The following is a 72,089-nucleotide window of genomic DNA, read 5'->3' on the forward strand; positions in this document are numbered from 1 at the left end:
CTTGCCGCAAAGAAGTTGAAGCAATACTTCCAAGAGCATGCCATCACTGTGGTGAGCATTGCTCCATTTTCAGAAATCATTGGCAACCGTGACGCGATTGGCCGGATTGCTAAGTGGTCCATGTCCATGGCTGACCACGACATCCGCTACGAGCCTCGCACTGTCATCAAGTCTCAGGTGGTGGCCAACTTCCTTGTCAACTGGGCTGAAACCCAATTTGAGTCGCCGCCTCCAGATTCCACTCATTGGCGGATGCACTTTGACGGCTCAAAGATGCGAACTGGTCTGGGAGTCGGCATTGTCTTGACGTCTCCGAAAGGAGACTAGCTCAAGTATGCTCTCCAGATTCACTTCGCCGCCTCCAACAATGTCGCCGAGTACGAAGCACTCGCTCACGGCCTCCGGCTTGCCAAGGAGACTGGCATTCGGTGGCTCCTTTGCTTCGGCGACTCGGACCTCGTGGTGCAGCAAGTCTCTGGCGAATGGGACGCCAGGGACGCCAACATGGCGAGCTACTGCTTCCTCATCCAGCAGCTCAGCGGCCCTTTCGAGGGTTGAGAGTTTCACCACATTCCCAGGGCGGACAACGAGGCGGCTGATACATTGGCCAAGATTGGCTCCACAAGACAAGCCATTCCAGCCAGCGTCTCCCTTGAGCAGCTGCACAAGCCGTCCATCAGGCGGTCTCCGGAGTCGGCATCAATCTTTGTGCCGGCTGATCCCTCGATGCAAGCGTCGTCGCCAGCTGCGCCGGCTACAGCTCCTGTGCCGGCTGCACTCACTCTACCGACTCCAATTGCGGCACCGGCTACAAGCGCATCGCCGGCTACGACTACTTCGCCGGCTACAACAACAAATCCGGCTCCCGCAAGCCTCGAATCTTGTCATATCGACACCCAGTGGGTGGACGTCATGGAGGTAGACAACGAGCCGACTGCCACGACGGCATCTGAGACAGAGAGTCTCGAGCATGCGACTGCTTCATCAAGCGCAGGGGCTGCAGAAGCCCCTAACACTCAGGTCGAGACGGAGCCAGCTCAACCCATCCCACCCTTCCTTCTTCACAGCGAGCTCCCTAAAGAGGAGACGGAGGCAAGGAAGATCCAGCGCCGATCTGCAGCCTACGCCATCATCAATCGCGAGCTGGTTTGGCGTAGCATGACTGGCGTGTTCCAGCGCTGCGTCAAATTAGAAAAGGGACAGAAGATCCTCAGAGACATTCACCAGGGTGAGTGCGAGCATCATGCCGCCTCTAGAACCCTGGTGGCTAAGGCGTTCCGCCATGGATTCTACTGGCCCACGTCCCTCGAGGAGGCCGTGGACATGGTCAACAAATGCGAGGGTTGCCAATGCTTTGGCGCGCAGAGCCATGATACGTCTCCATCGTATCTACTTTTCCAAACTCTTTTGCCCTTGTTTTGGACTCTAATTTGCATGATTTGAATGGAACTAACCCGGACTAACGCTGTTTTCAGCAGAATTGCCATGGTGTTGTTTTTTAGCAGAAATAGAAGTTCTCGAAATGACCTGGAAATTTACGAGGCTTTTTTGTGGAATATATAAAAAATATTGACGCGAGAATCAACCGGAGGCGTGGAGCGAGGAGCCCACAAGCACAGGAGGCTTGTGGGGCCCTCGGGGCTCCACCGCCTCCAACTCCAGCTCTATTTAGTTCCTTTCGTCCGGAAAAAATCAAGGAGAAGAGTTCATCGCGTTTTACGATACGGAGGCGCCGCCACCACCTATTCTTCCTATGGAGGGCAGATCTGGAGTCCGTTCTGGGCTCCGGAGAGGGGAGATCGTCGCCATCGTCATCACCAACCTTCCTTCATCGCCAATTCCATGATGCTCTTCATCGTTCGTGAGTAATCTCATCGTAGGCTTGCTGGACGGTGATGGGTTGGACGAGATCTATCATGTAATCGAGTTAGTTTTGATGGGGATTGATCCCTAGTATCCACTATGTTCTGAGATTGATGTTGCTACTGCTTTGCCATGCTTAATGCTTGTCACTAGGGCCCGAGTGCCATGATTTCAGATCTGAACCTATTATGTTCTCGTCAATATATGTGTGTTCTTGATCCTATCTTGCAAATTGTAGTCACCTACTATGTGTTATGACCCGGCAACCCCCAAGTGACAATAGCTGGAACCACTCCCGGAGATGACCATAATATGAGGAGTTCATGTATTCACTAAGTGCTAATGCTTTGTTCCAGTTCTCTATTAAAAGGAGAACCTTAATATCCCATAGTTTTCCATTAGGACCCCGCTGCCACGGGAGGGATGGACAATAGATGTCATGCAAGCTCTTTTCATAAGCATGTATGACTACATACGGAATACATGCCTACATTACATTGACGAACTGGAGCTAGTTACATATCTCCCCATGTTATAACTGTTGCATGATGAATGTCATCCGGCATAATTATCCATCACCGATCCAATGCCTACGAGCTTTTCCAACTGGTCCTTGCTATGTTACTTTGCTGCTACTGCTGTCACTCCTGCTATTGTTACCGCTATTGTTGTCACTGCTGTTACTGTTACCGTTGCTACTGTTGCTGTCACACTACTTTGCTACTGATACTTTGTTGTAGATACTTAGTCCTTCAGGTGTGGTTGAATTGACAACTCAACTGCTAATACTCGAGAATATTCTTTGGCTGCCCCTTGTGTCGAATCAACAAATTTGGGTTGAATACCCTACCCTCGAAAACTGTTGCGATCCCCTATACTTGTGGATTATCAAGACTATTTTCTGGCGCCGTTGTCGGGGAGGCATAGCACTATTCTCTGAGTCACTTGGGATTTATGTTTGTTGATCACTATGCGTTATCCGAGAGATCCAAAAACTAAAGTCTTGCCCTCAACTACGAGGACAGGTAAGGAACTGTCATCTAGCTCTGCACTTGATTCACCTTCAGTTATGAGTAAGTTTGCGACACCACCTCCTGCTAAAATTCTGATATGTCAGTTGTGCTTGATGATGCTACTTCTGCTATCCATGATGCTTGTGATGATACTTTGCTTGATACTGCTTTGCCACTAGGTGCATTCCTTGATGCACAAATTACTAGAGTTGCTGCTAAATGTGATGATACTTCTGAAACTGCTAAGATTATTGAAGTAGAACCTGCTATTTCACCTGTTAGAACTAGCTCTCCAAGATATGAATTGCGTGATATACCTGAGGGTTATGTTATGGAGGGAGAGATAGCTGAGGACTTTCTTGCTTGTAAGGATAGCTATGATCTTGAGAAATTACTGCGCAAGTGGAAAGAAAAATCTCTAAACGCTAGGATGAAATACGATCCTAAGTTTGCTACTTCGCCTATCTTTGTGACCGATAAGGATTATGAATTCTCTGTCGACCCTGAGTTAATCACTTTGGTCGAATCTGATCCTTTTCATGGTTATGAGTCTGAAACAGTTGTAGCACATCTTACTAAGTTGCACGATATAGCCACCCTATTCACGAGTGAGGAAAAGATCCGCCACTACTATATCCTTAAGATGCTTCCTTTCTCGCTAAAGGATGATGCTAAGACTTGGTTCACTTCTCTTGCTCCTGGTTGTGTGCGTAGTCCCCAGGATATGATCTACTACTTCTATGAGAAATATTTTCCTGCCCATAAGAAACAAGCTGCCTTGCAGGATATATATATAACTTTGTGCAAGTCGAAGAAGAGAGTCTCCCACAAGCTTGGGGGAGGCTTGTCCAGCTGTTGAATGCTTTGCCTGATCACCCTCTTGAGAAAAATGAAATACTTGATATCTTCTATAATGGACTAACCGATGCTTCTAGGGACCACCTAGATAGTTGTGCTGGTTGTGTTTTCAGGGAAAGAACTATGTAACAAGCTGAGATTTTATTGAATAATATCTTGTGCAATGAGAATTCTTGGACTATTCTCGAACCACCTCCGAAGCCAACTCCGAAGAAAAGAGGTATCCTATTCCTCAGTCCTGAAGATATGCAAGAAGCTAAGAAATCTATGCAAGAGAAAGGCATTAAATCTGAAGATGTCAAAAATCTACCAGCTATCGAAGAGATCCATGGTCTTGATAACCCGACACGGGTAGTAGAGGTAAATTCTCTTCGTAGATTCAATGAGAGTGATATTCCTTTTGATAAACCTGCTAGCTTATGCCTAGATGAATTTGATAACTTTGTTGCCAAACAACAAAGTTTCAATGATTATGTTAGCAGACAATTGGAACAGAATGCTCGTATGCTTAGTCATTTAAGTGTTTGTGTGGATAGAAACGTCAATGATCTTAAGCTTTTGAGTAAACATGCCTCTATGGTTACTACTCAAGTAGAACAAGTACTTAAGGCTCAAAATGACTTGCTCAATGAGTTGAATGACAATTCTGTCAGAGTCGTCACTACAGGTGGTAGAATAACCCAGGAACCTTTGTATCCTCACGGTCATTCTAAGAGAATTGAACAAGATTCTCAATGAGTTAGCATCGAGGCACCTAGTCATCATAGGAAGAAAAAGAAAGATGATAGGAACTTCCATGCTAGCAACCCCGCTGCTGTTACACCCGAGAATCCAAACAATGTCTCTGTTTTTTATGCCGAAACACAATCTGATGATGAACATGAGCCTAATGATAATATCGATAGTGATGTTCATGTTGATGCTCAACCTAGCAATGATAAGGACGTGGAGATTGAACCTGTTGATCTTGATAACACACAACCTAAGAATAGGAGATATGATAAGAATGACTTCATTGCTAGGAAGCATGGTAAAGAAAGGGAACCATGGGTTCAGAAACCCATGTCGTTTCCTCCCAAACCATCCAAGAAAAAGGATGATGAGGATTTTGAGCGCTTCGTTGAAATGATTAGACCTGTCTTTCTGCAAATGCGTTTGACAGATATGCTCAAAATGTCTCCTTATGCTAAGTACATGAAGGATATTGTGACTAATAAGAGGAGGATACCTGAGGTTGAGATTTCCACCATGCTTGCCAATGACACCTTCAAGGGTGGAACTCCTAAGAAACTAGGTGATCCCGGAGTGCCCACTATACCTTGCTTCGTTAAAGGCAACTGCGTTAGAACTGCTTTATGCGATCTTGGAGATGGTGTTAGTGTTATGCCTCTCTCTCTTTATCGTAGACTTGAATTGGACAAGTTGAAACCCACTAAAATATCCCTGCAAATGGCCGACAAATCAACTGCTTTCCCTATCGGCATTTGCGAGGATGTGCCTGTTGTGGTTGCTAACGTTACTATCTTAACGGACTTTGTTATTCTGGATATTCCCGAGGATGATGCCATGGCGGTCATCCTTGAAAGACCCTTTTTAAACACTGCAGGGGCTGTTATTGATTGCAACAAAGGCAATGTCACTTTCCATGTCAATGGTAATGAGCATACGGTGCACTTTCTGAAGAAACAATATCGAGTACATTGCATCAATGCTATTGAAAAAACTTCATCGATTCTTATTGGGAGCTTTGAATGCCCTATACCTACTGTTAAGATGAAGTATGATTTGCTTGTTGGGGATATGCACATCCCCATTGAGGTAACCTAGTGACTATTCGAAAAATCTCTGGATTTATGCGATTCGAAAAAAGTTTTTCAAGGAGACTTGATCAACCTCATTGACAGATTTCTTTTGATGAACATGAGATGGATGAATCTAGGAGTCACAACCCTCTGTTCCGAACCTTTACCTTCGGTTGCTTAGAAGAAAAATGATAGATTTAGCTTTAGTATTTCCTGTTTTCTGCTTCTTGCGTCCCGTAGAAAAGTGTCCCGAAAATAAAAGTTCTTCAAAAGCCTTGAAAATCAAGTATGATTTTTTCTGGAATTTTTGAAAAATTCTGAGACGGAGAGCTAGTCAGGGGGATGCACCAGTGGGCCACAAGCCCAGGAGGCGCGGGCACCCCCCCCCTAGCCGTGCCTACCAGGCTTGTGGGGCCCACGTGTCCCCCCTCCACTTATTCCAGCTCCCATCTCCTTCTCCTACCTCGAGAAAAAATCATTCTACAGCTCAAATCCGTGTTTTTGCTCTTCTTGCTGCGATTTTCGATCTACTTGTGCAAAGCCCCATTCACCAAACTGTTTTGGGGGAATTGTTCCTTGGTATGTGACTCCTCCATTGGTCCAATTAGTTTTTGCTCTAGTGCCTTATTCGTCGCGTATTATTGCTGCCTTGGTGACCCTATTCTTGAGCTTTGCATGCTAATTTTAGCTGGTCCCAAGTAGTTTTGATGCGTCATATGGCCTCTAGGCACTTGTAGGAGTAGTTGCTATGAGTATCGTTGAGCCTTGTTCACTTTTCCTTTGAGTCACTAAAAATTTCAGAGATTTTCATAGAAAGAAAAAGGAAAATATGAGGAGGTTCCTAAGAGGCTCTTCAAGCCGTGACCCCAAGGATGATGAAAATGAGAAGAAGAAACCCAAGTATCCGGTCCCCCGAGTTGCAGAAGTTCGAGCGTGCGAGTGGCCAAGCGATGTGTTCTTACGTGCCGCCGGTCTTTATGAGGATTTTTATTACTTGGTGGAGAACGCAGGCCTTACCGCATTTGTTGAAGATAAGTGTCCACAATACCTCCTCCTCACTAATATTTTCGTGCAAAGCTTTAACTTCTATCCAAGGAAGAGTCCTCCTATGGTTGAGTTCAAGCTATATGATATGCCCCAGCACATGTCACTTCAGGATTTTTGCAATGTCTGCAAATTACCTTATGTTGGGGATATTCATGAACCTCGTCCACGGGACTTGGAGGCTTTCATTGATACTATTGCTATAAGAGAGGAGAGAGGAGTGTATTGCTCTAGAGTTGCTAGCATACATTTTCCCGTGCTTCGGTACTTCTCATTATTCGTGGGAAAATGTTTGATTGGCCATGGGAAAACTGGGGCCCTTAGCTCCCCAGATCTTGCGGTTTTGCGCGAAGCCCTTTATAATGATAAAACTTATAGCTTGGGCGCTATAGTGGCTCAACGGTTGAACACGAACCGTTCTAAAGGCGTTGTTTATGGAGGTATCTAAGCTACCCGTCTTGCTAGATATTTTGAGATACCTATTAGACTGCACGAGGAAGAAGAGATTCTTCCTCCTGAGAGATATCTATATTATGATAGCATGGTTCGTCATGACTTTCTTGATAAAGATATAAATAAGAGGATGATTTATAACCTGGTATTTAGTCAGGGTACTCGTGAGACTATTACTTTGCCTGCTCCTTCTTTGTTCAATCTTCATCTTGGCAGGTACATTATTATGCCCTCGGACATCTATGCATATTCGGGCATAGCACCACCACAGGCGCCCGTGCCCGAGCTACCAGTCGAGTACCAGACTCTAGTCTATCAGTGGGAGCCAGAGCAGCTCACCCACCAGTGGCACCCTCAGTACACTCCGGAGTACCCCGAAGATGGTTATTTCCCTCCATGGGAGTAGACCAACTTAGGCCAAAAGCCTAAGCTTGGGGGAGTACGTGTTCCTCACCGACTTTACATTCATGTTCACACTTTGCCACTTTATCATCCATGCTAGTTTATTTCTTTTTCTCGCTTTCTTCTCGTGTGTTTGTTTAGATTGAGAAAACGCAAAAGATTTCCTGTTCTTCTTTTTCTTGTTGGGAGCTTTCCCGTGTAAATAGTTTTCTTTTTTCTTTGGGTCAAGGTAGAAGACCATGATTACAATGTTTAGTGGCTCTCGCATGCATATCTGTTTATCTGTCAAAGAGCCATATTACTTTGTCTTCTCCTTTGTGGTTGCTTGCAGATTCCAGCGTAGTCCAATGCACGAACACGCTTATTATTGTTCACATCATTCGGTCGTGCAAGTGAAAGGCAATAATGACGATATATGATGAAGTGACTCAGCCTGGAAAAGCTGGTATGAACTCGATCTATTTTGTTTTTGTAAATATGACTAGCTCATCGTTCCTAATTCAGCTTTGTTATGAGGGAAACATGTTTGCAATGACAACTTAGAGATCATAGTTTCTGATGCCATGCTTAATTAGCTAGGAGCTTATAATGGTTTGTCTTGGATGCCAACATGAATTTTGAGATGATTATGATGTAGTATGATAGGATGGTATCCTCCTTTGAATGATTCAAGTGGCCTTACTTGGCGCATGTTTACGCATGTAGTTGAAACAAAATCAACATAGCATCTCTGATATTCATGTTTATGGTGACTTGTATCCTACTCATGCTTGCACTCTAATGTTTGTTAGTTTCAATGCGTATTGATGACTGTTGTCGCTCTCTAGTTGGTCACTTCCCAGTCTTTTGCTAGCCTTCACTTGTACTAAGCGGGATTACTTCTTGTACATCCACTTCCATAAACCCAATGTTGTTCCATATGAGTCCACCATACCTACCTATACGCGGTATCTACCTGCCGTTCCAAGTAAATTTGCATGTGCCACTCTCTAAACCTTCAAGAAATAATCTGTTTTGCATGCCCGAACCGCTCATGTGCTGACAAGGGGCGGTCAGTATCTTCCATGCTAGGCGTGTTATCCTCGATACATGTTTATTCACTATCACTCATGAGAAACGGGCCGGTAATTGGAATGCCCAGTTCCATGCTCAAATCGAAAAGATAATTGCAAACAAAACTCCCCCTGGATTGTTGTTGGTATGGACGACACCCGAGTATTCGGCTAGTCGTGGAGTGTGATTGATCGGTGGTGGGGGAGTCAAAACTTTAATTTTCTGTTTGGGAACCGCCTATAGTATGTGTAGCATGGAAGATGGTGAAAACTCTTGGTGATTGCGTTGACAATGAAAGCATGCCACCCAAAATTATTTATCTCTGTCTTCAAAGCTTGAGCTCTAGCACCTCTGCAAATCAATGCTTCCCTCTGCGAAGGGCCTATCTATTTATGTTTCTGTTGAGTCATCCTCTTCTTATAAAAGCACCAATTAGAGAGCACCTCCGTCATTTTTATGCTTTGCTATTAATTGTTATTGAGTATGACTATGGCTGGATCTTCTTTGCCATGAATTACAATGTTCAGTAAGCCCTTGGTCTTTGAAGGTGATGTGCATTTATGTTTTGTGGTCTCAGATAGAGCTATCGAGATACCACATGTTCATATTGCTTCATGATTGTTTTGATTGAAGTGTTAACGTTTGAAACTTATTATTATTGCTCGCAAGTTGATTATGCCATTGATATGAGTTCATCATGAGACCTAGATGTCATTGTTTATGTGGTTAGCTTATGATCTTGCTGAAAATCTGAATATGTGGTAGACATAATTACAACAACAAGATCAAACAGAGTTCGTAAAAGTTTTTCTTTTGTCTCTTTCAGTTTGTCAACTGAATTGCTTGAGGACAAGCAAGGATTTCAGCTTGGGGGAGTTGATACGTATCCATCGTATCTACTTTTCCAAACTATTTTGCCCTTGTTTTGGACTCTAATTTGCATGATTTGAATGGAACTAACCCGGAATAACGCTGTTTTCAGCATAATTGCCATGGTGTTGTTTTTGCGCATAAATAGAAGTTTTCGGAATGACCTGAAAATTTACGAGGATTTTTTGTGGAATATATAAAAAATACTGGCGCAAGAATCAACCAGAGGCGTGGAGCGAGGAGCCCACAAGCCCAGGAGGCGCGCCCCCCTGGCCGCGCCTAGCAGGCTTGTGGGGCCCTCGAGGCTCCGCCGCCTCCAACTCCAGCTCTATTTAGTCCCTTTCGTCCAGAAAAAAATCAAGGAGAAGAGTTCATCGCGTTTTACGATACGGAGGCACCGCCACCACAAATTCTTCCTCTAGAGGACAGATCTGGAGTCCGTTCTGGGCTCTGGAGAGGGGAGATCGTCGCCATCGTCATCACCAACCTTCCTTCATCGCCAATTCCATGATGATTTTCATCATTCGTGAGTAATCTCATCGTTGGCTTACTGGACGGTGATGGGTTGGATGAGATCTATCATGTAATCGAGTTAGTTTTGATGGGGATTGATCCCTAGTATCCACTATGTTCTGAGATTGATGTTGCTACTGCTTTGCCATGCTTAATGCTTGTCACTAGGGCCCGAGTGCCATGATTTCAGATCTGAACCTATTATGTTCTCGTCAATATATGTGTGTTCTTGATCCTATCTTGCAAGTTGTAGTCACCTACTATGTGTTATGACCCGGCAACCCCCGAGTGACAATAGCCGGAACCACTCCTGGAGATGACCATAATATGAGGAGTTCATGTATTCACTAAGTGCTAATGCTTTGTTCTAGTTCTCTATTAAAAGGAGAACCTTAATATCCCATAGTTTTCCATTAGAACACCGCTGCCACGGGAGGGATGGACAATAGATGTCATGCAAGCTCTTTTCATAAGCATGTATGACTACATACGGAATACATGCCTACATTACATTGACGAACTGGAGCTAGTTACATATCTCCCCATGTTATAACTGTTGCATGATGAATGTCATCCGACATAATTATCCATCACCGATCCAATGCCTACGAGCTTTTCCTACTGGTCCTTGCTATGTTACTTTGCTGCTACTGTTGTCACTGCTGCTATTGTTACCGCTATTGTTGTCACTGCTGTTACTGTTACCGTTGCTACTGTTTCTATCACACTACTTTGCTACTGATACTTTGTTGTAGATACTAAGTCTTTCAGGTGTGGTTGAATTGACAACTCAACTGCTAATACTCGAGAATATTCTTTGGCTTTCCCTTGTGTCGAATCAACAAATTTAGGTTGAATACTCTACCCTCGAAAACTGTTGCGATCCCCTATACTTGTGGGTTATCAAGCCACATGCCGCCTTCGGCCCTCAAAACCATCCCCTTGTCATGGCCTTTCACCGTTTGGGGGTTGGACATGGTGGGACCATTCAAGACCGCTCGAGGCGGCACGACTCATCTCTTGGTGGTCATCGATAAATTTACAAAGTGGATCGAGGCTAGACCCATCAAGAAGCTTGATGGCCCCACGGGCATCAGGTTCATCACAGACATCTCTATCCGATACGGTGTCCCCCACAGCATCATCACCGACAACGGCACCAACTTCGCCAAGGGTGCTTTGGCGCTCTACTGCTCCAAGGTAGGCATCCAGCTCGACTTGGCATCGGTGGCACATCCCCAGTCCAACGGCCAGGTGGAGAGGGCCAACGGCCTAATCCTGGCCGGCATCAAGCCAAGACCGGTGGCACCACTCGTCAGGTTAGCCGGCTGCTGGATCGAAGAGCTACCGGCAGTACTGTGGAGCCTCCGCACCACGCCCAACCGGTCAACTCGCTTCACCCCATTCTTTCTGGTATATGGATCCAAGGCTATCATCCCTACGGATGTCGAGTTCAACTCATCTCGGGTCACCCTATACACAGAAACAGAAGCGAAGGAGGCAAGAGAATACAGCGTCGATCTGCTCGAGGAGGCACGGGACCTAGCCTTGAGCCGGACGACCATTTATCAACAGAAGTTGAGGTACTACCACAGCAAGAAAATCAAGCCTCTCTCTTTCAGAGAGGGAGACTTGGTGCTCAGAAGAATCCAGCGAACAGCCGACCAGCACAAGCTCTCATCCCCATGGGAGGGACCCTTCATCATCAGCAGGGCATTGCATAACAATGCGTACTACCTGATCGATGCCCAGAAGCCAAGGAAGCACAAGAGGGACGGCTCCGGCCAGGAGACGGAACATCCATGGAACGCGGCGTTGCTTCTCCCGTTCTATTGCTAGAAGGCAAGTAACAAAAATGGAAAGAGCATGCACATATGTATCTTTCTCCCTCTTCGGGATTTCTAATGAATGCAGTGAAAAGAGCATGCACATATGCTTCTTTTTAGATTCATAACTAGAGTTTTCACTCATTTGGTGAGTTCCTTGGTCCGGCTCAAACGGGCTCGGGGGCTTGCTAGCCGCCCGAACAACTGCCTTAGTTGTAGAAGAACATATAGTGTACACCGGGTCAAACCATGGCCGTGTCGTAATAGCTACAGACCGGCTCCCGGCTGTCCGACTAGCGACGCGACGCTAGGTAAGGCCTGCTGCGTGAAATGTTCAAACTACAAAAAGGGTGGCCGGCTCGGGTTGGTTTGATCCTTTTATGCGATCTTATTCTAGCCGGCCTTTGCTGGTTTGTGTTTGAGTCTTTAAGTCTTGATGTCTTCGAAAAATCTAAGTCCAATATTCCCAAAGGCAGAAGCCTCGACCTAGTCACAGACCGGCTCCCGGTTGTCGGGCTGGCGGGGTAGATGCTAGAGGGAGTAAAGGGGGTGGAGAAAAAGAAGTCAATGAGGAATTGAAAGATGAAAACATAAAACAGCACGCATGGCATTACGAATTTAATGCAGAATTCATACATTCAAAACCATTGGCCCACGACCGAAGTTCATTACACCCCCAGTGGGTGGAACTGTTGGACTGAAAATATATTGCAGACAACTAAAACAAAAACAGGACCAGCTAAGGGGCGGCGGCCTCGTCTGTTGCCCCGGCTGCTGGTCCTGAATTGGTGGCTTCACCATCACCGGCTGCTTCCGAGGCGGTGGCGCCGTCTCCTCCACGAGAGCTTTCGGCTCCGTCCTTGGCGGAGTCGGCACACGCCTTGCTGCTGGAGGCGGCGTCTTCCTCCTCATGGGCCACCTCGTCGGAGCTGCCATTGGCATCATACGGTTGAAGACGGTGCAAGTCCTCAAGGACCACATTGTCATCTTCACCACGCTCCAAGTTGAGCTCGTCCCAAGCGGTGTACGAGGCGATGTCGCTGGCCCTCACACGCAGCTCTTCCTCCACGGCCTGCAGCTCCCCCTCTGAGCCATCGCGCTGCGCGACGAGCTTGCCCAAGTCCAGGTTTTGGTACCAGGACTTGGCCAAGCGCAGGGCCATGTAGGCACCAGCACGCGCGGCTGAGGCGCACCATGCGTCAAGGCGATCATCACCAGCTGCGAGCCAGCGAGAGAGCTGGCTCCACGGCGTCGGGCCACAGAGCCTTTATCATCGACGAGCCTGCACTCTGAAGCTGCTCCACGGATTCAGCCAAGGCGCGCAGGCGGGCTCTGAGGCCCACACCAATCTCCTCCACGCTCCAGCCGGCAATGGCATCCACCTCCTGCCCGGCAACGCGACGCTCCTCGCGGCTGACCCCGACAGTCGTTTCAGTCGCTCCCGGCATCTCAGGGAAGAGTTCTGGGATAGGGGAAGGGGCGAAGAAGAATAAGAGGAGAGAACAGCATAGAAGAAAAATTCAAGACAAAGTAAAAGAAGGCTTACGGTCGAGCTGGGTGTCGGTCTCGTGGGCGTCCTCCAAGGCCTCGAGCTCCCGCACCTTGCTCGCTTGGACCATGCGGGAGATCTCCTCCTGAAGGGTCGCGGCCGTCTCCAGCGCCTTGGCCAACTGCGCCTGCTTCTGGATTAGGGCCTCCTCCTTCTCCTTCAGGGCGGCATCCTTAAGCTTCATCTCTTCAAGATGAGCCGTCTTGAGGCGCTCTACGTCAGCGGCATGGGAGGCGTCCTTCTCCTGCAGAGTGGCGCACAGCTGCTCCTGCTCAGCCTGACGGGCTGCCTCGCGATCCGTCTTCTCCGTCTGGAGAAGAGTCAGCTGCTGCTGGAGTCGCTCGCCCGCCTCGCGCAAGACGTCTCGCTCCTATACGACCATGCCCAGCCGGCCCTGAAGATCAGCGACCTTGCCATCAGCCGCCTGGGTTTGAGCCAGCAACGTGTTGTACACCTGCACTTGGGCGTCATGAAGATCCTACGAGCAAAAGCAAAAGGAAATAAGATTTGGCTTGGCTAATTCATAGCCAACCCGACTCTCGGGGGCTACACCCAGTGGGTGAGCTAGCGCGCCCCCACTAAAAAGCAAAGACATGGCACGAAGAAATTCGGCCTGGCCAAATTCTTGGCCGGCCCGATTCTCGGGGGCTACACCCAGTGGGTGCGCTGGCGCGCCCCCACTGGTTCAAGATAAGAAAAATATCAAAACCAAGATGAGGAAAATGCAAAGGATGAAGCACTCACCCTGGTGCGCTCCTCCAAGCACTCCAGATCGCTGTGGGCCACCCTGGCGGCTTGTTGCACTTTGTCCCGGCTGCTGGCAAACATCGCTGGCAGCTCCGAGACGCCGCTGAGCACGACACCTGGGGTCAACGTCAGGCGCACGGCATTGGCCACGCGCCAAGTCTTCATGAGCTGTCTCCCAGAGCTGGAGCCGGCTCCTGGAGCAGACGGACCACGATTGGTCACGATGATGGCGCGAGCTTCACGCGGCTGGTTGGTGGCCGGCTCCATCGACGCCCCAGCTGGCGTCGTCTCCGCGGCAGGGAGTGGATCAACCGCGTACGGCGGGTCCATGGCCATCTCCGGCGCCTCTAGGTTCAGCTCCGACGCGTCGGCCACCGCCTCGGCCTCCGACGTGTCAGGGATCACCTCGAGGTCCACAGGCGTGGAGGCCGTCTGGCTCGGGCGGCTTGGCCGCCTCGGCCCTCTGGGTGCGCCTCGGGGCCGCCTCGCTAGCTGGCTCCTCCACGCGAGCACGCGTGGAGGGGTCATGTCTAGCCTTTTTACGCCTCTCCTCGGGCTTCTCAGCCCGGCTGGGCTGAGATTGGCCTGCGGCCATCTTCTTCGCCGCCTCTTCCCACCAACGGGCGGACCGATCATCAAGGGCCTTCTGGGTAGCCTCAGCTGCTGCCCAGCCGGCCCGTTCGGCGTCGGAGGCAGTTTCTTCCTCCATGTCTCCTGCCTCCCCGCAAGGCATGGTTTGAGGAGCCCATCCTCATCCAACAAACTGAAAGAGGGCAGCAAAAGATCCTTACCCCACCACGACGGGTACCTACTTCCTGAGGGCGCCGGCTCGACGCTTCTTGGCGCCGCCTGCCGGCCCTCCGGTTGGAGGCCCAGGCGCGGCTCGCTTGGGGGCCGGTTTGGAAGCTGTAGCACCCTTGCCCTTGTTCCTGGCCGCCTCGCCAGGCGCGGCCGTCTCGCCGGCATGGCGGCGGCCTCGGGTTATTGGATGGTTGGTGACTTCCTCCACCTCTTCGGCACCCTCCCCAAAGGTTGCATCATACGAAGACGGTGGTGTCTCGTCATCATCTGTCCAATCAACAATAGGAGGCCTGAGGTGCTCACCAGACGTCTCGGAGCCTTCCGACTCCAGCGCCTCCTCCGAGACGGCGTCCCGAGTCTCGATCATCCCCTCGTCTTCAATCTCCTAGGGGTCTGACATCTCCACGTCTGGAGTTGGCGGGGTGAGCTCTTGCAGCTTCCCAAACAACTGATGCAACAACAGTTGGCAGCCGGCTCAAAACAAGAAGAAACGGCAGTTTCGAAACACAAAAAGCAAACACTAGAGTCAGAGGACACTTACCATTGGGGGAGGTTGGTTCCTATCGTAGGGCACCAGCCCCCACTCCCAGTCTCCTCCTTCATCCATATTGGCGGAGGAGATCTCGTTCACGTTCTTCGCCACCGCCCCGAGGCAGAAATTCTTGGTGGAGAGCCGGCAAGGATCATGCCGGCCACTCATCTGACATATCAGATGAGGTCGTCTCTACAGAGGCAGGATCCAGCGCGTCATCATGGTGGTGAGCAAGTCACGGCCCACGAGGTCGCGGTTCTTCAAGCTGTCGAGGTAGGCGCCTATCTGCGCTACCTCGGGAACCGGCTTGGGGGACTTGGCTTTCCAGTTCTTCTTCGCCATCGGAGGCTCGATGTCGAAGGAGGGCATGTTGAGGGCGTCGCGGGTGGGGTTGGCATTCTTCACATAGAAGAAGCCCCTCTGCCACTACTTGATGGAGTCCTGCAGCGGCATCTAAGGGAAGCCACACTTCGTCCGGTGATGCACCAGTGCCGCACCGCACGAGGTCATAGGGTGAGGGCCGTCGAGCTTCTCCAACTCGGAATTGTCCATTTTCTTGGACTGCTGCTTGAAGAAGAACAAGCTCTACTAGAGGTCGAGGCGGGGCTCGATCCCCAGAAACCCCTCGCACAGGACGATGAATGAGGCGAGCTGGAGGATGGCATTCGGTGCCAGATGATGCGGTTGTAAGCCGAAAAAGGTGAGGAAGTTGTTGAAGAAGGTGCTCGCTGGAAGCCCGAAGCCTCGGTAGAAGTGTTCGTCGAACACGACTACCTCTCCCTCCTGCGGCTTCGGAGCGGTCTCGGCTCCGGGGATCCGCACGTCCACAAGGGAGGCAGGAGGCAGCATTCGGCGATGGCGGAGCGCGTCGATATGCTTGGCGCAGATGTCGCTACCGAGCCAAGCACCGTTGTGCTGCCCCTTCTTGGAAGAGCTGCTCAACAAGGCGGCGAGCAACGAAAACTCGAAGGGATGGCGACGGTCTACGCGACGGCGAACACGAAGAAGCAGACGGTCTCTTTCTCTCTGGGCTCAGGGAGGAAGAGGGCGTTGATGCAGGGCGAGAGGGGGGCGAATGGCCTCCTCGGTACCCCCGCGCCCCATTTAAACCCCACGAAGGATCGTGGGGAGGGGATCTAGTGCGCGCAAGACCCCACTAATCCCGTTTATTACGGGCGGTAACGCTTCCCGAGACCCAACCGTCGCGGAGTAAATCCGTAGAGGATCCTCCGCATGAGGGCCGAGGGGGCGTCGTGGCAGGACCCAGGGCCCAAGCCCAGTCCCGTCACCTACATAAACCATCATCATGTGAGGCCGGGCCTGACACGTGGCATGATTTGCGCGACCAGCGACAAAGCCGAGGCGTTGCTTGGAAGCCATCCGGTTTCCGAGCCGACATCCCTTGTCGCACGCGACGGTAGGAACTCAATAACCAGGCAAATTAAGCCGATGAGGCCATCTGCTCCAAAGCGGCGGGCCTCCCCAGCTTCGGGGACTACTGTCGGGGGGATAACCCCGGGGTAGGCTCAACGAGCCTGCTCCTTTGCCTTCAACCAAGAAGGAATAACCATAACAATTCTACAAAGCCCAAGTCCCCTGGCCGGCTAGGAAGCACCCGCCGGCTGGGGAACGAGGCGGCCAACTCTCTCGTCGGCCAGGAAGCACCTGCCGGCTAGAGGCGAGACGGCTGCCTCCCCCTGGTCGCCTAGGCCAAGCCAGCCGGCTAGGGGCGAGGCGGTCGTGCCTAGGCCAGCTAGTCAAGCGACTAGCCGGCTAGGAAGCACAAGTCACATCAGGCCGTAGGTCATGACGAGACCCTACGGCTAAAGGTGGATACGCGTCAGTAATGGTACTGGATCGGGATGCACGGTAGGTATAGCGTCGGCGGCCACGCCGCTGATCTCCTCCGGCTCTGATCCATCACCCTGCACAGTGTCGGCCCGTCAAACTCCCACCCCATTACTGCACTCTGCGTGGGAACAGTGGAGACGACCGTACTGCTTGCCCATGACGAATCTCGCGTACCACACGTGTCATGCGTCAACCTTACGCGAGAGCCTTATTGGCTAGCCGGCGGGTCCCACAGCCAGACAAGACTTCGCAGCCGGCGGGCCCCTCCAGCGACAAGACAAGACCCCGTGGGCCCCCTGGCCAGCCAGCAAGGCTGCCAGCCGGGTCCCACTCTTGTACCTTTTATCCATATTGTAGGTCGGTGGGTTCGTCTATAAAACCCCCCGCCCCCTCCATGCAGAAGGTCGGTCAACTCAGCACACACACCAACCACATAGGAGAGGCAGACGCGAGCCGGCAGCTCCTTCTTCCTCCTCCTCAATACAGCTCCAGGAGCACTTTGTAGTCCCATTCATACATCATACACTCCGGCAGGATTAGGGGTGTTATCTATACGGAGATCCCTGAACCTGGGTATATCGTGTGTTTCATGCTTGTACCACCTCGTTCCCAGCATCCTCCGATGCCATTTCGTTTCCCAACATCTTTAGCCTACCCATGGCTTATGTTGTGAGTAAACACCGACATAAGCCAATCTTGATGGAGACCATGATGTTGTGATTCAAGGCCATGACGCCCAGGTATGCCTCCGATGCCCCCCTCTCCATCCTTCCTTCTTGCGTTGTGAAATTAGTTGGTTCATACAACGGATGCCTCGCGTGTAGTGGCTGAGATTATCTGCTCGCGATGTGGCGCAGAGCTTGGAGGGGGCAAGGTATGTTCATGGTGGAGATGCGTAAGAGATCCATCCGGCGGAGCATGCAGAGCACCAGGTCCTGTGGGCCAGCTGCGCTCGGCCGTATGTACGAGACATCGTCCCCATCTGTACCACCACAAGAGTAACGACCATCGTCATGTAATAAATGTGTTGTGTGGGCTACAGGATGAGATTCTGTCCACCAAATACGATAGGAAATACGGGGCTGAGCGCACATCACGATGCATGTGAAGGGCCCAAATACCAGGATCATCTGGACCTGGGAGCCAAATTGATTTTCCGAGCCAACTGATGGCTATAAGGCTGTCCATAGTGGAAGTAACTTAGGTAGTATCATATACTTGGGACTAGCAAACATGGTGACATGGCACACAATTAAAGAAGAGAGAGAGGGTTAGAGTAACATAGGTAGATATCGTAACATGTTAAATGCTATACTACTATGTGTCATTGAAAGGACGTGGATGTCGCCTAGAGGGGGGTGAATAGGCGCTTTAAAATAATTAAGGTTTAGGCTTGAACAAATGCGGAATAAAACTAACGTTTAATATGTCAAGCACAAAACCTACAAACAACTAGGCTCACCTATGTGCACCAACAACTTATGCTAAGCAAGATAAACAACTAAGTGATAGCAAGATATATTACAATAAACAATATGTCTATCATAAAGTAAAGTGCATAAGTAAAGGGTTCGGGTAAGAGATAACCGAGGCACGGGGACACGATGATGTATCCCGAAGTTCACACCCTTGCGGATGCTAATCTCCGTTAGAGCGGTGTGGAGGCACAATGCTCCCCAAGATGCCACTAAGGCCACCGTAATCTCCTCACGCCCTCGCACAATGCAAGATGCCGTGATTCCACTAAGGGACCCTTGAAGGCGGTCACCAAACCCGTACAAATGGCAAACCTTGGGGGCGGTCACCGAACACGTACACGTGGCAACCCTTGGGGGGCGGTTACCGGTACCCGGACAAATTGCTCGGGCTATCTCCACAACCTAATTGGAGGCCCCGACGCTTGCCCGGGGCTTCACACCACAATGATTGAGCTCCGAGACACCACCAAGCTTCTAGGATGCCAAAGCATCCACGAAGAACAATACCAAAGGTAATAAGCTTCTCAACCTTCACTTCCACGTATCACCGTGGAGAACTCAAACCGATGCAACCAATGCAATGGCAAGAACACACGAAGTGGTCAAGTCCCTCACACTCAAATCCCTCAACAACAACGAAAGCTATGGAGAAATATGAGAAGAAGAACAAGGAGCTCACAAAGAACTCCAAGATCAAGATCCAAGGTGTTCCCCTCACATAGAGGAGAAAGTGATTGGTGGGGATGTGGATCTAGATCTCCTCTCTCTTTTCCCTCAAGAACAAGCAAGAATCATTGGAGGGATTGAGAGTAAGCAAGCTCTAAGAATGTCAACAATGAAGGTAGAACAAGAGCTCAACGAATGGATAAAGCCAAGGGGGAAGAAGACCCCCTTTATATAGTGGGGGAAGGAATCAGACCGTTACCCCCCACTTACAGCCCGAGCCCAGCGGTACTACCGCTGGCACTCCAGCGGTACTACCGCTGACCAGGGCCGGTACTACCGCCAGCTAGCGGTACTACCACTGGCTGCAGCGGTACTACCGCTGGCACTCCGGCGGTACTACCGCTCGTCCCAGCGGTACTACCTCTGGGCCCCTGGTAGTGCAAAGGCACTACCACCGCCAAGAAAGTCTTCGCAAAAAGGTCCGACGCAGTACAACCGCAAAGATGACGGTACTAAAAACTTGGAGCGGTACTACCGCTGGCCAGGGGCGGTAATACCGCTGGACAGCGGTACTACCGCCAGCTCTAGCGATACTACCGCTAGGTCCAGCGGTACTACCGCCAACTCTAGCGGTACTACCGCTAGGTCCAGCGGTACTACCGCTCGCCACTGAAACAGTCATAACTTTCGCATACGAGCTCCGTATCGAGCAAACCCAAGCTTGTTGGATTCAGGACGACAAGAGCTATCCAAACAGCGAATGAAGATGTCAATGATATAGAGATGTGAGTCATCTATGAATGAAGAACCGGCAAAAACTCCAACATCGAAAACATCATAGTAGATGCATATGGACTCCGTTTTCGATGAACTCGAGCTTATCATGAAGATGACCATAAGCTTTAAAACTCACAAAGAGAAACACCAAACAAGAACCAAGAAGTATGATGCAAGGATGCAAATGGTTTGAGCTCTCAACGAACGATACGATCAAGCTACTCACTTGAGAGCCCCCCTTGATAGTACAACAATCTATCCTAAACGGAAAACCTATCAAGGGCAAACCTATACCTTGCACCTCGTCCTCTTGAGCTAGATGATGATGACCTTGGCTTCCTCAAGATGGACCACCTTTCTTGATTGCGTTGGCTTGATGAAGACTAGTTGATTGCTCCCCCATACTCACTATGGGTGAGCCACTCTTTATCATATCTTCACAAGTCCATTGCCACCACAATGGACAGCAAGCTTCAAGCATGATATCTTCGTGCTGATCCACTTGAACTTGCACATCGCAATCTTGATGACGATCACAACTTGACGTCATACTTCATGGGTTGTATGAGATCTTCTCTTTGACGCAAGCCCATGGAAACACACCTAACCCCCACATAGAACTCTCACGAACACCATGGGTTAGTACACAAACACGTAATGGACAATGCTTACCATACCATGGGATCACTTGATCCCTCTCGGTACATCTTGTACGCTTTGTGTGTCGATCATCTTGATTTACTCTTTGTCTGAGATCTTGATCAACCTTGTGTCTCTATGACCATTCTTTGGATAATACCTTGAATACCACCTTGGTCATCATATAAACTCCTTGAACCCAACAGATGGACTTCAAGAAGTGCCTATGGACAAATCCTATAAATATAACTTAAGGCAACCATTAGTCCATAGGAATTGTCATCAATTACCAAAACCACATATGGAGATATATGCTCTAACAGTCATGCATGTCAATAAATGAGGCCATCTATGATACTAGTTTATGATACTATGCACTATGAAGGTAGTATCATACAATAATATCATATGCATGATACTACTATATGATACTCCTCACTATGGCCAGCCTAAGGCATTGCCATGTCATCTATAGTCCATTTTTATAGCTAACATGTATAATAATTGTTAAAAGAATGTATTACTTTTTTATTATATGTCCCATCTTTCATTCTCACAAAGTGTCTAGGAGCACGTGCTAGAGCTGGTTCTTAACTTTTCTTTTCGAAAATGAGGCATCGCCCCGGCCTCTGCATCGAGTGATGCATGCAGCCTTTTATTAAACACGAAACAAGTCTGAACCAAGTACATAGCGGTCTTGAAAAAGAAAAAGATACAAGGCGTCTATCACGCCGCAACTGATAACGGAAATAATCCTAGATGACTATCCACCTATCCTTTTAATATGTCGCCATACAAACCGGTTGAAGATACCCTGAGCTACCATCTCTCGTCGGGCACACCCAGTAACCAAAGGCTCCCTGGCTTCCACGGGAGTGAGCAAGGACCACGTGCGAATCAAGTCAGTAGCCCTGAAGATAACCTGCAAAAAGTGAATATAGTTTTGTCTGTTAAAAACTAAATCATTTCTGCAGTTCCATGCAGCCCATAATAGTGCAGAGGTACCAACACGAATAAGTTTAGCATAGTCAACATTGACGCCCTTCAACCACGTCCCAAATAACATGTTAATGCTAGTAGGAGGGCAAATGTTAAAAGCAATATGGATCAAGCGCCATAAAAGTTTATCCATAGGACAATCTAGAAAGAGGTGCTTAATAGTTTCTTTATTCTGACTAAAGCTGCATCTTTAATTTCCTTTCCAATTACGCTTGGCCAAATTGTCTTTAGTTAAAATAACTCCTTTGTGAACAAACCACATGAAGATTTTTTATCTTAAGGGGAACTTTGACCTTCCATATATGCATGGATTTTGGAATAGACGAAGAATCTATGAGGTGCACGTACATAGATTTTATAGTAAATATATCATTAGTGGTCAACCTCCATTGAACACTATCAGGGCAGTCAGAAAGGCTAATGTCCATCAGCCTTCTGACTAGATGCAGCCATCTAGTCCATCTGTCACCAATCAAGGCTCTACAAAACTGAATATTTAGAGGAGTCTCACACAATACTGTCGCAACGGATGCCTGTCGACGTTGGGCAATATTGTAAAGCTGTGGATACTGAAGAGCCAAGGGCTCTACCCTAGCCATGTATCTTTCCAGAATCTAGTTAATTCACCATTTCCAATGATAGACCTAGTTCTGTTGAAAAATGCAGTTTTAGACCTCATCATACCCTTCCAAAAAGGAGAGTCAACTGGTCTTGTGGTGACCTGAGCTAAGGTCTTGTGTTGTAGGTACTTGTTCTTCAGAATTTGTACCCACATACCTTTTGTTCCACAGATAGTCTGAACAACCATTTGCTAAGCAAACATCTGTTCTTAACCTCTAAATTCTCAATCCCCAAACCTCCTTGGTCCTTTGGTCTGCAGATAATGTCCCATCTAGTGAGCTATATTTGGTCTTGACCTCATCACTCTGCCAGAAGAACCTAGACCGATAGAAATCCAACCTTTTTCGCACCCCAACTGGTACTTCAAAAAAGGATAGAAGAAACATGGGCATGCTTGATAATACAAAATTAACAAGTATCAAACGTCCTTCATAGGATAAAAGCTTGCCTTTCCAGCAGCTTAATTTTTTTCAAATCGGTCTTCGATACATTTCCACTCCTTATTTGTCAACTTTCGGTGGTGGATAGGGACCCCTAAGTACGTGAAAGGTAAATTACCACTTTCACATCCGAATAGTTGATTATAAGTGAGTTGTTCTGCTTTTGCGTTTCAAAACAAAACAGTTCACTTTTGTTAAAATTAATCTTCAGCCCAGATAGCTGTTCAAATAATCACAAGATGAGTTTCATGTTTCTGGCCTTTTAAGATTATGTTCCATAAAAAGGATCGTGTCATCTGCATACTTTAGAATAGAGACACCCCCATCCACTAGATGTGGTACTAGTCCCCGTACAAGGTCTTTCTCATTAGCTCTCTGATCATGAGTGCCAACATATCTTCAACAATGTTAAATAAAAATAGGAAACATAGGGTCACCTTGTCTAAGACCCTTCAGTGTCTGAAAGAAATGACCCACATCATCATTTACTTTAATACCGACACTTCCTTTTTTTATAAAAAAAGTCGATATGCTTGCGCCATATCTCACCAAACCCCTTCATACATAGGGTTTGTTGTAGAAAAGACCATTTCACTTTGTCGTATGATTTTTCAAAATCTACTTTGAATATCACTCCATCAAGTTTCTTGGAGTGCATCTCATGCAAAGTCTCATGTAAGACCACGACCCGTTCTAGAATGTTATGTCCAGGCATAAAGGTCGTCTGCGTATATTGCACCATCGAATGGGCCATCTTAGTTAGCCTATCCGTTCCCACCTTCGTGAAAATTTTGAAGCTAACGTTTAACACACAAATAGGACGAAATTGTTCAATCCGCGTAGCACCCTCCTTCTTTGGTAACAACGTAATGGTACCAAAATTCAGGTGAAAGAGTTGTAAGTGTCCACAAAACAGATCATGAAACATTGACATCAGGTCTTTCTTGATAATATGCCGACACTTCTTATAAAACTCAGCCGGAAACCCATCTGGACCGGGAGCTTTTCCGTTCCTCATACCCTCAATAGCCTGTAACACCTCTTTCTCCAAAAATGGAGCGGATAAACTCTCATTATCGGCCTCTCCGACTTGAGTAATATCCTCTACCCGATGCTCATACATAGACACAAAACTATGATCTGGAGCACCAAACAACTGTTTCTAATAGTTCGAGATATACAATTTTAGATTCTCATGACCTACTATTGTACCCTCATCCTACTCAAGCTGCAGAATCCTCTTTTTCCTATGTTTGCCATTTGCAATTAAGTGGAAAAATCTGGTGTTATTGTCCCCATGGACGATTGCCCTTACTTTGGCTCTAAGTGCCCATTTCATTTCCTCCTCTCTAAGGAGGACTCGTACTCTTTGTCCAGCCTCGTTCTTTGAAGACCGTTCGTTTTCATCCAACACACAGGTCTCTGCCTTACGATCCAGATCATCTATAAGTTTGAGAAGTCTGTCTTGCTCATCCTTATAAATCCCAAAGACATTCTTAGCCCAACCTCGTAAAAATTGTCTAAGATGTCGGATCTTGTTTTGTCATCTGTCCACGTTTGAATTCCCACCCACTTCCTTGTTCCATTCCCTATCAATCATGTTCATAAAGCCCTCACGTGTGAACCAACTAGATTCAAAGGAGAAACCATCTTTTTCCCCCATATGAGTGGCATTACCAGAGTCTAGCAAAAGTGGAGTGTGGTCAGATATTGCCCTTTGAAGTGCTCGTACCGTTACTAGCGGGAACTTCTGTTCCCAATCAATGCTAGTAAGCACCCTGTCCAACTTTTCAAAAGTCTGATTTTGTAGAGAATTAGCCCAGGTATATTTCCTACCTGAGAGATCAATCTTCCTGAGGTCCAGGCTCTATGATTCTGTTGAACATAAATGGCCATTTGCCATCGAAATTATCATTGTTTTTTTTCATCAGCACGCCTGATGATATTGAAGTCACCCCCTACCAACAATGGTAATTTCTCGTCACAAATCCTAACCAGATCAGCAAGAAAGTCGGGTTTATGCTCCGTCTGGGTTGCACCATAAACAGCAACAAGAGCCCATTGAAACCCATCTCCCTTAGGTCGAATCCTAAATTTGACCGTAAACTCCCCTAACACCACTTCTCGCACTTGAAGGGTTTCGCATCGGACTCCAAGTAAGATCCCACCGGACCTTCCTCTTGGAGGGAGACAGTGCGAGTCGAAACCAACTCTTGCTGATAAAGAGCTTAGGAACTATGATGTGAAACTATCTCGCCCTGTCTCCATTAGCGCGATAAAATCAAGACTGTGCTCTAAAGTCACCTCTGCTAGGAACCTAATTTTAGCCAAGTCTCTCAGACCTCTGCTATTCCAAAAATTCCTCTCATGTTTCATCATGGAATTTTTTTGCAGTCTTAGATCTAGCACTTCTACGCAGTGTAGAAACCAGATACACTTTCCATTTCCAAGTTCGTTTTGGTTTTTTCAGAAGCAAACACCTGGTCCATATAACCAGGTATTTCTATGCCAACATCACAAAACTGCCCATTGGGTAAGCATTGATCATGAAGATCATCATCTCCCTCCTCTAGAGCATCCATTGGGGCTAGATTCTCACAAAGCAAATTCAGCCCCCCAGTTTAGTGATCTCAGAATCGTTCATTGGTTGCCCTACAGCTAAGTTCCGAATAATATCTAAAGCCCTATCGACTTCTAAGTCCAGTAGGTCATTAATAGATTTTGAAACTTCTTTACTCGTGTTACCCAAGGTAACCCCAACAGAAACAACATTATCTATAATTTCATGCGGTGAAAAATGAGGAATGGAATGGTCTGTGTTAATTGACATACCTGTCGAATTTTTAGCATCCTTCACTTTTGCAGCCTGCATTGCACAACCCATCTGCAAGTCGTCCGCATCTGGCTGAGTCTGGATCCGCTGACTAGACCTTCTATCCGGAGTCATCGGATTCAGAATACCGCCAAATGCTATAACTCCGTCAACAGAGAACTGTGCAATACCTTGCTTGGTTGCCGCCACTTGTGCACTATCTATGTCCACCTTCGACACCAGTTCCAATCCATCCACTAGGACCGAAGCATTAGTCTTAGGAGAGAGAGGGCTGGACTGCACACCTCCATCCAGCACCAAGTTGTCCACTATTCTTTCGTCAGGATCGAAAGTATTGGAGTTGCAACCACCATCCAGCGCCATGTTGCCAACCGTTCTAGCTCCAGCCAGATACTCCCCAAGTGACACAGTCGGTAGCACCTGCTTAGGTTGCGAAATAGTAAGATCAGCCTTACCCCGTGGGTTCTTCCCTGGGAACCTTGGTAGCCTAGACTGAAGCAGGCCCTCTTTGTCCGCCGCCCCACGTGCTCCTCCAACCCTAGCTGGCGTGGAAGCGGGTTCGAAGGAACCAAACCTCAGCTCGTCCATAGGTGCATTAGCCGAGCGGCTACCCCCTGCACCTGTATTAGGCGAAGACAGTGTGTGGTTCGGCTCCTTAGTGTTCACAGACGGTTGATGATGTTTTTCTGACTCCCTTGAACCAACAACATCATCTCCATCCGTCATATGGACGTCCTTGTCTGTCACACCCTCATCGAACAACAGAGGACTCTCAATCTCGAGCTGGAGAGTATATCGCATTCCCGCATGAGTCCATACAACCTCATCCGGAACTAGCTCAATATCAATCACACTAACCAGCACCCTCGCAACACCTTTAGCTCTAGTGAACACCATGTCCACTTCCTCTGTTTTGCTAATGAGCGACCCCAAGCTCCAAGTAACCAAAAAGTCATTGATCGCCCTGGACGAAGCTCCCGTGAAGCGAACCCAAATCTGAGGTAGAGGCACTCCTTGTGGCTCCTCGCTCTTACAAGCATCAAACTCAAGCACACAATTAGTGCTAGGCACTCTGCACATGCCAAACTTGAGCAGACGAGCCAAATTCTCTTTGGTAGGGAAAACCACCTTGAGTACATTTTCTGCAATCAAAACTGGTTCCCACCTGAATGTCGAGGATACCAGCTCCCTTAGCTGCTGCACCACCTGCTCAACAGTCATATTTCCACGTGACACGGTAACAGTACCAGTGAAACCTGCATCCGGTGTGTGAACCGTTGCCGTAGCAGCCGGCGACTCAAAGAACATCAGTTCCTGACAACAAACACCATATGTGGTCACCACCGGCATTTGTCCAATCGTAAGAGGGCACTTAGTTGTGCCATGCTTGGGCTTCAAGCAAAACACACAAAGCTCGGCCTTACATTCGGAGACAAAGTGCCCCGTCTCACTGCACCGATAGCATGTCATTTTCTCCTTCTTGCGCGCCCATTTGGAGGGTCTATCACCTCCTTACCCCTTGCCAATAGCAGTGTTCTTATCGACTGGAATAGGATCAGCCACATTGCCATGAGCCTGGATGAGACTGGAATCCTTGTCCGCCTCCTTTGTCGGTGCCTTGTTGGGTTCATCTTTTTCCACTGGTACATCCTGAGGAGGTAAAGGGGGCTTCAGCTTCCTTCCTCCCCCTCGACCACCCCAGTTCTGTCTGAATCTTCCTCTCTTCGGATTTGGAGGACCTGATATCCCCGGCACAAATTTGCCACGCGGTGCATTGAACCCATTGCCACCTCCTCCATTATTCTGCCATGCGTAGCCACGCCCACCGCTCGAGGAGGAAGACCCTCGGTGCTGACCATCCCCATAGGCGTTGACACCATCATCGCCCCAAAGTCCACGCGGCTGCTGTCTGTTGGCCTCGGCCAATGCTTGAGCGCCAGCCGATGCAGCAGAAGGCGCCGTCCTACCAGACTGCTGGGAAGGGCGATTCCCCTGCCCCGTCAGGCGCGTTGGAGGCTGCGCTGGTGGCGGTTGATGGCGATGACCCTGTCCTGCCATGGCCTCCGAAGAAACCCCGATGGGGAGTATACGTGCTGCCCTTCCCGATTTCAACGAAGGGAAGCCTTGCTTTGGTCGCTTAGGAACCCTAGTCCCTGGCGGCAGGAGATAAGTCTCGTGCTGTACGACGATACTGCATGGATGGGCAACGACAGTAGCATGGGCTTTGGCCTGGTCCAAAGACCCCAATGCTACATCGGTATCGCATGAAGGAATATCGACACGGGCTTGGGCTTGATCCTCGGCCACATACCCAGGTTCCACGAAACCCAAACCTGAAAGTGTCTCCTCAGGCCCGCAAACGACGCCCAAGGAATTCAAAAAAATTCTCCTGGAATCACGCGGCTGAGCGGCGTGGCATCGTTTCTTCTTCTTCTTTTTTGACAGGATTCCAGTAATTTTGATTGAAGAAATAGGAAAGAGTACAAGGTTGGAGATTTACCTTAGGGATCGGGCCGATCCATGGTTTAACCCCCTTAGTCGTTCCCATCTTCTTCTTCACCATCTGAATGTCCGATGCAGACTTGCTACCATGAATGATCGTAGCCGGCATCATCGAGTTGGGTTTGTACCTCGCGTGATCATCAAAAGAAGGGCTATCCATCTCTTCCCCATCTTCATCTTCTTCATCCTGGTCAACCAAGACCCTGAAACGACCTCCAACCCGAGTAGATTTGATGGTAAGGTCGCATACCGTGGCCGGCTCATTGTCGATCTTTCTCGGTGACCATGGGCTCCGCACGGACACACGGAATCCATCGCGAGTAGATTTGATGGTAAGATCGCATACCGTGGCCGGCTCGTTGTCGATCTTTCTCGGTGACCATGGGCTCCGCACGGACACACGGAATCCATCGATCTCCAGCTCGTCCCCCTCCTTGGGGATCTCATGTTGTTGCAGATAAGTTCCTGCCAAGATGTCATGTTCATCATCTCTCACCGTAATCCAGCGCGAATCCTGGTGGAGGTAGATGAATCCACGACGTTCGGTTCTTGAAACCAGAGCATTGTCCATGTAGGAAATCTCCCATCTCCGATGAGATGCGCCATCAGCGGTAGACAAGAGAGATGCCGCAGAAAGATCTGTCCTGGTCTCCCCGCAACGCTCCCTGCCGGCGATCTCACAGATCGCCTAGCCGATCGCCTCGGGCGGCATAGGTTGGGTGACCAACTAAGAGCCGGTTACCTTCTCTCTCCCCTTCTCTTTCCTCTAACTAAGCAAAATATACTACTTTATTTTTTATAACCAGCTCTATTGTACTTGCTCTTAAAAGTGTGTTAGCCACAGAACAGTCTTGATCTTAAGGCCACTGGCGTTTAGATTCGATTGACAATGCAAAATGTTCAACATTTTATACCTGCGGCATATCACTCTTTTGTTACTGCAAGATGGAAATGAACAATTTGCAAACACTATGTTCTTGGTTGACAACATGCTTAATGTTTGCACAGCCATATAGTGCGTTTTGATGACCGGGACCAACTGCATAGGGCCCGTATGAACAAGTGCCAATAATCCTGTGTAAAGAAGTGTAGATTACTTCCTTTTTCAGTCACCCACAAGTTCTACACTGGGCGACAAAACCAACAAAACTTGCACTAGATCACCATCTGCTTTGTGAAGCATAAAGGGCAGGGCTAAAGCCTAAAGGGACTCAGCAAATTTGGTGCTGAAAGAATATGCTAAGGCGATCCCTTCCAGCAAGTCTACAAAAAGATTAATGCCCCCTCTCAAGCTGATCCATTGTACCATCTGAGAGCCAACCTCGTACCAATTAAACTTGGCATCCATTTGCCATGGCCTTCATCTTCATCCGCTGCTCCCAAATATGCCCGAGAGCCGTCTTTTGCTGGAGAAGCCGTGGATGACCGGCAGAACACCGCGCTGAAGAGCCTCAAGCTTGGAGGGCAACGAAGCATCTTTGGCAGAGTCTCGGCATGTCTCGTGGATCTATTACAGATATTGCAGCATCTCCCGAGCTCATCTGTATTCATGTAAACTTCTACTTCCTCCGTCCCATAATATAAGAACGTGTTTTAAGCTACGGAGTATGTTGGAGAGTGATGGTAACCTGTTGGCCAAACTAGTAGTAGTATTTGTATGTTCATTTCCCTTCCCTTTGCGTTGTTGAGCACTTGAGCGTACTTTGTAGTGACACTTGTTTTCAGTCAATTGAAGAACTCTGCTTCTCGTGTGCATTAACAATCATCAGGGAAGGTAAGCCACTATCGCAATAGCCTCTCTCTCTCTCTCTCTCTCTCTCTCTCTCTCTCTCCCTAGAGAAGGTAAGCACAACTAAAACTGTTATTGTTCTCTGAATGTCCACTTCCTGAAATTTTACACACAGTGGATATGTATAGGGCTATAGGCTCAGTCTCATCCCATGGCTACTGAATGAAGCATTGCAACACGGAGTCTAGACATCCATTAAGCACAACGCAGAATTCATCCAGCAACCACCAACCAAACTTTTCACTAACAAGGAGAAGAATTCAGACTACCATATCCACGTTTATTCTCACATACTTTTCGCTAACAAGGAGAAGAATTTCAGCCCGCAGCCACGAACCAAACTGACCTGAAATCCTGAACCGCACACAGGCCATGGCAGGTCCTACTCGGCTGCCGCGGGCTTGGAGAACTCGGAGATGCCGCTCCCCTCGATCCAGTCCTCCCAGTTCCTCCCGTCCGCCTTCCTGTACTCGACGTGCGCCAGGGTGCCGGGGTCGATGCAGGCCGCGGTGACGGCGAAGCCGTCGGGGTTGGACCTCGGGATGTAGAACGAGGTGATCCCGCACACCTTGCAGAAGGTGTGCTTGGCCGTGTGGGTGCCGAAGGTGTAGGTGGTGAGGAACTCGGCGGCGCCGGCCTGGAGCGCGAACTTGTCCTTGGGCACGACGAAATGGGTGTTCCCCCGCATGGAGCAGTCGGAGCAGTTGCAGATCCACGCCACCACGCTCGCCGGCGCCTCCACCTGCCACCGCACGCGCCGGCAGTGGCACCCGCCGCTGTGGACGACCGCCGGCTCCGAGGCCATCGTTGTTGGTCTCTTGGGTAGAGGGGGAAATGGGGGATATGGATGAGCTCTTGCTCGAAACTTGTCGCTCGTCGGGTTCAGTGGTTTGTTTAGCTGCGCCGGGCTGATGCCACGCGCTCCTCGCAAAGCGAGACACTCGTCAGCGGTGACGATGACCGGACCGAAGCTACTGTACTGTGGTGCAGAAAGCGGGGTGAATGGTGCCGGCTGCGGCTGGGCAGCGACCAAAGGGCCCGGTACTTGTAGAGTAGTGGCCCAGTTAGCCGGTGATGGTTCCGCGAAAGAGGCCCCTCACCTGCTCTGTTCGCACACCAGTTTTGACAAAATTCAGTGTTTTGACTTTTTTAGGAAACTTGAGCATGATATTTTTTCCAACCGGGCATTCCCTTTTTTCCATTCAATTGCACAAACGGAAAGACAACAATGTATCAAATCATTAAAGTTTTATAGACATCTAATCAAAGGCAGCTATAAAAAAACAAATACGTGTGCTACAAATCATCCGACTGATTCGAGCATAAACATAAATCACCTCCGTGGTCGTTAAATGCAATCCATTACAACCATTTGCTTTTCTCTCCACGGATCCCGCATCACAATCTCCGAGCCTCTCCACCATAAGTGCATGTTGCCTCCATCCATCCCGAAGTCCGGCGCCGTCTTTCTGCCCGCTGAGGGGCTCGAGTCGGGCCCTCCTCCTCTCCCGATCCCGCTCCTACGCGGTCACGCCGGGCCGCACCGAGGCGTCTTTGCGGGCTCGAGCAAGCCCCCTGCGCCTTCCTCTCCTTTCGTCGCCGCCGGAGGCGTCGCGGGGCAAAGCCCTGGCGGCACGGCGGGGCGGGACCCCTCGGTCGTCGTTCTCGAGCGTGGGGGCGGTGCTGCTCCGCTGCTCCAGGCGGTGATGCTGCGGTGCCAGAGGATCCTCCCTTGGCTTGTGGATCTGTGGTTGCGGCGATGAGGGCGGTGCATCGGGGTGGCAGCTCCCTGTTCGAGATATTGGCGGGCTGCTCCTTTGGTTGTCGGCTCACGGGCGGCGCGGGCGGAGGCAGCGAGGGTCGGCCGTCGCAAACAGCCTTTGTTGATAGTGGTGGTTGGTGTGGGGGTGTGCCATGGTGAAGGTACGACGGCGTGTCCGCACGCCGGTGTTTGCTGGCAATGAAATTGGTGGCTCCTGTGTGGCGGTGGCGCCGTCGTCTCGTAGGAGGTGTGTGGGACAATGGGCTTGCGGACCGGTGGAGTTGCACCGCCGGTTGCGTGGGGGTGCTCGGCGAGGTGGCTCCAGGCGAAAGCCTAGACGGCACGGCGTCCGTGGATGTCATTTTCCTCCATGGGGGTCGTTATGGAGCCTCTCCTCGCCCAGCACCTTCAGAGCATGGACATTGGGCGAAAGCCTAAGACTCCAAAGTGAGTCGGGTGACGGTGTCGCTCTCCCACGTTGCTACCCCCTTGGGGCGTTACCTTGAGGGTCATCGGTCTCCCTCGTGCTTTGCCGGAGCTGGACATGCACAACATCATGGTCGGCAGGTGCCCGACTGACGATGTGGATGGTTGGCGTGACTTCTTGTGTGGTAACGATGGCCGCTTCGAGCGGAGTTGGTTTGCTGCTGAGTTTTGGTAGTCGGTCTCATCCGGCGTGTTCGAGGGGTGGATGTGCCTCACTTTGTCTTTCTGGACTCGAAGTTGTTGAGGAGGGGCCCTTGCGGCGACGATGACATGAGGCGGGTGGTCAGTTCTGGCGCTGTCTCGGTGCAGGCTCGGTGCTTTTCTCTTGCAATGCTCGTCGACAGAGTTGTAACTACCTGGTAGTTGGCGCGTGCTGTTGACTGTTTGGCATTGGCCGGCATGGGCCTCGGCGTTTGCGTGCGGTGAGGGCTATATTGATGGTTGTCGATGGCGGAGCCGGAGTCGCCCTTGTGTAGGCGTGATGGCGATGACACCGGGTTGCAGCATCGACGGTGTTCTCTCCTCGACGAGGTGAGCGCGTTCTTATGTGAGTTGCCACGTCGCCCCGTGTGTCCTGTTTGGACGTCTTGTAACGATTTTTGCCCTATTTTCCGTTTATCAACCATCCAATTCTCTTATTAATTAATGAGATGAGGCAAAGCTTTTGCCTCCATTTCAAAATAAATAAATAAGCGCATGCTACTACTGCCCCGCTTCTGCAAAGTTGTTGTCCACGATGCTCTCTTTCTCGCTCCACTGCAGGACCAGCGACCCAACGATGCTCCGACAAACCTCCATTGCAACATCGACAACCCTGGCGATGCTTCATTAGACCCTCATCGTAGCACAGCCTGGTGCAACAGTGCTCCAACGCAGCTTCATTAGAGCAACTCCAACAAGCCTATCCATTCCGTTCGCGTGCGTCCATTTGATTCGCGGCCGATAGAAAAGTCGGCCCAACACACCGACCCAAACAGACGCGCGTCCACTTTTCGTCTGCCTGCCGACCCATTTCCGTCCCATTTTTTAGCCTGATTTGCGTCGGCGCGTCATACGTCTCCGTCGTATCTATAATTTTTGATTGTTTTATGCCAATATTCTACAAGTTTCATATACTTTTGGCAACTTTTTATACTATTTTTGGGACTAACATATTGATCCAGTGCCTAGTGTTAGTTCTTGTTTGTTGCATGTTTTTTGTTTCGCAGAATATCCATACCAAACGAAGTCCAAACGTAATAAAAACTTACGGGGATTTTTTTGGAATATTTATGATTTTTGGGAAGAAGAATCAACACGAGGCGATGCACGGGGGGCCCGCAAGCCGTGTAGCCGCCACCAGGAGGTACGGCGACAGCTGGTAGGCTTGTGGCCACTCCTTACGACGGTTGGAGCCCTTCTTTCGCCGCAAGAAAGATAATATCCAGAAGAAAATCGTGTTAAAATTTCAGCCCAATCGGAGTTACGGATCTCCAGAAATTTAAGAAACGGTGAAACGCAGAATCTCGGAGCGCAGAAACAGAAGGACACAGAGAGAGAGATCCAATCTCGGAGGGGCTCTCGCCCCTCCGCCGCCATGGAGACCATGACCAGAGGGGAAACCCTTCTCCCATCTAGGGAGGAGGTCAAGGAAGAAGAATAAGGAGGGGGGCTCTCTCCCTCTCTCTCCCGGCGGCGCCGGAACGCCGCCCGGGACATCATCGTGTGACGGCGATCTACACCAACACCTCCGTCATCTTCACCAAAATCTCCATCAGCTTCCCCCATCTATATTCAGCGGTTCACTCTCCCACAACGCGTTGTACCCTCTACTTGAATATGGTGCTTTATGCTACATATTATTATCCAATGATGTGTTGCTATCCTATGATGTCTGAGTAGATTATCATTGTCCTATCGGTGATTGATGAATTGCTATGGTTGGTTTAATTTGCTTGTGGTTATGTTGCTGTCCTTTGGTGCCCATCATATGATAGCGCACGTGGATCACACCATAGGGTAAGTTGTATGTTGATAGGACTATGTATTGGCAGGCTAGAGTGACACAAGCTTCAAACCTAGCATAGAAATTGATGCATATGGGATTGAAGGGGGACCAATATATCTTATTGCTATGGTTCGGTTTTACCTTAATGAACGTTAGTAGTTGCGGACGCTTGCTAATAGTTCCAATCATAAGTGCATAGAATTCCAAGTAAGGGATGACATGCTAGCAGAGGCCTCTCCTACATGATACTTGCTATCGATCTAGTAACGTAGTCAATTGCTTAGGGACAATTCCACAACTCCTACCACCACTTTTCCACACTCGTTAGACTAACGTATTTGTTTCTTTATCGAACCAGCCCCTAGTTTTATTTACGTGTTCTTTACTTTCTTGCAAGCCTATCCTATCACTCCTACAAAAGTACTTCTAGTTTCATACTTGTTCTAGGTAAAGCGAACGTAAAGTGTGCGTAGAGTTGTATCGGTGGTCGATAGAACTTGAGGGAATATTTGTCCTACCTTTAGCTCCTCATTAGGTTCGACACTCGTACTTATCGAGAAAGGCTACAATTGATCCCCTATACTTGTGGGTTATCAAGACCTTTTTCTGGCGCCGTTGCCGGGGAGAGATAGCGTGGGGTGAATATTCTCGTGTGTGCTTGTTTGCTTTATCACTAAGTAGATTTATTTGCTGTTCTAAGTTGTTCTCTATCTTTAGTTATGGATATTGAACACGAAATACCAAAAAAATTAGGTGTACTTGCTACTCATGGAGATGGGGAACCTCCTAAAACCCTCGATGCTCGTTACGTGGAAAATATTATATACTTCATTAATAATCCTGAGAAAGCCCCATTCAATTATATAATGGGATACACGTTGGATCAACGTGAATACTTTAGGGATTATCGCTTGACTCAAAAAGGGAAACTTTTATGGGATAAAATCCATTTGTTGAAACGGTATGCTTGGGAACTATGCAAGAGACATGGTGTTACTTGTTGCTCTAGGATGAAGGCTCCACACCTTCCCTTTTCTTATCAGTTTAATGATCATAGAACCTTGTCTTCTTATGCTAATGGTATATATGATTACTATGATGTGGATCAAATAGAAGAGTTTGTTGCTTTTATGGGTGCTTATGAAATTGAGGCTCTGTTTAAAGGGTATGATGATAATGATGATGCTCCTTACCGATCTGAAAATTTGGCTATGCTTCGTTATTGTTATACTAATTATGAATATAATGCCCATATTGAACGATTTAAGGAGAAATCGTATGCTGCCCAAGAAGAGACTATTATTTTGCAGGAAACTATGGAAGAAGAAATTGCTGAAATTGTGAGCTCAGTAGATGAAAAAGATGACGAGGATAGCGAAGAACAAAAGGAGGAAGAACGGACTAGCTACCCGTGTCCACCTTCTAATGAGAGTAACTCTTCTACTCATACATTATTTAATTTCCCTTCGTTCTTACCGAAAGATGAATGCTATGATCCCTTGGATTCGTTTGAAATATCCCTTTTTGATGAACTTGATGCTTGCTACGGTTGTGGCCATGATGCCAATATGAATGATGCTTATGAAGATGAGCTAGATATAGTTCCTTATGTTACACATGATGATTTTTATGAATATAATATGCATGTGCTTGCTGCTCCTACTTGTAATTATTATGAGAGAGGAACTACATCTCCACCTCTCTATGTTTCCAATACGATAAAATTGCAAGAAACTGCTTATGCTATGTATTGGCCTTTACTCGATGTGCATGAATTGTTCTTTTATGACATGCCAATGCATAGGAAGAGAGTTAGCCTTCGTCATTGCATGATATATGTTACCTTGTGCTCACTACTAAATTACAAATCATTGCTAATTAAAATTGGCTTTGATATACCTTGGGATCCGGGTGGATCCATTACTTGAGCACTTTATGCCTAGCTTAATGGCTTTAAAGAAAGCGCTGCCTGGGAGACAACCTGGAAGTTTTAGAGAGTCATTTATTTCTGTTGAGTGCTTTTATTTAGTTTAAAAACAAAAAAAACATAGAGGGGAACTTAAAACTTTTTCAAAAAGAGAAGCGATTGAAAGGTGATGCATTGTGGAAGTGAGGGTCGACCTTGAACACTTGTGTTCATGCTCATGGAAACAATGTAGAATTTTTCATGGAAGTTTCTCACAAAAATAATTATCCCCTTGTACAATTCCTTTGTGTTTTTAAAATAATGTGCCAAGCAAAGCCTTTACGATTAGTTTGGGTGATAGTTGTTTGATCATGCTGAGAAAAGACAGAAACTTTCTGCTCACGAAATTAATTTTCATTTTTATTCTGGAAGAGTTTTTGAGTTGATTGTTTTTTCTTCTGATTGATGTGAAAATTTTCCAGACGTTCGTAATTTTTCAGATTTTTTGAGATATCAGAAGTATAGGGAATATACAGATTGCTACAGACCGTTCTATTTTGACAGATTCTGTTTTCTATGCATTGTTCTCTTATTCTGATGAATTTATGGGTAGTATGGGGGGGTATGAACCATGGTGAAGTTGGATTACAGTAGATATAATGCTTATATGAATTCAGAATGAGTTCATAATAGTACTTGAAGTGGTGATTTATTTTATTATACTAACGGATCTCACGAAGTTTTGTTGAGTTTTGTGTGATTGAAGTTTTCAAGTTTTGGGTGAGAGCACGATGGATGAAGGAATAAGGAGAGGCAAGAGCCTAAGCTTGGGGATGCCTGAGTCACCCCAAGGTAATATTCAAGGAAGACTCAAGCGTCTAAGCTTGGGGATGCCCCAGAAGGCATCCCCTCTTTCGTCTACAATCTATCGGTAATTTTACTCGAAGATATATTTTAATTCGTCACATGATATGTGCAAATGGTTGGAGCGTTTTTTTTTAATTCTTCTTTTTTCTTTTATGTACCATGCTGGTATGAGATAGTCCTTGGTTGGCTTTATAGAATGCTTCTTGTGCTTCACTTATATCTTTTGAAGTTTGGATTGCCTGTTTCCCTACACATAGAAAACCGCCATTTGTAGAATGCTCTTTTGCTTCACTTATATTTGTTAGAGCGGGACATATCTTTTGTAGAAAGAATTAAACTCTCATGCTTCACTTATACCTATTTAGAGAGTTAACAGGAGTTGTCCATTTACATGGTTAGTCATAAAATCCTACATAAAACTTGTAGATCACTGAATATGATATGTTTGATTCCTTGCAATAGTTTTGCGACATGAATATGTGATATTAGAGTCATGCTAGTGAGTAATTGTGTTTTTTTAGAAATACTTGTGTTAAGGTTTGTGATTCCCGTAGCATGCACGTATGGTGAACCGTTATGTGATGAAGTCGGAGCATGATTTATTTATTGATTGTCATGCTTTGTGTGGATGTCGGGATCGTGCGATGGTTAACTCCTACCAACCTTTCCCCTAGGAGCATGCGTGTAATACCTTGTTTCGATGACTAATAGACTTTTGCAATAAGTATCTGAGTTCTTTATGACTAATGTTGAGTCCATGGATTATACGCACTCTCACCCTTCCACCATTGCTAGCCTCTCTAGTACCGCGCAACTTTCGCCGGTGCATTACACCCACCATATAGCCTCCCTCAAAACAGCCACCATACCTACCTATTATGGCATTTTCATAGCCATTCCGAGATATATTGCCATGCAACTACCACCGTTCTGTCTCATGACATGTGCCACCACTTCCATATTGCCATTGCATGATCAAAAGATAGCTAGCATGATGTTTCCATGGCTTGTCCATTTTTTGATGTCATTGCTGTGCTAGATCATTGTCACGGTACACTACCGAAGGCATTTCATATAGAGTCGTTATTGCTCTAAGTATTGAGTTGTAAGTGTGATGATCATTATTAATAGAGCATTGTCCCATGTGATGAAATAAAAGAGGCCAGCGAAGCCCATTTACAAAAAGAGGCCAAATATGCCCACCAAAATAATAATAAAAATAAAAAAAGAGGCCAAAGAGCCCACAAAAAAAATGAGAGAAAAGAGAGAAGGGACAATTGCTACTATCCTCTTTCCACACTTGTGCATCAGATAGCACTATGATCTTCATGACAGAGAGTCTCCTATGTTGTCACTTCCATATACTAGTGGGAAATTTTCATTATATAACTTGGTTTGTATATTCCAATGATGGGCTTCCTCAAAACTGCCCTAGGTCTTCGTGAGCAAGCAAGTTGGGTGCACACCCACTAGTTTCTTCTGTGAGCTTTCATACACTTATAGCTCTTGTGCATCTGTTGCATGGCAATCCCTACTCACTCACATTGATATCTATTGATGGACATCTCCATAGCCCATTGATACGCCTAGTTGATGTGAGACTATCTCCTCCTTTTTGTCTTCTCCACAACCACCATATTCTATTCCACCTATAGTGCTATGTCCATGGCTCACGCTCATGTATTGCGTGAAAGTTGAAAAGGTTTGAGAACACCAAAGTATGAAACAATTGCTTGGCTAAAATCGGGGTTGTGCAGGATTTAAATACATTGTGTGGGGAAGATGGAGCATAGCCAGACTATATGATTTTGCAGGGATAACTTTTTTTGGCCATGATATTTCGAGAAGACATGATTGCTTTGTTAGTATGCTTGAAATAGTATTGTCTTTATGTCAAATGATAGACTATTGCTTCGAATCACTCGTGTTTTAGTATTCATGCCATGACTAGATTATATGATCAAGATTATGCTAGGTAGCATTCCACATCAAAAATTAACTTTTTTATCATTTACCTACCTAGGATGAGAAGGAATTAAGCTTGGGGATGCTGATACATCTCCGTCGTATCTATAATTTTTGATTGTTTCATGCCAATATTCTACAACTTTCATATACTTTGGGCAACTTTTTATACTATTTTTGGGACTAACATATTGATCGAGTGCCTAGTGTTAGTTCCTGTTTGTTGCATGTTTTTTGTTTCGCAGAATATCCATACCAAACGAAGTCCAAACATAATAAAAACTTACGAGGATTTTTTTTGGAATATTTATGATTTTTGGGAAGAAGAATCAACGCGAGGCGATGCACGGGGGGGGGCACAAGCCCTGTAGCCACCACCAGGAGGTACGGCGGCGGCAGGCAGGCTTGTGGACACTCCTTAAGGCGGTTGGAGCCCTTCTTTCGCCGCAAGAAAGATAATATCCGGAATAAAATCGTGTTAAAATTTCAGCCCAATTGGAGTTATGGATCTCTAGGAATTTAAGAAATGGTGAAACGTAGAATCTCTGAGCGCAGAAACAGAAGGACACAGAGAGAGAGATCCAATCTCGGAGGGGCTCTCGCCCCTCCGCCGCCATGGAGACCATGCACCAGAGGGGAAAACCTTCTCCCATCTATGGAGGAGGTCAAGGAAGAATATGAAGGAGGGGGGCTCTCTCCCCCTCTCTCCCGGCGGCGCCGGAACGCCGCCTGGGACATCATCGTGTGATGGCGATCTACACCAACACCTCCATCATCTTCACCAACATCTCCATCATCTTCCCCCATCTATATTCAGCGGTTCACTCTCCCGCAACCCGTTGTACCCTCTACTTGAACATGGTTCTTTATGCTACATATTATTATCCAATGATGTGTTGCTATCCTATGATGTCTGAGTAGATTATCGTTGTCCTATCGGTGATTGATGAATTGCTATGGTTGGTTTAATTTGCTTGTGGTTATGTTGATGTCCTTTGGTGCCCATCATATGATAGCGCGCGTGGAGCACACCATAGGGTAAGTTGTATGTTGATAGGACTATGTATTGGCAGGCTAGAGTGACAGAAGCTTCAAACCTAGCATAGAAATTGATGCATATGGGATTGAAGGGGGACCAATATATCTTATTGCTATGGTTCAGTTTTACCTTAATGAACGTTAGTAGTTGCGGACGCTTGCTAATAGTTCCAATCATAAGTGCATAGAATTCCAAATAAGGGATGACATGCTAGCAGAGGCCTCTCTCACATGATACTTGCTATCGATCTAGTAACGTAGTCAATTGCTTAGGGACAATTCAACAACTCCTACCACCACTTTTCCACACTCGTTAGACTAACGTATTTGTTTGTTTATCTAACCAGCCCCTAGTTTTATTTACATGTTCTTTACTTCCTTGCAAGCCTATCCTATCACTCCTACAAAGTACTTCTAGTTTCATACTTGTTCTAGGTAAAGCGAACGTAAAGTGTGCGTAGAGTTGTATCGGTGGTCGATAGAACTTGAGGGAATATTTGTCCTACCTTTAGCTCCTCGTTGGGTTCGACACTCTTACTTATCGAGAAAGGCCACAATTGATCCCCTATACTTGTGGGTTATCAGCGCGGACAAGAGATGGACGCGTGCGGCGCCCGCCTACTTCTTCCCCTTGCCTGCTAGTCGATGGCACATTGGTCATCCTCTCCCACCCATACCGACAACACACTCTCGCCCGCCTCCGCCACGTCGACGCCTTCGCCCATTTGCCGGTGCCGACACACCTTCCCCCAACGTCGCCGCCTCGCCCCCACAGATGTCGGCGCCGTCGGGAATTATCCAGGCCAGCCACCTGTTCCAAGGGAGGCGCACGTCTCTTGGACCGCCCACTACTATGACATTGTCTCAAGATATCCTTCTGCACATGTTCCGGTATGCATCTCCTCAAGATTCCATCCGCACCTTCTCTAAAAAGATGTGGGTCATCCCAAAAGTAATACCTCAAATCGTGGAAGAACTTCTTCCTCTGCTGGAATGTTAAACCTGGAGGCAAAAACTTTGCAACAATAAAGTTAGCATAATCTGCATACCATGGATCGGAATTAGATTGCACCTGCAAAACAGCCAATTGTTCATCACGAAAACTATCGTTGACCGGAATAGGGTCATTTGGTATGTCCTCCATCCTGGAAAGGTTGTCTGCTACAGGGTTGTCTGCTCCCTTCCTATCAACAATCTGCAAATCAAACTCTTGAAGAAGGACCCATCCGATAAGCCTTGGTTTGGCATCCTTATTTTCCATAAGATACTTAATAGCAGCATGATCAGTATGAATGATGACTTTTGAATCAACAATGTAAGGCCTAAACTTATCACAAGCAAACACTACCGCTAAAAATTATTCCTCAGTAGTAGCGTAATTCTTTTGAGCACTATTAAGGGTTTTGCTAGCATAATGTATAACATTCAATTTCTTATCAACCCTTTGTCCTAACACAGCTGCAACAGCAAAATCACTAGCATCACACATGATTTCCAAAGGCAAATTCCAATCAGGCGGTTGAACTATAGGGGAAGTTATCAAGGCTTTCTGAAGAACTTCGAAGGCTTCCTTACAATCTTCATCAAACACAAAAGGAGTATCCTTCTAGAGAAGATTAGTGAGGAGTTTCGAAGTCTTAGAAAAGTCTTTAATAACTCTTCTATAGAAACCAACATGACCAAGGAAACTACGAATACCTCTGATGTCATTTGGATAAGGCATCCTCTTGATTGCTTCGACTTTTGCCCTGTCCACCACGATTCCCTTTTCAGAAATCTTGTGGCCAAGAACAATCCCCTCATTGACCATGAAGTGGCACTTCTCCCAGTTGAGTACCAAGTTCATCTCCTCACATCTCTGCAAAACTTTATTAAGGTTGTGGAGACAATGGTCAAAAGAGGTTCCATAGACGGAGAAATCGTCCATGAAGACCTCCACAATTTACTCACAAAATCCATGAAAGATAGCAGACATACACCTTTGAAAAGTAGCAGGAGCATTGCATAAACCAAAAGGCATACGTCTATAATCATAAGTACCAAAAGGACAAGTAAAAGTGGTCTTCTCTTGATTGGGAGTGTTAACATGAATTTGAGAGAAGCCAAAGTACCCACCAAGAAAGCAAAAGTGAGCGTTTTTGGATAACCTTTCAAGCATTTGGTCGATGAAGAGCAGCGGGTAGTGGTCCTTCCTGGTTGCCTTGTTCAGCTTCCTGTAATCAATACACATTCTATATCCAATAATAATCCTTTGACATATTAGTTCATTCTTATTATTAGGAACCACGGTCGTACCTCCTTTCTTGGGAACACAATGTACCGGACTTACCCACTTACTATGAGCTATAGGGTAGATAATACATGCGACTAGAAGCCTGAGGATTTCGGTCCTCACAACATCCTTCATCTTCGGGCTCAACCATCGTTGATGATCAACAACCGGTTTAGCATCAGGATCAAGATTGATAGTATGCTCACAAATAGATGAACTAATCCCCTTGAGATCATCAGGGGTATAGCCAATAGCGCCTCAGTGTTTATGAAGGAATTCTAATAATCGCTCTTCTTCTTATCCTGAAAGGTTAGAATTGATAATAACATGATATACTTTCTTTTCATCTAAATAAGCATACTTGAGAGTACTCGGAAGAGGTTTAAGATCAAACACCAAGTCTTCTTTTGGTTTCGATAAAATTCCCAAAGGCTCAACCGGAAGGTTGTGCTTTAGGATAGCAGGTTGTCTCAAGAATATGTCATCTAGCGCATTCCTTTCCTGCATATGCATATCATTCTCGTGGTCCTCCATAAATTGCTATAAGCGATCGTCAGGAGGAATAGCAATAGAAGCAATCTCTTCAATAATTTTATCATTACTAGGCAAATCAGTACCGCGAGTTTTCTTCGAGAATTTAGAAAAGTTAAATTCATATGGCTCACCATTAAATTCAACATATACTTTTCCCTTCCTGCAATCTATAATAGCTCCACAAGTTATGAGAAAAGGCCTACCAAAGATAATAGGACAAAAACTATCTTGCACTGAACCAAGTACTAGAAAGTCAGTAGGATATTTTACCTTTCCACATAGAACTTCAACATCTCGCACAATTCCAATAGGAGAGATAGTTTCTTTGTTTGCAAGATGAATAGTAACATCAATTTCTGCAATTTCACACGGTAGAATCTTATTCATGATCTCTTGATAAAGTGAAAAAGGAATAGCACTAGCAGTGGATCCCAAATCACCTAGCCCATAATAATTATGATCTCCTATTTTAACAGATACAACTGGAGTACCTAAAATTGGGCCTTTATTCTTGGCTGTAACAAGGTTAGTAGAAACAGCACAAAAAATTATATTGGAATCCTCAATATTACTAGTAACAAGATCCTTGACTAATGCAACTTGAGGATCGACTTTAATCAGGTCCTCATGCTTGTCAGTCGTTCTTTCACTTTTATTCAATATGCCTGTGACAAAAGAATGCTCCCTCATCCTTGCGGGAAAAGGGGGCTTTTCATATTCAACTGCAGGCAAGATAGGGTCAACAACATTAATATCAATAGGTAATTCCTTAAAAGGTTTATGGTGTCGATCCTCCTTCTTCTTAGAAGAGTCAATATGAGAGGCAAAGTCTTTGCAATCAATTAGAAGATGGGAATCAAGACCAATCTTAGCACAAACGGTATTAAAGTAATTAGTTTCCACATAGCTCTCAATATAATCATGCTCATAATTTGTAACGGGTTCAATACCTTTATCAATCTCCTGGTCTTCAATGTTCTTTTGGATCCTTTCAATAAGATTCCACTTAGCTTCAGTGCTTTTGTTGGAGAATGCCCCACTAGAGGAGGCATCAAGCATCTCTTTATCTCGACGAGAAAGCCTTGCATAAAAATTTCTAAGAATAATTTCTTTGGAGAGCTCATGACTGGGACATTTGAGCATTAAGGACTTCAATCTCCCCCAAACTTGAGCGATGCTTTCTCCGTCACGAGACCAAAAGTTATAGATATAGTTCCTGTCTTGATGTATTTCATGAAGACGATAAAACTTTGTATAAAAGAGAGGCATAAGATCTTGCCAATTTAGTAAGTGAGAGTCATAAAGAAGCCTATACCAATCCAAAGCCTTATCTTTTAATGATAGAGAGAATAGCTTTCTCATAACAAAATCCATTGATATACCTGCAAGGTTAAATAAGGAGCATAGTTGTGAAAGATATAGCAAGTGTTCACCTGGATGTCTATCTCCTGCATAACGATTAGCCAAGACACAATCAATAATACCAGTTGGTATTTTAAAGGGCACAATTTCAGTAGGTGGGGGAGACTTCTACACCACAATAGCGTTGGGGCGGTTCCCCACAAGCAAAAAACCAAGAGCATAGTTGTCCATAGGGACAAAAAGCGGAGACAGTAAAACAAAAACAACACGTACAACGTAAAGGTTTCCTTACCAATAGCGCTACACTCCCCGGCAACGGCGCCAGAAAATCGTCTTGATGACCCACAAGTGTAGTGGATCTATCGTAGCTTTTTCGATAAGTAAGAGTGTCGAACCCAACGAGGAGCAGAAGGTACTGACAAGTGATCTTGAGCAAGGAATAACTGCAAGTACTGAAAGGTAGCTTTTTTATGGGTTTTCTAGTGATAGCAACAAGGAAATAAATGCAAGGAAAGTAAATGGTGCCAAGGTGCAGCAAGTGGCCCAAATCTTTTGAACACAAAGGATAAGCCGAGGGACTAAACTTATAAATACTAAGGCGTTCCCGAGGACACGCGGGAGAGATAGTCAAGTGCTTTCGCCATACTCTGTCTAGTACTATGTTTTGTATTGAGAAGTGTTATGTGGGTGGATCTTAACTAGTGGACCGTCTAGGCTAAGACAAGTACACTCTTATGATTAATCCCTCTTGCAAGCATCCGCAAATACAAGAGAGAAATTAAGGCAAAACCTAACCATAGCAATAAGCTTTAGGATCCAATACTCCCTCATGCAAAACTATGTGAACTGGGATTCAGGTTTCTGTCACTTCGGAAACCCACCATAAGCATTATTTATACACGATGCATTCCCCTAGGTCCTTATAAAGGCGAAGTGTTATGTAGTCGACGTTCACATAACACCACTAGAAGAATAACACCATAACTTAAATATCAATCAACACATGTTACTTCAACATCATATGACTACTAGCATCTAGACTTTTCCCATGTACTCAAGAACTAACAGAACTACTCACAAGACATAAAAGAGATCATGATCAGAAGTGATGAAAATATGACTAACAATCTGGTCATAACAATAATTCTCCAACAAAACTCAATAGCATTCACCACAAAAGAGTAATCAACACCGGTAGAGTAGAGGGGATGAATAGTGCAAGGTACAACTCTGATTGCAATGGTGGAGTAGATGGGATGAAGATGGAGATGGTGCTGGTGATGGTGATGATGGTGATGATGATCTCGATGATGCCCGTGATGATGGTGATAACGATGAGGACGAACTCCCCTTCTGGGAGGAGTTCTCCCGGTGGAATCTGCCCGCCAGAAAGGTCTTTTCTTCTTTGTAGGTTTCCGCTGCGCAGCGATGGCGGAACTGCGAAAACTCTTATGTCCCCGTAACTTTTAGGTCAAGAGGATGATATAGTCCAAAGGAGAGCGCCAAAGGCGGTACCCACCACCCAGGCGGGCTGTGGGTGCGGCCTAGGGGGGCTCGCGCCAGCAGGTCGCCTGGGTGACCTATGGCCCCCCTCCGACCCTCCTTCGGCCAGTCTTCGTGATCCGTTCAGAAACTTCTTCATTCAAAATTTCAGCATAGTTGGAGATGTTCTGATATGTTTACTCTTCGTGCTATTTTCTTCGCTGAATCATGCGTCTGTTGTTTCGGCACCGGAAAGTTGTAAACTGTGTAAATAAGTCAAAACACTATAAGTACATCATCATAATGTGAAATATATCAATGAATAGAGATAAATTATGATACAAAATAGTGATGCATTTTGGACGTATCAGCAGCGAGGGTACCTCACGTAGCCGGCTTCCATGACCACCCCTTGCAAAACCATCTGATAATTGCAGCGGCATCCCCTCGTCTACAGGTTGTATCACCAACTTCCCAGTAGGAGCGCGCGAGAGCTTAGCATCGTCCATGGCTCATGGATATGCTCGATTTGGGGAGAGGAATGAGTGGTGGGAAAAGGAACTTATCGGTGTAAAAACCACTAGTAGAAAAGAGGGCTTTGGTCGACTTGATGAAATCCCATTAGTCCCGGTTCACTCACGAACCGGGACCCATGTGGGCATAGATCCCGATTTGTGAGGCCAGGGCGCCGGCCGGGCATCATGGACCATTTGTCCTGGTTCGTTTGCCACCTTCGGTCCCGGTTCCAGACATGAAGCGGGACCAATGTGCCTCTCTCCTGGGCCACAACCAGTAGTCCCGGTTCTAGCCACAAACCGGGACCAACGGTTGGCCTATATATACCACCGCGAGCAGAGCAGTGCACTGCTCTGTTTTTTCGGCCGGCCGTGGGAGAGCTTTGTGGTGCTCTAGCTCACCTCCTATGCACATGAGGTGTTCGATGAAATGCCTGAGCCACACTTAAGCTTTCTCCTTTAGAAGCTCCATTTTCATCAAGATTTGTGTAGTTTTTAATACACTTTATTATATAACGCACACAGATGAACCGTCAATGGATGTACGGTGACCGACGCACCTCCGAGTATATTAATGGCCTGCATAATTTTCTCGAAGCAGCTAAGGCAAACAAGCAGAATGGTTTTATGCATTGTCCATGTACTGTCTGTGGGAATACGAAGGAATTCTCCGACTATAAAACCCTTCACTTCCACCTGCTTCAGAAGGGTTTTATGCCACCCTATAATGTTTGGACCAAGCATGGAGAAACAGGGGTTATGATGGAAGAGAACGTAGAAGAAGAGGATGATGACAACTACCCACCCCCTGAATACGGTGATGCTGCAATGGGGGAAGCTGAATATCAAGGGGAACCAGACGATGTGCCCGATGATGATCTTCGTCGGGTCATTGTTGATGCACATAGATAATGTGAAAGTGAAAGGGAGAAGTTGAAGTTCGATCGCATGTTAGAGGATCACAAAAAAGGGTTGTACCCAAATTGCAAAGATGACAACACAAAGCTCGGTACCACACTGGAATTGCTGCAATGGAAGGCAGACAATGGTGTATCTAACAAGGAATTTAGTTTGCTAATGAAATTAATGAAGAAGAAGCTTCCAAAGGATAACGAATTGCTCGGCAGTACGTACGAAGTGAAGAATGTTCTATGCCCTCTCGGATTGAAGGTGCAGAAGATACATGCATGCCCTTATGACTGCCTCCTCTACCGCGGTGCGTACGAGGATTTGAACGCATGCCCGGTATGCGGCGCATTGTGGTATAAGATCAAAAGAGATAACCCTGGTGATGTTGACGGCCAGCGCACCGGGAAGATGGTTCCTGCCAAGGTGATGTGGTATGCTCCTATAATACCATGGTTGAAACATCTGTTCAGAAACAAAAAGCATGCCGAGTTGATGCAATGGCACATAAAAGACCGTAAGAAAGACGGGAAGTTGAGAGCACCCGCTGACGGGTCGCAGTGGAGAAAGATCAAGAGAAAGTGGAGCTACTTTACACGTGACCCAAGGAACGTATGGTTTGGTTTAAGTGTAGATGGCGTTAATCCTTTTGGGGAGCAGAGCAGCAAGCATAGGACATGGCATGTGACTCTATGTATGTATAACTTTCCTCCTTGGTTGTGCATGAAGCGGAAGTTCATTATGATGCCAGTGCTCATCCAAGGCCCTAGGAAACCTGGCAATGACATTGATGTGTCCCTAAGGCCATTAGTTGATGAAATTTTACAGCTATGGAATGGAAATGGTGTATGTGTGTGGGATGAGAACGGACACGAGGAATTTGACCTACATGCGTTGTTGTTTGTAACCATCAACGATTGGCCTGCTCTCAGTAACCTTACAGGACAGACAAACAAGGGATACAACGCATGCACACACTATTTAGATGACACCGACAGTATATATTTAGACAAACGCAGGAAGAATGTGTACATGGGGCATCGTCGATTTCTTCCGACCAACCATCAATGTCGAAAGAAAGGAAAGCATTTCAAAGGTGAGGCAGATCACCGGAAGAAGCCCGCCCTCCGTGCTGGTGATCACATACTTGATATGGTCAATGATTTACAAGTAATCTTTGGAAAGGGTCCTGGCGGACTATGAGTTCCGAATGACGGTGCGGTACACGCACCCATGTGGAAGAAGAAATCTATATTTTGGGACCTACCCTATTGGAAAGACCTAGAAGTCCGCTCTGCAATTGATGTGATGCACGTGACGAAGAATCTTTGCGTGAACCTGCTAGGATTCTTGGGAGTGTATGGGAAGACAAAGGATACACCGGAGGCACGGGAGGAACATCAACGTGTGCATGAAAAAGACGGCATGCATCCAGAGTAGTATGAAGGTCCTGCGAGCTACGCTCTTACCAAAGAAGAGAAGGAAATCTTCTTTCAATACCTGCTCAGTATGAAGGTCCTGTGTGGCTTCTCGTCAAATATAAAGGGAATAATAAATATTGCAGAGAAAAAGTTCCAGAACCTAAAGTCTCATGACTGCCACGTGATTATGACACAACTGCTTCTGGTTGCATTGAGGGGGCTTCTACCGGAAAACGTTTGATTAGCCATTGTGAAGCTATGTGCATTCCTCAATGCAATCTCTCAAAAGGTGATCGATCTAGTAATCCTGCCAACGTTAAGGAGTGATTTGGTGCAATGTCTTGTTAGTTTCGAGCTGGTGTTCCCACCATCCTTCTTCAATATCATGACGCACGTCCTAGTTCATCTAGTCGACGAGATTATCGTTCTGGGCCCTGTATTTGTACACAATATGTCCCCCTTTGAGAGGTTCATGGGAGTCTTAAAGAAATATGTTCGTAACCGCGCTAAGCCAGAAGGAAGCATCTCCATGGGCCATCAAATAGAGGATGTCATTGGGTTTTTTGTTGACTTCATTCTTGACCTTAAGAAGATTGGCCTCCCTTAATCACGGTATGAGGGGAGACTGACTGGAAAAGGCACACTAGGTGCGGACTCAATAATATGTACGGACGGGCATTCTTGGTCTCAAGCACACTACACAGTTCTACAGAATTCTACCTTTGTGACCCCGTATGTCGATGAACACAAGAATATTCTGAGCTCCATACACCCGGAGGAGTGTGATGACTAGATTACATTTGAACACATCAGGACTTTCGGTAGTTGGTTGCAAAAACATCTCATGTGTGACAACACTATTTTTTATGAGTTGTACTCGTTGGCCAGGGGACCATCTTCGACTGTATTGACTTACCAAGGGTACGGTATAAATGGGAATACATTTTACACGATCACCCAAGATCAAAAGAGCACCAATCAAAACAGCAATGTCCGCTTTGATGCAGCAACCAAGAGGGGAGAGGACACATATTATGGTTACATAGTGGACATATGGGAACTTGACTATGGACATGATTTGAAGGTCCCTTTGTTTAATTACAAATGGGTCAATCTGTCAGGAGGCGGTGTACGGATAGACCCAAAGTACGGAATGACAACAGTGGATCTGAACAATGTTGCGCACGCAGAGGAACCATTCGTCCTAGCCAATGATGTGGCGCGGGTTTTCTATACAAAGGACATGTCTACCAAACCGAGAAAAAGAAAATATAAGGAAGCGAATACATCATACGATGAGCCAAAGCGCCACATAGTTCTTTCAGGAAAAAGAGACATCGTGGGATTGGAGGGCAAAACAGACATGTCTGAAGATTATGAAAAGTTTCATGAAATTCCTCCCTTCAAAGTCAAGGCTGACCCAAGCACCCTGTTAAACGATGAAGATTATCCATGGTTACGGTGTAATAAGCAAGGAACACAAGTGAAGAAAAAGTGAAGAAATGAAATCCCTTTTGTAACAGATGAGTTTTCGTAGTGCTTTTCATCCACAATGTGGCTTTGAATGGTGCAATTGAATAGTTGAAAATTGATGATGTTGCTTTGAATGGTGCAGTTTGAACACACAAAAAGTCTGGAGTTCAAATAAGTTCAAAAAATGAAATCCCTTTGTAACAGATGAGTTTTCGTATGAAACCCTGATACTTCGAAAGAGATTGTCCGTTTTCTACACGAAGTGCATCGAGTTTTTGCCGCAACCCTCTCAACTTTTTAGCACATGCTATGTGGGTGAAATGATGATACCATGCCAACTTTCAACCTTTTCAGAGTTTATTTGTAGTGATTTTCAATTTAAGGGTCATTTAGCTAAAAAAATCAGTAAATGCATGAAAAATGCCAAATAAAGACAGAAGTAGTTAAAAATTGATGATGTGTCTTTGAATAGTGCATTTTGAACACACAAAAAGTCTTGAGTTCAAGTAAGTTCAAAAAAGTGAAATCCCTTTGTAATAGATGAGTTTTTGTATGAAACCGTGATACTTCGAAAGAGATTGTTCGTTTTGTACACGAAGTGCATCCAGTTTTTGCCGCAACCCTCTCAACTTTTTAGCACATGCTATGCGGGTGAAATGATGATACCATGCCAACTTTCAACATTTTCAGAGTTCATTTGTAGTGCTTTTCAATTTAAGGGTCATTTAGCTCAAAAAAATCATTAAAAGCATGAAAAATACCAAATGAAGTCAGAAATAGTTGAAAATTGATGATATGTCTTTGAATGGTGCATTTTGAACACACAAAAAGTCTGGAGTTCAAATAAGTTAAAAAATGAAATCCTTTTGTAACAGATGAGTTTTCATATGAAATAGTGATACTTCGAAAGAGATTATCCGTTTTGTACACGAAGTGCATCCAGTTTTTACCGCAACCCCCCCCCCCAGCTTTTTAGCACATGCTATGTGGGTGAAATGATGATACCATGCCAACTTTCAACATTTTCAGAGTTCATTTGTAGTGCTTTTCAATATAAGGGTCATTTAGCTCAAAAAATCAGTAAATGCATGAAAAATACCAAATGAAGTCAGAAATAGTTGAAAATTGATGATGTGTCTTTGAATGGTGCATTTTGAACACACACAAAGTCTGGAGTTCAAATAAGTTCAAAAAATGAAATCCCTTTGTAACAGACGAGTTTTCGTATGAAACCCTAATACTTCAAAAGAGATTGTCTGTTTTGTACACGATGTGCATCCAGTTTTTGCCGCAACCCTCTCAACTTTTTAGCAGATGCTATGTGCGTGAAATGATTATACCATGCCAACTTTCAACATTTTCAAAGTTCGTTTGTAGTGCTTTTCAATTTAAGGGGCATTTAGCTCAAAAAATCACTAAATATATGAAAAATATCAAATGGGCCGACGGACCTTTTGTCCCGGTTCTAGCCACCAACCGGTACGACAGTACTCTTCTTCCCGCCCTTTTGGGCCAGCGGAAGTGTGGCTTTGGTCCTGGTTGGTGCCACCAACCGAAACCAAAGGTTTCGCATATAGTGTGGGAGTTGTCGAAATTGACCTTTAGTCCCGGTTGGTGTAACAACCCGGGACTAAAGGTATGCTTTGGTCCCGGTTTGAGCCAACAATCGGAACAAAGGTGTTCGTATATTGCGGGAGTTGTCGAAATTTCCACCAACTTCCATCCTCCCCCCCCCCGTTCTCTCTTCGTAGCCGTCGCACCCGAGCCCGTCGCCGCCGGCCTGCGCCTCCTCCACGAGCCCGTCGTCGCCGTCGCCGTCGTCGTCGCTCACGAGCCCGTCGTCACCCCGAGCCCATCGCCATCGCCATCGCTCCCAAGCCCGTCGTCGTCGCCGTCGCCATCGCCGTCGCCCCCGAGCCCATCTTCGTCGTCACCCTCCCTGAGCCCATCGTCGTCCCCGAGCCCATCGTCGTCGTCTTCGTCCCCGAGCCCATCATCGTCCCTGAGCCCATTGTCATCGCCGTCGTCCCCGAGCCCATCATCATCGCCATTGCACCGTCGCCGTCGCCCCCCAGCCCATCACCGTCGTCGTCGTTGCCCGTCGTCACCTGTTGTCGCCGTCGTCGTCGTTGTCATAGCCCCCGAGCCCATCGTTGTCGTCGTCTTCGCCTGTCGCCCGTCGTCGTTCCGAAGCCCGCCGTCGTCGCCCGTCGACGCACCGGTAGCATGTCCATCGATCTCCATCTCCCTATTTACGAATCCATGTGTGTGAGAAGACGTAGTCTAATTGCGAATCCATGTGTGTGTATTTCAGTCGTATTAGAATATGTTGGGTACATTTTTGAACTCCCCAATGTGACACAAGTTATAAAAATTATAAAAATATTTAGATTAGATTCAGTTACAATAGCAAATAAAGTTATAAAAAATATCAAAATATTTATATTAGATTAAGATACAAATTAAGTTTTTATGTTAATATTTGGGATTATGTATAAAGGGCTTCCCCCACTTTGTAGTATTTGCACAAACAACGGATATTCCAAGAGACATGGAAAAAGAAAAAAAAATTGGGGGATATAATCCACGGCGACGGTGGTAATGTCGAATTTTTTCTCAGCGACAACGGTGACTACCGAATCCCGGAGGAAGGACATTATGATGATGGCTTCGGTGATCGAACAATGGAGAAGGAAAGACATTATCATGATGTCTTAGGTGACTACCGAATCCCGGAGGAAGGAGACCATGATGACGGCTCCGGTGACCGAACGGAGGAGGGAGCTATTGAAAAGTCTGGATCGAGCCAAACTATGGTAACGAGACGAGGCCCGACGAGAAGGTTGGGCAAGGATCAAAAGTTCACGATCACAGAACTGTCAAAAAAATGGCCTATCGATTGAACCCAAGCGGACCAGGGACGCATTTTCTGCTCAGTGCGGAGCTATTGTCAAGGACAACATCCCGATCAGCATCAAGCAATGGAATAAGCCTAAGGGGGCAACGTCCCTGAAGGTGATTATGTCACTGATAGGCTGAAAAATGATCTTTGGACCGCGTTGAGGGAAAATTTCACCCTACCGCCAGCGGAGGATCCGAATAAGCCAGTTTTAGAGCCACTGGTTAAGGCATGTGCTCTTAAGAAGATGGCAGAACTATTCAGGAGGTGGAAGAAAGAGTTGAAATCAAAGTATGTCGACAAAGGGAAGACTCCAGAATTCGTCGGCCGATTTGAGAAGATGACAGATCACTGGCCCGCATTTGTGGCCTACAAGTCATCGGACAAGAGTAAGGAAATGCCAGAGAGAAACAAGAACAATGCTGCAAAGAAGCAGTATCACCATCACACGAGGTCAGGTGGCTACCTCAAAGGTCGTCTGTTGTGGGACAAAGCTAAGAATGACCTGATTGCTAAAGGGGTCCAACCACAGACATGGAGCTGGCCCGACCGTTCAAGGAATTGGTTCTTCGGGTTGGGGGAACTTTGGACCCTGAAATAGGGGAGTGTCGTTGGACGGACGAGCAACTTGCAACACCCATCAACAAGCTTCAGCAGTTTATCACCTCACCGCGGGAAGGGGTGTTCTTTCCCGAAAGAGAGAAGGACGAGCTGACTGAGGCCCTAGGGAATGCTGAGCACCCTAGACGAACACGGGGCATGATGACCCACAAGTATAGGGGGTCTATCGTAGTCCTTTCGATAGGTAAGAGTGTCGAACCCGACGAGGAGCAGAAGGATCTAACAAGTGGTTTTCAGCAAGGTAAAATCTGCAAGCACTGAAATTATCGATAACAAGTGATTGTGTGGTGAGATGATTCGTAGCGAGCAACAAGTAACAAAAGTAACAATGGTCCAGCAAAGTGTCCCAATCCCTTTTGTAGCAAGGGACAAGCCTGGACAAAGTCTTATAGGAGGAAAAACACTCCCGAGGACACACGGGAATTTCTGTCATGCTAGTTTTCATCATGTTCATATGATCCCCGTTCGTTACTTTGATAGTTTGATATGTGTGTGGACCGGCACTTGGGTACTGCCCTTACTTGGACAAGCATCCCACTTATGATTAACCCCTCTCGCGAGCATATACAACTACGAAAGAAGAAGTAAGACAAAGTCTAACCATAACATTAAACTAGTGGATCCAAATCAGCCCCTTACGAAGCAACGCATAAACTAGGGTTTAAGCTTCTGTCACTCGAGCAACCCATCATCTACTTACTACTTCCGAATGCCTTCCTCTAGGCCCAAATAATGGTGAAGTGTTATGTTATCGACGTTCACATAACACCACTAGAGGAAAAACAACATACAACACATCAAAATATCGAACGAATACCAAATTCACATGACTACTATTAGCATGACTTATCTCATGTCCTCAGGAACAAAAGTAACTACTCACAAAGAATAATCATATTCATGACCAGAGAGGTAATGAGTAGCATCAAGGATATGAACATAAACTCTTCCACCAAATAATCCAACTAGCATCAACTACAAAGAGTAATTAACATTACTAGCAACCTTACAAGTACCAATCGGAGTCGCGAGACGGAGATTGGTTACAAGAGATGAACTAGGGTTTGGAGGTGGGATGCTACTGATGAAGATGTTGATGGTGATGAGTCCCCTCCAATGAGAGGAGTGTTGGGGATGACGATGGCGACGATTTCCCCCTTCGGGAGGGAAGTTTCCCCGGTAGGATCGTCCTGCCGGAGCTCTAGATTGGTACTAGAAAAAGCCTCCTCTTGATTTTTTTCCGGACGAAACCCTTCATATACCAGAAGAGGGGGGGCAGAGGGCCAGTTGGGTACCCACAAGCCCCCTAGGCGCGGCCAGGGGGTGGCCGCGCCTAGCAGGCTTGTGGCCACCTGCTGGCGCCCCTCTGGCACTTCTTCGGCCCAGTATTTTTTATAATTCCTAAAAAAATCCTCGTTGATTTTTACGGCGTTTGGAGTTGCGCAGAATAGGTATCTCAAACTTGCTCCAATTTTAGGCCAGAATTCCAGCTGCCGGCATTCTCCCTCTTCATGTAAACCTTGCAAAATAAGAGAGAAAAGGCATAAGTATTGTACCATGAAGTGAAATAACAGCCCAAAAAGAAATAAAGATCAACATGAAAGCATGATGCAAAATGGACGTATCAACTCCCCCAAGCTTAGACCTCGCTTGTCCTCAAGCGAAAGCCTAGCTCAATAAATATGTCCACATGTTTAGGGAGAGAGGTGTCGACAAAACAAGATACGAACATGTAGGCATCATGATCATGATCACAACAGCAATACCAACATATAATCTCTGATGCTAAAGTGACAATTCCTACACAAAGTAAGGCATGGATCAAGAACCTTACCGAGAAGTAACAACCGGTAGCCTTTAGTCATTGAAGCAATTGCAATTTATCACAACATCAGAAAGAGTCAAATAAGAGCTTGTATAGCAAATCCACATACTCAATCATCTTTTCGTTCTCTACAATTGCTACAACTCACGTGGTACTCATGAGATCAAAGTTTCAGCTGAACACAGAGAAAGATATGGGCTTATAGTTTTGCCTCCCAACTGCTTACCTCAAGGGTAATGTCAACAACAATAATTCATGAATGCTTACCTCCAAGTTGACGTATGAATATAGATCTTTCCCTAGCATATGACGTTAGCCAAGATAAAGGCGAAATAAGGAATTGGTGTAGATCACCATGACTCTTTCAAGGGCAAAAAGTAAAGGTACAAGATAGGCCCTTCACAGAGGGAAGCAGAGGTTGCCATGCGCTTTTGAGGTTTGGATGCGTGTCCTCTTAGTGCGGAGGAACGTCACTTTATATTGCCTCCTGTGATAAAGAATTTATTATGCAGTCTCTCGCTTTTATGTCTTCCTCATCACAGGTTCGTACAAAGCTTATTTTCCACACACTAATAGATCATACATATTAGGGAGCAATTTTTATTGCTTGCACCGATGACAACTTACTTGAGGGATCTTGTTAAATCTATAGGTAGGTATGGTGGACTCTCATTGCAAAACTGGGTTGAAGGTTTATGGATGCACAAGTAGTATCTCTACTTGGTGCGGGAGTTTTGGCTAATATGAGGTGGAAGAAATCGTCACATGCTAAGGGATCTCTAATCATATAACATTTTTCGGAACCAAGCAAACACAATTCATTATGTTGTCTTCCTTGTCTAACATCTACTTCTAGGCATGCAATAGTTTAGGCATGCATAGATGGTGTCAAAGATGATATATTTATATGTGAACCTCTCCTTCTTTATCACTTCCTATTAATTGCAACAATGACCAAGGTCTACGTTTGTCTACCCTCAACAAGTTTCAATCAACATTCTTTTTATATGTGAAGCCATCACTTCCCATAAGATCATTACACGATCTTTCATGCTTTTGTTCTTTTCTCACTCTTTTGATCATGGCAAGAGGCAAAGCCCTTCAACTAAGACACTCTTTATTATATGGCTCACGAGCTCGAATACATCGGGGGTGACACAAAGCAAAACTGAAGACTAAGACACTAAGACTTTTATTCTACTAGAGAAAAAGAAAATTGAAAAGGAACAAACTAAAACAAAGGTAAAGGCAAAAGATGTGATGGTGATACGATACCGGGGCAACTCCCCCCAGATTGGCACAAGCCAAGGGGATTGCACATACCCATGCTTAGTTGTCTTCCTTTGGAGGTGATGGTGGTGGATTTGTTGCAATCTTTGATTCCAAGAGGGCCATCAATCTTTGATTTATACCTTGGAGATCTGTGATATGTTTCTCCAGCAAAACAACTTCACGAGTGAGATAAGTATTGCAAGCACGAGTTGTTTCACAAAACCTCAAGAGTTCAATCAAGGATGGATACAGTAGGTGGAGGTACGGTTGGAGGAAATCCTCTTCTTCAACTTCTTCATTGTTGAGCACAAATTGCACTTCATCCCATGCCTGATTCTTCTCCTTAGCTTTGCCCTTGGTTTCTTTAGGTAGCCTTTCCTTGGCCTCCATGGCCTCCATCCTTTTCAGATCAGCATGTACTTCTCCATAGACTTGAGGGAGATTGTTCTCCCCCACAGATTCCTGGGACGACATCTTGCTCTAAATCTGCGGCAGAAAACAGGTTCGAAACGAAAACAGAGGAAATTTGCGTGATACGAGGGTCAGACCTTTCGGGAGAATATATATTGATTTTTTTCCAGACCAGAAGGAGTACTCCGCACGAAAACGGAGTCCGGGAGGCACACAAGGTGGCCACAAGCCCCCCAGGCACGACCAGGTGGTGGGCCCGCGCCTGGCAGGCTTGTCGCCTCCTCGCGCGCTTTCCGGACTACTTCCAATTTTTATATTTTTTTTTAATATTCCAAAACGGAGAAAAATTCCTACTAGAAAAGTTTTGGAGTCTGTTTTCTTACCGAATCACATACCTCTTCGTTTTTGGAGTCTGAAACAGGCTGATAAATATCCCTTTGGTATTCTTCCGGAGTTATGGTATTGATATTATTGCTTTCAACATTTATGGGAGTACCTGAGATATAATGCTTGATTCTCTGCCCATTTACAACTCTCGGAAAATTACCTTCCATGTTGTTAATCTTGATAGCACCGGAACGATATACTTCCTCAACAATATAGGGACCTTCCCATTTAGAGAGAAGCTTGCCTGCAAAATAATCTTAAATGAGAATTATATAGCAAGACATAATCACCTACATTGAACTCACGCTTTTGTATCCTCTTATCATGCCACCTCTTAACCTTCTCTTTGAACAACTTGGCATTTTCATATGCCTGAGTTCTCCACTCATCAAGCGAGCTAATATCAAATAACCTCTTCTCACCAGCAAGTTTGAAATCAAAGTTGAGCTCTTTGATTGCCCAATAAGCTTTATGCTCTAGCTCAAGAGGTAAATGACATGCTTTACCGTACACCATTTTGTACGGAGACATGCCCATGGGATTCTTATAGGCAGTTCTATAAGCCCACAGTGCATCATCGAGCTTCTTAGACCAATTCTTTCTAGACATGTTGACAGTCTTTTGCAGAATTAGTTTAATCTCTCTATTGTTTAGCTCTACTTGACTACTAGACTGAGGGTGATAGGGAGACGCAATTATATGGTTGACATCGTACTTAGCAAGCGTTTTACGGAAAGCACCATGAATGAAATGTGAACCACCATCGGTCATTAGATATCTAGGGACTCCAAATGTAGGGAAAATAACTTGTTTAAGCATCCTGATAGAGGTGTTGTGATCAACACTACTAGTGGGGATAGCTTTTACCCACTTAGTGACGTAATCAACAACTAAGATGTGAGTATACCCGTTGGATTTTGGAAAAGGTCCCATATAATCAAAGCCCCAGACATCAAAGGGTTCAATGACAAGTGAATAGTTCATAGGCATTTCATGACGTTTACCTATATTACCTACTCTTTGACATTCGTCACCACACAAGACAAACTTACAGGCATCCTTGAAGAGAGTGGGCCAATAGAAACCTGATTGCACTACCTTGTGTGCAGTTCTATCTCCCGCATGGTGTCCTCTGTAGGCCTCGGAGTGACACTTCTGTAGGATCTTTCCCTGTTCATGTTCAGGTACGCAACGTCTAATAACACCATCTACTCCTTCCTTATAAAGGTGAGGATCATCCCAGAAGTAATGTCTTAAGTCAAAAAAGAATTTATTCTTTTGCTGGTATGTGAAACTAGGTGGTATATATTTGGCAGATATAGTTTGCATAATCAGCATACCATGATGCACTACGTGAAGCATTGATGACATTCAATTGCTCATCGAGAGAGCTATCATCAATAGGTTGTGGGTCATCAAGAATGTTCTCCAACCAAGACAAGTTATCTGCTACTGGTTTATCAGCACCCTTCCTGTCGACAACGTGCAAGCTCAAATTCTTTTAGCAAGAGAACCCATCTGATAAGTCTAGGTTTAGCGTCCTTCTTCTCCATGAGGTACTTAATAGCAGCATGATCAGTGTGAATAGTGACTTTGGAATCAACTATGTAAGACCTGAACTTTTCACATGCAAACACGACTACTAAAAACTCCTTTTCCGTAGTGGCATAGTTTCTTTGGGCACTGTCTAGAGTTTTACTAGCATAGTGAATAACATTCAACTTCTTATCAACTCTTTGCCCTAGGACAACACCAACAGCATAATCACTAGCATCACACATGATTACAAAAGGTAAGTTCCAATCAGGTGGTTGAACAATAGGTGCGGTTATCAAAGCCCTCTTAAGTATTTCGAAGGCTTCCTCACAATCATCGTCAAAGACAAAAGGAATATCCTTTTGCAAGAGATTTGTAAGAGGCCTAGAAATCTTAGAGAAGTCTTTAATGAAACTTCTATAGAAACCAACATGACCAAGGAAACTTCTTATACCTTTGATATCTGTGGGATATGGCATTTTCTCGATCGCATCAACCTTAGCCTTATCGACTTCAATACCTCTTTGAGAAATTTTATGTCCTAAGACGATGCCTTCATTAACCATAAAGTGGCACTTCTCCCAATTCAAGACAAGATTGGTGTCTTTACATCTCTGCAAGACTCGATCAAGGTTGCTGAGGCAATCATCAAAGGAAGATCCATAAACGGAGAAGTCATCCATGAAAACCTCAACAATCTTTTCACAAAAGTCACAGAATATAGCCATCATACATCTTTGAAAGGCGGAAGGTGCATTACATAAGCCAAATGGCATACGTCTATAAGCAAAGGTACCGAAAGGGCAAGTGAAAGTGGTTTTCTCCTGATCAGATTGTGCAACTGGTATTTGGGAGAAACCAGAATAACCGTCTATAAAGCAGAAGTGTGTGTGTTTAGACAGTCTTTCTAGCATTTGGTCGATAAAAGGCAAAGGGTAATGATCTTTCCTAGTGGCTTTATTCAATTTCCTAAAATCGATCACCATCCTATAGCCAGTGATAATCCTCTGTGGGATCAATTCATCCTTATCATTAGGGACAACGGTAATGCCTCCCTTCTTAGGGACGCAATGCACCGGACTCACCCAATCACTATGAGAGACATGATAGATAATACCTTCTTCCAGGAGCTTTAGTATTTCTTTTCTCGCTACTTCTTTCATCTTAGGATTTAATCTCCTTTGATGATCAGCAACTGGTTTGGAATCAGGATCAGTTTTAATCTTGTGCTGGCATAGAGTGGGACTAATGCCCTTAAGATCATCAAGAGTATATCCAATAGCAGCACAGTGCTTTCTCAGAGTTTTTAGTAACTTCTTTTCTTCATGGTCTGAGAGGCTAACACTAATGATAACAGGATATATCTCTTTTTCATCAAGATAAGCATACTTAAGAGTATCAGGCAACTGTTTAAGCTCGAACATAGGATCACCCTTTGGTGGGGGTGGATCCCCAAGCAGTTCAACACGCAAGTTATTCTTAAGGATAGGATATTGTTCTAAGACAACTCTATCTATCTCGTCCCTTTCATCCATATGCATATCATTTTCATGCTCAAGCAAGTATTGCTCTAAGGGATAAGTAGGAGGCACGACAATAGAAACTAAGGCAATAGTTTCATCCTTACTAGGCAACTCTTTTTCATGAGGTTGTCTACCAAACTTGGAGAAATTGAACTCATGTGACACACCTTCAAACCCAACAGTGACATTTGCTTCTCACAGTCCATATGAGAATTGACGGTATTGAGAAAAGGTCTGCCAAATATGATGGGACAAAAGCTATCTTGTGAGGTAGCAAGAACGAGGAAATCAGCAGGATACTTCGTTTTACCACATAAGACTTCAACATCCCTAACAATTCCCACAGGGCAGATAGTATCTCTATTGGCAAGCTGAATAGTGACATCAATAGGCTCTATCTCAACAGGTGCAATCTCATCTTTGATTTCATCATATAAGGATTGAGGTATTGCACTAACACTAGCACCCACGTCACATAAACCATGATAACAATGATCTCCTATCTTAACAGAAACAACAAGCGTGCCAACAATAGGCCTATGTTTGTCTCTAGCGTGAGGTTTAGCAATTCTAGCAGCATCTTCACAAAAGTGAATATTATGTCCCTCAACATCATCGGACAGGAGATCTTTGATAATAGCAATGCTAGGTTCAACTCTAATTTTCTCAGGGGGTGTAGATGTTCTAATATAGCCTCTACGTATCACAGTTGAAGCTTTAGAATGATCATTTATCCTAACAGGGAATGGTGGTTTCTCAATGTAAGCACTGGGTACCACAGGATCATTATAGGCAATCACTCTCTCTTCAACTGGATTGGGTTTAACTACATTGACTTCTAAGGGAGGATGATATTTAAACCACTTATCTTTGGGGAGATTAATATGAGCAGCAAATGATTCACACAATGAAGCTACTATCTCAGAGTCAAGTCCATACTTAGCTCTAAAATCACTAAAGGTATTTGTTTCAACAAAGGATTTAACGCAATCAAACTTGAAATTCATACCTGACTCCTTACCTTCTTCAAGCTCCCAATATTCAGAGTTGCGTTTAATTCTCTCCAATAAATTCCATCTGAAGTCAATATCTCTCTTCATAAAAGAACCAGCACAAGAAGTGTCAAGCATGGTGCGATCATCATGAGAAAGCCGAGCATAGAAGTTCTGAATGATAATTTCTCTCGAGAGCTCATGGTTGGGGCATGAATATAACATTGATTTAAGCCTCCCCCAAGCTTGAGCGGTGCTTTCTCTATCACGAGGCCAAAAATTATAAATATAATTCCGATTACGATGTAGTAAATGCATAGGATAAAACTTTTGATGAAATTCCAATTTCAACCGATTGTAGTCCCATGATCCAGTATCATCACATAGCCTATACCATGTCAACGCCTTATCCTTCAAAGATAAAGGAAAGACCTTCTTCTTGACCTCATCCTCGGGCAAACCTGCAAGCTTAAATAAACCACAAACTTCATCTACATCGATTAGATGCAAGTCTGGATGTGATGTTCCATCTCCTGTAAAAGGATTAGCCAGTAGTTTCTCAAGCATACCCGAAGGAAATTCAAAGAAAATATTTTAAGTAGGTGCAGCAGGTTGAGGAGCAACTCTTTGTGCTTCTGTTCAAGGTGAAGATACCCCGAACAAGCCCCTCAAAGGATTAGTTTCCATAGTGACAAGTGACAATAAATTTCAGCACACTATATGAATGTTTCCTTACCAAGTTCCACTTACCAAAGGCGCTTCACTCCCCGGCAACGATGCCAGAAAAGGGTCTTGATGACCCACAAGAATAGGGGATCTATCGTAGTCCTTTTGATAAGTAAGAGTGTCGAACCCAACGAGGAGCAGAAGGATCTCACAAGTGGTTTTCAGCAAGGTAAAATGTGCAAGCACTGAAATTATCGGTAACAAGTGATTGTGTGGTGAGATGATTCGTAGCGAGCAACAAGTAAAAAAAGTAACAACGGTGCAGCAAAGTGGCCCAATCCATTTTGTAGCAAGGGACAAGCTTGGACAAAGTCTTGTAGGAGGAAAAACGCTCACGAGGACACACGAGAATTTCAGTCATGCTAGTTTTCATCATGTTCATATGATTCGCGTTCGTTACTTTGATAGTTTGATATGTGGGTGGACCGGCGCTTGGGTACTGCCCTTACTTGGACAAGCATACCACTTATGATTAACCCCTCTCGCAAGCATTTGCAACTACAAAATAAGAATTAAGACAAAGTCTAACCATAGCATTAAACTAGTGGATCCAAATCAGCCCCTTACGAAACAACGCATAAACTAGGGTTTAAGGTTCTGTCACTCTAGCAACCCATCATCTACTTACTACTTCCCAATGCCTTCCTCTAGGCCCAAATAATTAGGTAAATTACCTAATTATGTCTTTTTGGAGCTAAATGGGCTAATCATCCCATTTTAGAGGAAAACAAGCTAAGTATATAATATTCATGAGCTAACCAAGGTTCTTATGCCATTTTGAGCTTATTATGGTATTTTGGAGCTAAATGGGCTAATTATGTCATTGTTGGGGAAATTAAAGCAAGGATAATATGAAAGAGGAGAAGAAAGAGGAGGGGGAGGAGGAGAAGAAGATCAAGAAGAAGGAGGAGAAGGAGGAGAAGGAGGAGGAGGAGAAGGACTAGAAGGTCCTTGGCCTTCTCCTCCTACTCCTGCTTCTCCTTCTTCTCTTCTTCTTCTTCTTCTTCTTCTTTCTTTTCATTTTTCCTATTTCTTCTCCTCTTCTCATCTTGTTGGAGCTAAATTACCTAATTATGTCTTTTTGGAGCTAAATGGGCTAATTATCCCATTTTAGAGGAAAACAAGCTAAGTATATAATACTCATGAGCTAACCAAGGTTCTTATGCCATTTTGAGCTTATTATGGCATTTTGGAGCTAAATGGGCTAATTATGTCATTGTTGGGGAAATTAAAGAAAGGATAATATGAAAGAGGAGAAGAAAGAGGAGGATTAGGAGAAGAAGAAGAAATCAAGAAGAAGGAGGAGAAGGAGGAGAAGGACTAGAAGGTCCTTGGCCTTCTCCTCCTCCTCATCCTTCTCCTTCTTCTCTTCTTCTTCTTCTTCTTCTTCTTCTTCTTTCTTTCATTTTTTCTATTTCTTCTCCTCTTCTCCTCTTTTTGCAGCTAAATTACCTAATTATGTATTTTTGGAGCTAAATGGGCTAATTATCCCATTTTAGAGGAAAACAAGCTAAGTATATAATATTCATGAGCTAACCAAGGTTCTTATGCCATTTTGAGCTTATTATGGTAGTTTGGAGCTAAATGGGCTAATTATGTCATTGTTGGGGAAATTAAAGCAAGGATAATATGAAAGAGGAGAAGAAAGAGGAGGGGAGGAGAAGAAGAAGAAGGAGGAGAACGAGGAGAAGGATGAGGAGGAGAAGGACTAGAAGGTCATTGGCCTTCTCCTCCTCCTCCTCCTCCTTCTCCTTCTTCTCTTCTTCTTCTTCTTCATCTTTATTTTCATTTTTCCTATTTCTTCTCCTCTTCTTGGAGCTAAATTACCTAATTATGTCTTTTTTGAGCTAAATGGGCTAATTATCCCATTTTAGATGAAAACAAGCTAAGTATATAATATTCATGAGCTAACCAAGGTTCTTATGCCATTTTGAGCTTATTATGGCATTTTGGAGCTAAATGGGCTAATTATGTCATTGTTGGGGAAATTAAAGCAAGAATAATATGAAAAAGGAGAAGAAAGAGGAGGAGGAGGAGGAGAATAAGAAGAAATCAAGAAGAAGGAGGAGAAGGAGGAGAAGGAGGAGGAGGAGGAGGACTAGAAGGTCCTCCTCCTTCTCCTTCTTCTCTTCTTCTTCTTCTTCTTTCTTTTCATTTTTCCTATTTCTTCTCCTCTTCTTGGAGCTAAATTAGCTAACTATGTCTTTTTGGATCTAAATGGGCTAATTATCTCATTTTAGAGGAAAACAAGCTAAGTATATAATATTCATGAGCTAACCAAGGTTCTTATGCCATTTTGAGGTTATTATAGCATTTTGGAGCTAAATGGGCTAATTATGTCTTTTTGGGGAAATTAAAGCAAGGATAATATGAAAGAGGAGAAGAAAGAGGAGGAGGAGGATAAGAAGAAGAAATCAAGAAGAAGGAGGAGAAGGAGGAGAAGGAGGAGGAGGAGAAGGACTAGAAGGTCCTTGGCCTTCTCCTCCTTCTCCTCCTCCTCCTCCTCCTCCTTCTCCTTCTTCTCTTCTTCTTCTTCTTCTTTCTTTTCATTTTTCCTATTTCTTCTCCTCTTCTTGGAGCTAAATTAGCTAACTATGTCTTTTTGGAGCTAAATGGGCTAATTATCTCATTTTAGAGGAAAACAAGCTAACTATACAATATTAATGAGCTAACCAAGGTTCTTATGCCATTTTGAGGTTATTATGGCATTTTGGAGCTAAATGGGCTAATTATGTCTTTTTGGAGCTAAATGGGCTAACTATGTCATTTATGGGGAAATTAAGGCAAGGAGAATATGAAAGATGAGAAGAGAAACTTACCGTAGTGGTCATCAAGGAGGAGAAACACCTGGAGAAGGGTCGTGCGATGCCGCTCGGGAGATATTCTGCAGAATAGATATTTTGCAATGTCTTAGTTAGCATGATGACACTCAATTATTAATACTAGTTTATAATGAAACTCACCGTGCCAATCGAAGAGAAGACGGACATCAGCGGAGGGACTTGACCGCTCTTCTCGCACAGACCCTGAAGAGTGGGTCGTATTAGTTAGTAATGAAACAGACATTACACACATGATTTGGCTAATGTGAAAAAAAAACTTACCACAAAAAGCTCGTATAGGGCCCGTTGACCCGCCTCATTCCGGGACCTCTCCTCCTTAATCAATCGTGCTGTGGTCTGGTCCCTCTCATCAAGAGCAGCCTCACTTGCCAATCTCTCTTTCTCAAGAGCAGCCTCAAGAGCAGCCTGGCTTGCCAATCTCTCTTTCTCAAGAGCAGCCTGGTTTGCCAATCTCTCTTTCTAAAGAGCAGCCTGAAACACCATTCCTCGTTACCACAGTAATGATCTATGGTGACACACATAATGAAATGGATGAAAGTGTTCTTAGTCCGTACAACTAACCTCGATGGCAAGTTCGACCGGCCGTGGACGACGCATTATCTCAGGACAGCTGCTCGACTGGCGCGCCTTGATCTCCGGGAGAGTGAGTGGACAGCGTATTATCCCATCTGCAATGGCTATCGAGCCATGGGGCCTCCCGCCACCAGATATCATCACCAGCTCTGGATCCAAAGGTTCCTGGCTAGGGTTAAAGTCATCCCCTTTCGTAGCCTTCCCCGCATCCCTGTATGCCACGAGCTTCTGGTGGGATGATATGTTGGTGAAGTTATTGGGATCATCCAGGTCAGACTCGGAAAATGCCTTCGCCTTCTTGTACGAGGCAGTATGGGCCATGACATAAAGGTCGTACAAGTGTGGCATCTCCGTCTTATTGTGATGCGCCTAAAAGAGAGGACAACAAAATATTAGCATCAAGAATGAATTGCATGAATCATGAAGCAAATCACATACCCAGTTTCGTCCAAACTGAAGTAAGTTGGCGCTGCCTTGATGGTGTGGCACACCAACCATTTGGCTATGCCGAACCTTCCCATTCTCGTGGACAGCTCGCCAGCTGCCTATGCACCACTCATCAACCAACGCCTCCCAACAATCCATCTTATCCACACACCATCTCGGGGGGCACCTGTAAGTTATTAGAAAGAATTTTCAGCGCTACACCTATGAATGAAATCAAGAAAACTACGTAGAAGGACTTAAGAATAGGTAATTACCTTCATGTATTGCTCCTTCTTCAGAAACTTTCCGCGGCAATCCTTCTTCTGCTTCTTAATACCACGTGTGGCACAGTAATCTCGAATAGCCTGCGGCCGAGCCTCGTGGCGCAAGTTCTGTAGTAACCGCCTACACTCGGCCTCGAGAACCCTGGCCGCCTCCTCCTCATATCCATCCTCACACCTATAGAAGGTGTGCAATCAAACGTGAAAATGCCGATTAGTACAATAATTAGCTATATTGTTAATTTTAGATTCTGTAAAAGGATAACTTACCCAAAAGTTCTTGATCACCATCTCGGCCCTCGTGTGGCATAAGACACCATCTATAATCTCCTCCGGCGGGGCCTGCGCAGCCTGGTAGTGCTCCCAGGAAAATCCTAGTGTAGGAACCTGACCCTCACCAGGCAACGTGACAAACCCCGGGAAATTTGTCCGACAAAGCACACCAAGGACGGAGTTCGGCCTGCAGACTCCAAGAGGGTGTACCCATCCCCTGCAGTATGATAAGGTCAACGCATTAGATATTTGAACAAACGTGAAGGCAAAAGCTAAAAAAGAGTAAATGTACTTACCTATCTCCTTCAGGTTTAATCACCGGCCTCTGCTCGCGGGTAGCCGGCGCGACCGGGAGACGTGTACTACCACGCTTGTACACGGTGGCCCTTTCCACCTGCACATCGCCCTGACTATCTGTAAGCTCATCCCCGCCCCCTGAGCCACCCGGACCCTCGGTCCAATCCAGCAACTCGGTGCAATCCGGCCAGGTCTCCCATACGGGCCTCTCCACGTCAGGTGAAGCCTCCGGAACCGTAGTCTCCTCCGGCTGCTCCTGGGCCGAATGCACCTCGACCCGAGGCTGCTCCTGGACCGGAATCTCATGGGACGAATGCCCGTCAACAACAGGCTCCTAGAATGGAGTCCCCATAGCCTCCTCCGCAAACGGGTCGACCATAGTAGTCCTATGATCGGGTGAATGAGCTGGTGGTGGTGGCGAGGACGGCTCAACAGTCCTCCTGGATCTTCCGCGGCCACCACCTCTCCCTGTACCCTTCCCCTTCTTCCCTACACGACCAGCACCTCTCCCAGTGGGCAATGCCACCGACGAAGAAGAACCCACGGGTGGTGTCGACAGACTGTCTTCCAAGGCTCTACGGAGAGATAGGGGTGGAAGGGAAGTACCACCCCTCGTGCGGGGTGCGTGGGAAGAACCCGTCGAGCGATCTGGACCAGCGCCCACCATCTTTCCACACCTGGTGACCTGCCATGATAAAGATTAAAAGAAATTAGTACAACATAAAAAAATTGAATAACTGACATGAATAATAATATGTACATGAATAATAAAGATTAAAATATATATAATTTAAGTTGTGAATCTTACAAACTAATAATCATCATCAATAAATGCATCATCATCATCACTATCACGCATGTCTTCATGAATGACGTGCTCGTCGGGTTCAACGGTGTGAAGTTGTGAAAGGCCTTCCTTTAATCGTTGAAGCATTGACAGGTCATCCGCGTCAGTAACCTCTACGAGTTCCAGGTCTTCTGGTTCCGGCTCAGGGTTGGAGTCGGATTCATTGTCGCTGTCTACTTCCATGTTCTTGGGTGAAGCACGGCGGTTCTTGAAATGTTTCTTGGAAAGACGTGTTTCTTGGAAGAATTCTCCATCATATGTGTCTGGGTTAATGTGAGGCTCATAATCCTGTTCATTTGGGAGAGGTGGTCTGACATGTGGCGGCACTTCATAAACAACATACCAACCTTCCAGATTCTTATCCGTTTGGCATGCCCACGGTAGATAGAAAACTTGGGTCGCCTGTTGAGCCGTAATATAGACATCGGGAACATCTAAATGGGTGTTTGGATTGATTTCGACTAGTCCTATATGTTCATGAGTCCTTCTAGTCTTCTTCGGCTAGAACCAATAACATTTGAAGACTACGACGTTCGGTGGGTTTTCACCATAGAATTGAAGTTCATAAATTGCTTCAACTCTTCCATAATACTCGATAACACCTTCGCTGATAGAGAGACACCACAATTTGTAGATTTCCGGTCGGGCATAGATAGCTCTTTGCTAAAGGTACGAAAGAGATACCCGTTGATGTTGTATTTCTCAAATGAACGGACCTTATAGTCAAAACCATTAGCGACTTGTCTCAATTCGGCGTCCATAGACTCTGAATTAGTCTACAAGTTTAATACGAAATGATTGTTGCATTAGCCGCAAGTTAGACCAAGAATGAAATGGTCCATTATTGATAATTACCGTTTGTTTGAACCAAGAGATGAAACTGGGATAGCCGCCTCCTGTCTTTGACAGAATCTCATACTCTTCGACGAAATCATTTTCGATCACCGCTCCATCCGAGAATTTGGCGACGTAACGGATGTTTGAAATATCCGGGAATAAGAGCAGTTCAAATGAATTAGAAGTTATGGGAAAATGTGCCGAGAACTCACTCGATGTACGGCCGCACTTCTGTTAGGTTGTTGAAGATATACAATGAAATGTTCCGCCATTCTTCGACATCCAACGTTATTGGTTTCGAAGCACCGGCTGGTGCGAGCTTCCCTTTGAATAGGCTGAGGTTGAACCCACCTTTTTTAGGGTCTGCATCATTGTGCCGAGGCTTCGGATTATGCAAATGATGATTTTTGGCTTCGTAGTGTGTTGTCACAAAGTTTGCCACCTCCTCAGTAATGAATGCCTTAGCCATCGATGCTTCAATTCTACACTTATTTTTACATTTAGCTAGAAGGGTCTTCTGCATCCTCTCAGTTGCATAGCACCAACGATCTTGCATGGGCCCACCCAATCTTGCCTCGGTCGGTAGATGTAAAATCAAATGTTGCATTGGATTAAAGAAGCCCGATGGAAAGATCTTCTCTAAATTGCACAACAACTCCGGTGCAAACTCCTCCATGTCTTCTACCACGCCAGGCGACAATTCTTTCGCACAAAGAACACGGAAGAAATAGCTCAGCTCCGCCAGTACTAGCCATTCATCCTCAGGAATAAAGCCACATAACATCACCGGCATTACCTCTCTAGCCATATGTGCCAATCATGACTCTTGAGACCAAAGATTTTTAATTTTTCAAGACTCGCTCCCCTCTTTGGATTCGCTGCATACCCATCGGGGAACATCAAGTGCATTTTGACCCACAAGATAATTTCCCTCATAGCTGACCTTCCAAGATTGAACCAGACCTTTGGCTTCGACCACTTCTGCTTTCCTTTGCCTTCTCGCATGTTTTGTAACGGTCTATGACATAGTGTCTCTTGATCGAGTCTAGCCTTAATATTATCCTTTGTCTTCCCATCTATGTCGAACAATGTACCAAAAATAGCCTCTCTGATACTCTTTTCAGTGTGCATCATGTCGATATTGTGTGGAAGAAGGAGGTCTTTGAAGTAAGGCAGATCCCAGAAGCATGGCTTGTGAGTCCAGGCGTGTTTTGAATTATACCCCTTGAAATACCCTGGATGCTCTGGATCAGGCTCGAGGGCGTTTAACTCATCCAGGATCTGTTGGCCTGTGAACGCAGGTGGTGCCAAGTTTTTGACAACTTTACCTTTGGTAAAGTTCTTCTTGTCTTTTCTGAACTGATGGTCAGGATCCATGAACTGTCTATGCAAGTCAAAGCAAGAATACTTCCGACCCTCCTGCAACCAATGAAACTGAAGATCTACCTTGCATTGGGGGCACGGGAACCTTCCATGCACACACCATCCACAGAATAGCGCATACGCTGGCAAGTCATGCATAGAGTACATGTACCACACATGCATTTTGAAGTTTTCTTTTCTAGCGGCATCGTATGTCTTGACCCCATTATCCCAAGCTTCTTCCAATTCATCCTTAAGCGGTTGCAGGTACACGTTCATATTCTTCCCTGGATAATTGGGACCTGGAATTATCAACATCAGAAATATATTCTATCTTTGCATAATCTGCCCGGGGGGAGATTGAGTGGAATGACAAATACAGGCCAACAACTGTATTGGGTTGCCGTCATGCCGAAGGGATTAAAACCATCTGTGGCGGCGCAGACTGATGCAATCCATCAAAATGTTTCCACGCTTCCCCATCCGATGTGTGTACCATCATCTTATTCCCATCCGCATCTAGTTTGGTTCTTTTGCCCAATTTGTGCCATGTCATCTGTCTAGATGTCTCTTCGACCATGAAAAGACGTTGAAGTCTTGGTACGATTGGCATATACCGAAGAACACTAACTGCGATTTTGGTCTGCCTCTTCTCACCCATACCGTTGTCTACCACAAGATACCTGCAAGACTCGCAATTGGGACAATAGTCCAAGTGTGCATACTCCTTCCTAAATAAGACACATCCTTTCTCACATGCATCTATCTTCTCATAGGGCATCTTAAGTACACAAAGTAATTTGTCCGACTGGTACAGGTTTGCAGGCATGACATGGCCTTTGGGTAGGAAGCTTCCAAATAGTGTCATCATTCTCTTCCCAAGTTGAACTCAGCCTCCAGAGCCATTACTTGTGCAATTGCATCCAGCTGACAGAGCTCAGTGTGCTCATGGAGAGGACGTTTTGAAGACTCCAACATTTCATAAAAGGCCTTTGCAGATTCCTCCATCTCATCTTCCGAATCCCGAGCATCATCAAAGTCTTGCACCATGTCTTCGATCCCGGTACCATGCTCGTCCGTGCGACGACGAACCACCTCAGCTCTTGTGCGTTGTATAGACTCACCATGAAATGTCCACACCGTATAATTAGGCTTAAAACCCCTCCTCTACAGGTGTTTAATCATTACAGCCTCTGTCGTCTTTTTATAGTTGTCGCATCCAGGACAGGGGCAATAGTTTCTTTCCTGGCCATTTGCGAATGCGGCTTTCACAAATTCCTTTGTTTTTACAAACCATTCTTTCATCATCTCTTTATGACTAGGGTGACCGGTATACATCCACGCACGATCACTCATCTTGCATAGCTACTAAAGACAGAAGAAATATATTTATATATAATTTAGCATTTATATTCATTGGTTAATCACGTTCGCCATTTTTATTATGTCCAGGCAACCTACATGCTAATAGGTAAAGATAGGTCCTAATCCCACCCGAGTATGTGTAGATTGGGTTCGTTATCCCATGTTCTGCTCCGGATCCAACGCAAAATTTCGGCAGCACCTCCCGGCTGTTCTCCTGATACACGTCTCCGCAATAAACAGAGAGGATGTGCATCCGGAGAACAACAGGGAGGCACTGACGAAATTCCGCATCGGATCCAGAGCACAGCATACGGGAAAACGAACCCAATCTACACATACTCGGGTTGTCCATGGATAATGTTGGATAATTCGAAAGGATGGCGGTTATAAATATGCAAAGACATGCATATTTATAGATGTCGCCCTTTCGAACAGGAGATGCATATTGGGCACGCATACTCATGATTGAAGAAACCTATATATAGCTAGCAAGTTTCATCGGCACGAAGACCGGGACAGAGCAAATTAAGGGGGTAGGAGGAGAAGTCATTTGTGCTCACCAACAAACGTAGGGGCGGAGCTCGTCCAACGCACGTGGAGGTCGTCAAACAACCCCACATTGAAATTCACCCGATCAACACAAATATGATGCTTTTTATAAGATAATCAAAAAATATGTGACCTAACTCTTATTTTCTTTTTTCTTTTTTCCTCTTATTCTTCTTCTCCTTCTTCTTCTTTTCTTCTCTTCTTCTTCTTATTATTATTATTATTATTATTATTATTATTATTTTATTTTTCCTTTTTTCCTCTTATTCTTCTTCTCCTTCTTCTTCTTTTCTTCTTCTCTTCTTTGCCTTCTTCTTCTTCTTCTTCTTATTCTTATTTTCTTTTTT

At 45.6% G+C, this 72,089-nt stretch overlaps 1 protein-coding gene across 1 annotated transcript; it reads right to left on the bottom strand.

Annotated features, from left to right (window-relative positions):
• Positions 1 to 21,337: 21,337 nt before the first annotated feature.
• LOC123397492 (centromere protein V) lies at positions 21,338 to 30,932 on the bottom strand. The gene is made up of 2 exons (XM_045092019.1): positions 30,268 to 30,932; positions 21,338 to 21,659 (listed from the first exon to the last, which is right to left on the bottom strand). The coding sequence occupies exon 1, from the start codon at positions 30,724 to 30,726 to the stop codon at positions 30,304 to 30,306; it is 423 nt and encodes a 140-aa protein (XP_044947954.1). The 5' UTR covers positions 30,727 to 30,932; the 3' UTR covers positions 21,338 to 21,659; positions 30,268 to 30,303.
• Between the last annotated feature and the right edge of the window lie 41,157 nt (positions 30,933 to 72,089).

The sequence above is a fragment of the Hordeum vulgare genome, chromosome 5H, assembly GCF_904849725.1.
Source record: "Hordeum vulgare subsp. vulgare chromosome 5H, MorexV3_pseudomolecules_assembly, whole genome shotgun sequence".
Taxonomy (NCBI): Eukaryota; Viridiplantae; Streptophyta; class Magnoliopsida; order Poales; family Poaceae; genus Hordeum; species Hordeum vulgare.

Excerpts from the sequence above, each read along its gene's own strand:
- LOC123397492 (XM_045092019.1), bottom strand. The coding sequence starts at position 30,726 with ATGGCCTCGGAGCCGGCGGTCGTCCACAGCGGCGGGTGCCACTGCCGG.